The sequence below is a fragment of the Mesoplodon bidens genome (genome assembly GCF_964165515.1).
Source record: "Mesoplodon bidens genome assembly, chromosome: 1".
NCBI lineage: Eukaryota > Metazoa > Chordata > Mammalia > Artiodactyla > Ziphiidae > Mesoplodon > Mesoplodon bidens.
In genome coordinates, this window is record NC_138176.1 from 113,997,848 (window position 1) to 114,069,753 (window position 71,906).

Consider the following 71,906-nt stretch of genomic DNA (forward strand, 5'->3'; position numbering starts at 1 on the left):
ACCCGTCGGGCGGTTCGGGGGGCGTCGGGAGGCCGAGCGGCGCGGGGGCGCGCGGCAGGGGGCGGGGCTCCGGGGGGCTTGCGGCGCGGGGCAGGGGGCGGGGTGGGGGCTTGCGGCGCGGAGGCCGCGCAGTGCAGGGGGCGGGGCGGGGCGGGGCGGGTGGCGGCGCGCGACAGGGGGCGGGGCTCCGGGGGGCGCGCAGCGCGGGGCAGGGGGCGACGTGGGGGCGCGCGGCGCGCGGGGCGGGACTCCTAGGGGCGCGCGGTGCACAGCCCGGGCGCGCGGGGCTGGCGGGCGCGCGGGGGCGGCGGGCGCGGCGCTGCCAATCGCAGACAAAGGCCGCCCCAGTGAATCATGTGGTGCCGGGGGAGGAAGTGCGGCTTATTTTCTTTCCTCCAGTCGCTGGGCTCTGGGTGGAGCGCGATGCTCGGAGACCCCCGTGGGGGCGGCGGCGGCCGCGAGCCCCGATGAAGCCCGAGCGCCCCGGCCGCGCCGTAGCGCCCCGGCCCGATGGAGGCCCCACCGTGGGACCCCCTACGCAACGACTCGCTGCCGCCTACGCTGACCCCGGCCGTACCCCCCTACGTGAAGCTCGGCCTCACTATCGTCTACACCGTGTTCTATTCGCTGCTCTTCTTGTTCATCTACGTGCAGCTCTGGCTGGTGCTGCGCTATCGCCACAAGCGGCTCAGCTACCAGAGCGTCTTCCTCTTCCTCTGCCTCTTCTGGGCCTCCCTGCGGACGGTTCTCTTCTCCTTCTACTTCAAAGACTTCGTGGCGGCCAATGCGCTCAGCCCCTTCGTCTTCTGGCTGCTCTACTGCTTCCCCGTGTGCCTCCAGTTCTTCACCCTCACGCTGATGAACTTGTATTTCACGCAGGTGAGTCGCGGGAGGCCGCCCCCGCGGGCGGGAGGCACCTGGAGGGCGCTCACCTGGAGGGGGCGATGGCAGCCGCCGGGGCGGCTCACAGAGCCACCGGCCTGAGAGGGTCCGGGGAAGAAGCATTGGTTCTGGGGTGGTCCGAGCCCTGTCCTACCTGCAGGCCTTTGTCCCAGGTAACGCCCTCCCATTCCCAAGGGAGGCGAAGGAGAAGGGACAGGAAAGTGAGAGCTGGAGGCCACCCGCAGCCTCTGCCCTCAGCTCAGCATCACCCAGTGGGTATGGTCCTTCGTGCGCGGGGAGCGGCATCTCCGTGCTCACAGGAGAATCGGTATTGATGGGAGGTGTGCCCCCCAGGGACACTCGAACCCTAGAGTTTTCCCTCTATACCCTCATCCCAAAGGCTCTAACCCCCAGCCCGGAAAGATCACCTGCACGTTGGCCTCCAGGTTGGGGCTAGACACTGGCTTTGTGAGGCAGGGTGGGACTGCCCTGGTTTGGATGGGATGTTCTGAGCCTCCAGAGTGGGAGCCCTGCTGAAGTGCAGCTTGCTAACTCATTCCACAGGATTGCTAAACAGCAGTCGGGGCAACACCCAGCTCCTGAGCTGATGCGGCGGGAGGTCAGGGTTGCCCTCTGAGCTCATCTGAGAGGCCCCGAGAAAAAGCCGTAAAAGTTTGCTGGGGCCCTTTTACAGGCACACGGGAGTCGTTTTAGGAGGCAGATTGTTAATAAGCTAGTGGGAGAACGTGCGAATTGACTTGGCTGCTGTGACGGTTGACTTAATGAAGTACAGTAATTGGAAAGTACTTTGCAAATACTGTGTAAAGCATTGCATAAAGGTGTAATAGCACAATACCGTCGTCATCATCATCGTCATCTCTGCTTCTCATTAGCTTTCCAAGCACTAAAATGTCCATTTTCACTAGGACCCTGCTCGGGGAAGGCACCAACCACGTCACCTGGTAAGGGGAATTTAAGAGCTGTCGCTTAGGTAGAGGCTTTGTGCCAGCAAGCATTCCATTCCTTTTAATAGTGTCCTTATTTATTAAAAGAAAATGCTGTTGATTTAAAAAAAAAAGAAAAAAAGAAAAGTTAGAAAACGGATTGCCCTGGTGTACTGGGAGCCCCTGACTGAAAATTTGGAGGAAATACTTTTGGCTAAAAACTAACATATGTACTCTTTAGTAGCTATTATAATCTTATCAAAAGGGATCTATACTCAAAGCCTTCTCGGTCTAGTGTATCAGCATATTTTCCAGTCCACAAGTAATGTGTATCATCTGTCCAAATACAACTTTTAAACCTGAAAACCAGTTCAGGCAGTCAGCTACGTTGCAGACACTCTGGCTTGTTCATTGGATGGAAAGGGCTGATTTCAGCAAGATACATAAGTCAGGTAGGTTGATGTTCCTTCAAGAACTGTGACGATGATCTGATTGCGTATTGAGATCTTTATTCTGTTCCCTTTCTGAGGAAAAAAAGGACAGCGTAGAGCACTGCCATGGCTCTCTGGCACTCACATGCAAATTCTGCACTCAGAGCTGGATTAGGGGCAGGGCTTCACATTTTCTGCACCATCTGCTGGCTGGTGAGTAAATGCTGAGCGAGGGAAAGAGTGACCAGGCCGACAGCCTTGCAAGCCAAGAGGCTGCAAGCCACCACTCTAGCTTCTTTGTAACTGTCAGGACTTGTTTTCTTTATATCTCCAGGGTGGCTGGCAGGGGAAAGTGGTACTAACTGGTGGCATCTCAGACCCTGGCAGAGAAGCCATTCTCTGGCTTCCTGGCAAATAATCTGATACTTCTGGGGTGTTATAAAGGGGTCGCCCTTTGACTCCCTTCTCAGATCCCCTCTCCGCCCCCCGCCACATGCCTTCTCTTAGGCAGGGTTCTCAACCACTGGAATGGCTGGGGGACCTTTAAGGATTACTGCAGCCTGGGCCCCCTCTTAGAGCACATAAATCCGATTTCGGAGGGTGGCGGCTAGCGGCTAACAATGAAGAAGCACGTGCTGTGTGCTAGGCATGGTTCTAAGCGGTTTGTCTAATTTATTCTTCCCAACAACCCTCTGAATGAAGTACGGATGGTGTCCCCATTTTTCGGAGGCGGGTCAGGGAGGTTGTATGACTTACTCAAGGTCACATGACCAGTGAGCCCTGGAGCCAGGAGTCCCCCTGCCTCCAGACCAGGCTGTACAGCAGAGGCTCTGAGGCCAAGGCTGCCAGCTTCTGGGCCAGGGCAGCCCTGCACGAGGCAGGTCTGTCTGCAGAGCGGGGGTGGAGGGTCTGGGGGGTGGGGTGGGGAGAAGGCCCATGGTGGGGGTGAGTTCAGCGGCGCCTGGGCAGCCATCTCCCCCAGCTGTTCTCTCTCCTAATTTGGGGTCTGGCCCTCAGACTCCTGGGGTTCCTGGGTGTGACTGAATGCGGCGGGCTCAGCTGCCCCCTGGTTCAGCCTTGTCTTGAGCCCTGGGGCAGATTCCTGCCGTTACAGGCTGGTTTGAGGAAGGAAAAGGAGAAGTGAGGCCTCTCGGTAGGGAAGAGGTGGTGTGATTACTGGACACTGAGGCAGGAGCCAGCACCTACTGTGCCTTAGAGTGCGGCAGGGAAGCTGCAGGGGGGTTACTGTGGGCGCCTGGGGCTCATGGTGGGCCAGCAAAGGCTTGTGAATCCGGGCAGCACCTGGAGTGGAAGGAGCAGGGACCCTGTGGGCAGAGCTGGCTCGGCCTCTGCCGTGTCTCCCAGGGCCAGTTACCAACCTGCTGCAGGACAAGGGCAGCCCTAGTGCTCTCCCCAGGGTTGGAGCGGGTTAAAGGAGGTGCCGTCTGTGCTGTGTCCTTCGGCCCCTCCTCTCCCTCAGTTAAGGTGCTCTTTCTGTATCTCCTAACAGCCGGAGCCCAGGCCCTGGCCAAACCACAGTCCTGAATGTCAGGCCCCAGCAGTGGCTCGGCCCTTTATCAGCCCACTGTGTCATTGAAGTAATTTTTCCCACCAACATGCAACTTTTATGTTTGTCAAATGGCAGTGGCCCTGGGCCTCCCATCGCGGGGAGGATGGAAGTCACCAGTTCCTCACAGCTGTAGCTCGCAACGCTGAGAGTTGAAGGGACTGTGGGGTCCAGCCCTTCATTCTGCAGATGAGGCAGCCGAGGCCTCGGGGATTCTGGTGACTTGTGCTGGGTCCCCCAGCCAGGCACGCAGAGCCAGGAAGAGTGCTTGCTGCACGCAACACCCTGCAGCTCAAAACGCATCCTGGTCCTCATCTCTCTGACCGGGAACGAGGAGGCAGCTGAAAGGCTAATCCAGGGACCCTGTCTCCACCCCACCAGGAAAAGGGAGGTGGTGACCTCAGGCATAAGTGGATCTCGCTGTGGCTCTTGGCAGTCAATTTAATCAAGAAATGTTTACCGAATCTGTTGTGTGCCAGGCCCTAATCTAGGAGTTGTGAAGAGGGAAGCTTCTAGGCCTCTTGATGATTATGAAGAACTAAGAAGCTTAGGAACACATACTTAGGAAGCCTTTGCTGGTCCCCAAGTACCTTATTTCAAAGCTAGGAGCACACAGTTGCACAGGGGCCGGGAATCCTCACCTCTGCACCAACCGTGGCTGCCCGGCCCCTGGCAGCGGCTCCTCGTGGTCACTCAGTGGACTCACAGCTGCCAGAGCTCTGTGTGTGTGTGTGTACACACACACACACACACGCAGGACCAGGAGAAGTTTCTTTATTAGCGTTCAGTCTACCATCTACCACCAGCACTCCCCAGGAAGTCACTTCCTAATTTTACTTCTAAAACCTGCCCCCCAAGAAGAAGCTTTCCAATTTTACAGCCCGATTTCCCAAGATCTGTCCTCCAAGCACTAGCTCTTTGTTCTCTCTGTTCCCCTCTCTTGTGGCTTCAATGCCGAAGGGCTCGCCTGCCAACGTCAGGGGAACCAAATTTCCTTCATGGCCTCCGCACTCGTGGGAACAGTTAGCCTCTTCTCAGCGTATCTGAGCTCCGGCCCATTGACCAGGAAGCCGCAAATTCTCAACAGCAGAGGCTGAGCTGAGAACGGTCAGCGTTGTCCCTGTGTTGTCCCTGTGCTGTGAGCCCAGACCTGTGGCTCCCATTCCCATTGGAGCCTGGGTCTGGTCCCACACACCCTCACGCCTTTAGGTTTTTGCTGCATCCTTTTGCTCCCCTGCCTTTCCCTGGGTCAGATGAGCAGGGACTAGCAGGGAGGCAGAAAGAGAGCATCATCCTAAGGCCCTTTTCATTGCTCAGGTGGGTCGTGTGCGGCAGTGCCCTTCCCGCCAGAGGGCTGTGATGTGCCCCCATCTTCCAGCCCCCAGAGACGTCAGCTCGGAGGTGCCAGGTGGAGCAGTGAGGGCTGGGCTGATTGGAGAAGAGCATCGATGAAGTTGATGCCACTCATCCGAATGACATTCCTAAGAGTGTCAGGTTTTTGGAAACATCATAGTGTGTGATCCCAGGATCTGTTTTCATCCACTGATTCCTGATCGCCTTGCAGTTCCAGGGAGAGGAGAGAAGCCTCTTCCCTGTTATAGGTCTGGCACGTCTGTTATCTCAGGACGGAAATGGCCTCAGCACACAGGTGACCATACCTGGCACATAGGCACCCCCAGAGGTCTGTGGAGGCTTGTAAATATTTTACTTTTGATTCATCCTGTGGCTAAAGTTTAGAGCCTGTTAACCTCTGAGGGCAGAGGAGGTCCGAGTGGTTTTCCTCTGAGTGGGTTATTTCCTCAAACTTGGGCGTGGAGGACGCAGGAAAGGAAGTCCAGACGGTGCCCGTGTCAGTATTTTAAGCCTTGTGTGTCACATATGGTCTCTGTTGCATGTTGTTTTTTCTTTCTTAAACATCTCTTTAAAAAGATAAAAACGATTCTTAGCTCAAGGCCATGCGGTAACAGGCTGCAGGCTGAACTTGGTCCTCGGCGCAAGGTTAGGACAAAGCCGGCGTGTGTCACCAAGCTCCCATCCCACCTTGCTGTTATTTTTACTGTGACAGGTCCTTCGGGCACATTGGGAACAGGCTGTGGCTTCTCAGCTTGTGGTTAAAGAGTGTCGTTCACTCAGCGAACAGATCTCATCAGTCACCTGCACACAGGTGTCTGGGCTCAGAGACAGTAAGCTGGAATTTGTGCCCTGAGGGGCCGCAGACTATAGGGAAAGACAGACAAATGGAGGCGGCAGTGCCGGGAGCCACATGCCACCCACAGCACCCGGGGGAGGGGGGACCTGTCCCAGCCTGTGGGGCGCGGGGGAGCTGGGGAGACACAGACGAGGGGCCTTGGGCTGGACATCTTGTGATGTCACCTTTAATGACAGACACACCGGTCAGGCTACATAGTTTGTAAAGCACAGGGTAAACGTCTGCACACGCTGCTCTCCTCGCTCACCAGACCTAAGAGCCGTCAGAGGTCACGTTGCCCATCAGGCCATGTGAGGGTCTGTTGGTTGTGTGTTGACCTGGGGCAGACAGGGAGGGACGTGGGCCGAATGTGAGCCCAGCTGGCTCCTGTGGGCCCAGCCCTGGCAGGACCACAGCCCTGTCCCGATGAGACGGCATTACTGTCCACACAGAGGTCCTGGTCCTCCCAGCTTTCAGTCGCACAGTCTACTGACATGAACTTGGAGACGCATTTCACTCACTCGACAAGTATGTTCTTAAAATTGGGGTGAAATTCACGTCCCATAAGATTAACCATTTTAATATGTATGACTTAGTGGCATTTAGTACATTCACATTATTATGCAACGATCACCTCTGTCCAGTTGCAGAGCATTTTCATCACTCCAAAAAGACCCTCCACGCCCATTAAGCAGTCACTCCCTTTCCCCCCCTCACCCCAGTCCCTGGCGAACACCGATCTGCTTTCTGTGGATTGGCCTGTTCTGGATACTTCACATCAAAAGAATCATACATTAAGTGGCCTTTCGTGTCTGGCTTCTTTCACTTAGCATGATGTTTTCGAGGTTCATCCGTGTCGTAGGGTGTGTCACTAGCTCATTCCTTTTTAAGGCTGGCTGATGTTTCACAAGTGTGTTCCACAGTTCGCTTACCCACTCATCTGCAGAGGGACACTAAGGTTGCTTCAGCACGTGCTTCTGACTGCCTGTTATTCCCTGGAGGCTGCGCAGATTGGGTGAAGGTCACATGTAGTTCCTGCTTTCAGGGAACTTGGCGTTGAACAGGGAGAAGAAGAGACCATGTAAATTCCGTCTCCATGGTGCCAGTGGCCCATGTGACTTAGCGACAGTCCTTACAGTGGTGACACCAGGTGCAAGATGTTTCTGGTAGAAGATTGGGGGATTAATTCACTCCGTCATCTCTGTAATTCTCCCTCTAGGACACACGCTTTAAACAGAACCAATGGCTTTGCTACTATTTAAGTGTAAGTCAAATCCTTTCGCCCTGCTTTGTTCACGGCAGCCTCTTGGGGTCCAGGCCACCACCAGGATGGAAAAGTGAAGCTGGGGGAGGGCTGGCCCCAGCCCTTGGGGCCATGTGGAGCGGTGTCACCCCTCCCATGACAGACTTGGCGGCATATGTTGCTTCCTCTTGGGTCCTCCCTGCTCGGGGTGGGACATTCTCAGTTCCCTTCATTGCTTCTGATGGGATGTGGGTTTGTCCCTCCCTGTCCTGGTCATTATCCCAGGTGTCTCCATCCAGTGTCCTTCAGTGAGTTGGGGGCAGTGCAGCAGAAGACCTGCGTCTCGCTCTCCGAAAGCAGTTTCTGTCACCACGTTCCTTCCCCTGGAGGAGGTACCACCGGCAGTCCTCTTGGGCAGGATACTGGAGCATTCTCTGACCTTGTCTGAGTCTGTTTGGCTGCTACAATGAAACATGACAGACTGGGCAACTTCAACACCAGGAATTTCTTTTTCCTTTTCTTCTTCTTCTTTTTTTTTTTTTAACAATCCATTGCTTTCTTTTCTTTCTTTAAAAAGTTTTTATTTTATATTGGAGTATAATTGATTTACAGTGTTGTTAGTTTCAGATGTGCAGCAAAGTGATTCAGTTATACATATATCTGTTCTTTTTCAAATTCTTTTCACATTTAAGATTATTACAAGACATTGAGTCCCCTGTGCTATACAGTAGGTCCTTGTTGGTTATCTTTTTTATCTATAGTGGTGTGTATTTGTCAGTCCCAAACTCCTAATTTATCCCCCCCCTCCACCTCTCCCCTTTGGTAACCATAAGTTTGTTTTCCATGCCTGTGAGTCTGTTTCTGTTTTGTAAATAAGTTCTTCTGTATCATTTTTTTTTTAGATTTCACATATGAGTGATATCATATTTGTCTTTCTCTGTCTGACTTACTTTCTGTAGTATGATCATCTCTAGGTCCATCCATGTTGCTACAAATGGCATTATTTCATTCTTTTTTATGGCTGAGTACTATTCCACTCTATATATGTACTACATCTTCTTTATCCATTCATCTGTTGATGGACATTTAGGTTGCTTCTATGTCTTGGCTATTGTAAATAGTGCTGCTGTGAACATTGGGGTGCGTGTACCTTTTCGAATTATAGTTTTCTCTGGATATATGCCCAGGAGTGGGATTGCTGGATTGTGTGGTAGCTCTATTTTTAGTTTTTTTTTTTTTTTTTCTTTTTGCGGTATGCGGGCCTCTCACTGCTGTGGCCTCTCCCGTTGCGGAGCACAGGCTCCGGATGCGCAGGCCCAGTGGCCATGGCTCACGGGCCCAGCCGCTCCGCGGCACATGGGATCCTCCCAGACCGGGGCACGAACCCGTATCCCCTGCATCAGCAGGCGGACTCTCAACCACTGCGCCACCAGGGAGGCCCTATTTTTAGTTTTTTAAGGAACCTCCATACTGTTCTCCATAGTGGCTGTACCAGTTTACATTCCCACCAACAGTGTAGGAGGGTTCCCTTTTCTCCACACCCTCTCCAGCATTTATTGTTTGTAGACTTTTTGATGATGGCTGTTCTGACTAATGCTAGACACTTCACTCTCTCAGGAAACTGGTCGCCTGAGGGCAGGGTGTCAGTAGGGTCGGGCTCTGGCAAGGGCCTCTTCCTGCTTGCAGACAGCCGGCTTCCCGTGGGGTCCTCACGTGGTAGGGAACAGAGGGAGGCTCCTTGGGGTCCCTTTGATAAGAGCACCAATCCCACCCACGAGGACTCCACCCTCTTGACCTAAGTGCTCAGAGGCCTCACCTCCTAATACCATCACAGTGGGGGTTAGGATTTCAACATGTGAATTTGGGGCGGACACAAACATGTAGTTCATAAAAAATACTACATTGCTCCCAGCAAGGGCAAGAGTTCCAGGAAACCTCAGAATTGTCCTTCCTTCCAAGGCAGAAAGTTATTTTCTGGAGGGAAAAAAACGCCTGAGGCATCTTCATTACCTATTCTGTAGTTTGTACATCATTTGCCGAGATGATTGGGGTCCAGTGGCGAGCCATGGCCCAATGCTGCTGCAGCCACACGAAAGCCTGAAGCCTTGGGGCCCAGCTGGCTGGTAAGCCAGCTAAGCTTCCTAGGTGGAGAAATGTATCTTCCGTGCTATGGTGTGCTGCCTTATTTAAGCCTTTACCTTAGTTAAGCGTTTAGAACAGTTATGGGCAGGGCCCTGGCAGGTAAGCTGTGAACTGCTGTCGTGGCAGGAGCAGTTCAGAAACATCCTACCGATCATGGTACCTTGTGTGGCTACAGCCCTCCTGCCCGCAGAGGGAGACGCCTGCCAGGGAGGCTGATGGGCGTTGTTCACCTCCAGCTGCACCAGTGAGGTGACCGGGGCTGCCCTGGCGGCGGCTGGGCCCACGTCCCTCCCCTCCTCCCCTACAAGTCAGGGCCACCCCCACTTAGAAGCAAGGCTGCAGCGATCCCTGTGGGGCTGGGATCCCTCTGGGAACTTCGTGTCATAGTTTTGAAAGCAGAAGTCACCGTGATGAACATTTGTACTGACCCTCTTATCTTACAGGGGACACTGAGGCCCAGGAGCGTAAGGAGAGTTTATCAGGGGTGAGCAAAAAAGCAGGTTCAGGGAATTCCCTGGTGGTCCAGTGGTTAGGGCTCGGCGCTTTCACTGCCGTGGGCCTGGATTCAATCCCTGGTCCGGGAACTAAGATCCCACCAGCCGAGTGCGGCCAAAAAAAAAAAAAAAAGGCAGGTTCATGGCAGTCTGGCCAGCTGTGCGCCCCTGAACCCAGACGCTTGGGTAGCAAGAGATGATACAGGAAAAATCAGGGCGCCTGAAGGCCAGCGTTCAGTGTGTCATCAGGTGACCTTGAGGGCCTTTGGACAGGTACGCCCACCAGGGTGCTGCTGCCCATCGTGGGTGGTACCTGTGGGCCTGACTTGACCAGTGTGGAGCGCAGAGCCTGCGGGATGGCCTGGCAGGTGTTGGTGATGTTGGATGGAGGTGCAGTTCAGTTGATAGGGACAGGGAGGCTCTGGTGAGCCGCTGGGGTGGGTGGAGGAGAGAGGAGCTTGGCTGGACCCCTGGGAACTGGAGCCGGAGAGGAGCCTTCAGGAAGGGAGGGGGCAGGTGGAGACGCCTGTATCCCATGAGACCTCATCCCTTCATCATTTGCAAAGGGGTCCTGAGACTACAGGGCAGAGAAGTGTGAGGCTGAGCTCCTGCCTTCGTGGGGCTCCCAGGTTGACTGTGGGGATAGGGGAGACACACACACACACACACACACCACACACACACACACACACACACACACGAGCCTGAGGAGGGCTCTCCGGTGCTGGCTCAGCTGGACAGGACAGGACAGGGCAACAGAGCTCTCAGGAGAGTGGGAGAAGGCTGAGGATGCTTCCAGGGAGCTCTGGGCTTTACAGAAGTTCAGAGGAGAGGCGGCATCATTGTTGGTCCTGAGAGTGCTGGGGGTCCTCTGTCCCGATGGTCAGCGCGAGGCCAGGCAGTGACTAGGACTCACTCCTTGAACCACGCACTTGCCAAGTTCAAAGACAGGAGGTGACAGGGTGAAGACCTGACCTTGGGAGCCAGTCACCTCCCTGGGGGCCTGTCACACCTGCCCAGGTGGGGACACAGAACGTGCCTTGGCTCCAGGCTGCTGCACTCAGAATGACTTGGCATGGACAGCATACTCCTTTTTCTTTCATGGGGTTCCATGGCTTTTTTTGAGGAAATTTTATTTTTCATTGAAGCATAGTTGATTCACGGTGTTGTGTTAGTTTCAGGTGTCCAGCCAAGTGATTCAGCTATACATATACATAAATCTATTCTTTTTCAGCTTCCTTTCCCTTACGGGGAGTAGAGTTCCCTGAGCTGTACCGTAGGTCCTTGTTGGTTATCTATTTTATGTATTCTGTGGCTTTAAAAACAGGGCCAGTGTCTGCAGACATAGAGACATCGCCCCGCCCTTGCTGTCTTAGAGAGTTGACCTTGCTCTTCTTCAGGGATTGCTATGCAAAGGGAGACGTCCTGCATGTGAATTCAGCGGGCTCCAAAAATGTAAAAACTGCAGGTTGAGTCACCCTGCTCTGGTGAATGAGGATGCTTAGCGTGTGGAAACACAGACTAATGACTGTCACCCAGGGAGACCAGGGCCTCAGGGTTTGCATAATTTCCCCAATATATCAGGAAGTGGCCAACACAGAGGGATCACAAGCGCAAATCGTGAATGTGTCAGTGGTTCCTAACCTTCTTGAATACGAAAGTTCCTTTTATGGTCAAGACAGTATTTATGATCACCGTTTAGTAGCTGTGCATTTAGAATCGTGGTTTGAGAGCATTTGCAGGGACTGGTAGTAATAATATAGCAGCAGCGGGGGCAGCAAACACATAAACGCTGAGATAGTGTCTGGTAGGTGGCAGGCATTTGGCTGAGTGCTCTATCTGTGGTAATTCACCTAATCTTCACAAAAACCTATGAGATGGGCACTATTATTAGTCTCATTTTACAGATGATGTACTTGAAGCACAGAGAGGTTAGGTAACTTTTCTAAAGTCACACAGCTGATTATTGGTGGAGCCAAGATTCAAGCCCAGGGGAGCCAGCTCCGGAGTCCACACTCTTTTTTTTTTTCCCCAAGTTTTTATAATATATACATATACATACATGCATACATACATACATACGTACATACGTTTATTTATTTATAACCCGCCCAGCATGGGTTGCAGGATCTTAGTTTCCCGACCAGGGATCAAACCAGGGCCATGGCAGTGAGCTGAGTCCTAACTACTGGACCGCCAGGGAATTCCCCAGAGTCCACATTCTTAACCATCTTTAGGCGTCTCTCTGCTGGAGATGGACACACAGCTGTGACCTGCAGACGGTGGAATACCCAGCCTTAGTGAGAACGCATGAATGAGAACCAAGTGTCTCAGCATCTATACATTGCAAATACCTTGTGACAGGTGAACAGACAAGTTGCAGAAGGGTATGGAAGGCATTGATTCGAACAAAGTGAGAAACCATGCAAGATGGGACTATATATTGTTTATCCTCATAAAAGTAGAAGCCTGCTGGCTATCAGAACACCAAAGTCAGGTGGCCATTCCCTCTGCAGAGGAGGGAGGGATCAGAACCAAGGAGAGAGACACTGGGGGCTTCAATGGTGTCTTTTTATTTATTAGAAATAAAATGAACTGGAGCAAACAAGGCAGTGTCAAAGGTGACTGAACTGCATGGTGGGTAATGAATTTTGGTTACCTTATTTCTTTGTGTATACGTGACATAGTTTACAGTAAAGTTTAAACCTACTATAAATGTGTAACATTTTCAAACGAATTTGCATACATACATTTAAAAATAGTATGTGAGAGAGAGAGGGGGAGGAGGCAGAGATTGGTTTAGACATGGGTCTATGCTTGGTACACACAGAGTTACAGACCCTCTTGGTTACTGTGAGGGTCTCCAGGGGCCTCAGCCCCCTGGTGGGACCACAGACACAGGAGCAGGTGTGCAGCCTGGGCCTGGGGTCTGGAGCCTGTTCAGGATGGGAGGGTTGTGAAGTGTCTACCTGCCTGTTCGCTTTTAAAGGGGCAGCGCTTCAGGAAGAGGTGGCACCGAAACGGAGACTTGGCGACACGGGTCATGCTCTGGGGGGGTGGGTGTGGAATTTATAAAGCAAAATGGCCATATAGAGAAATTGTGAATAAAGTGCAGGTCTGGAGGCATAGCGCTTCATTGAGCTGTCACGGACGCTGCCTCTGGGGACAGAAGAGGTTACTTTTGTTTAGTTTCGCTGAATGCACAAGGGTCACTGTCATCCCCACAAGGAAGAGCCTGGGACGTTTCTACCAGAAGCAGCCAGCATGCTTCATTAGGAAAAATGATTGTAGAGCAGCAAAGGCCAGCTGGGGTTGGTAGGAGGAAAAAACAGGCAAGCAGGACTTCAAAGGGTGGGAACAGAAGGGGTGAGCCGTTCAGGGGCTGTAATTTATTAGGGGAAGGAGGCCGAGGGCAGCAGCTGCTTCTAGAACCTTTGTATTTCTGTCATGCGTGTACGTCATAGGCGGCTCTCTGGGCCCTCCTGCGTCACCTGGGAGGTGGCGGGAAGGGCCTGGGGTTGCCCAGAGGGCACAGAGCCCCACGGGTGGGCGGGAGGGGGGCTGGGAACAGAGGCGGGCTCTCCCCACCCCAGCCTCCCTCCCCGGGGCCAGCTTGGGGGTGGGGACGTCCTCCCGCTTCCCTAAACCGGAATTAAACCTTCAGCAAGTCACCTGGCTTTCCTGTCCTGGGCGTCAGTTCTAGGTAGGACTCCGCAAGGCTGTGGAAATGATGCTGAGACCGACAGGAATGGGTGCGGGGAAGATGCTTTAGTCCCACAACAGGATGGGAGTTTCCATGGAAACTGCTGCTCTGCCCCTCTCTCTTGGCCGCACCCCTGCCTCCTGCCTCTCTCTCCCTCTGCTCTGCCATCCCGGTGGGTCCCCGGGGCCCAGGCTCCTGATCTTAAACCAGGTCCTAGTGCCCTTGAATAATCTCTCTCTCATTTCACAAACACATTTTTAAAGAGTAGCTGATGCTCTAGCATAGACTCCCCACTCCCACTTCCTCCTGCCTCCCCCCACTTCCCCTCCAGGCCCCTCCCCATCTGCCCAGCTCCCCACGGTTATCCTGTCCTACTTCTGAGCAGCATCTGGCACCCTGATGGTCCCTCACCCAGGCCTCTCTCTCCCCCTTTGCCTGCCTACGTGCCACTGGCACCCCCGGGCCAGCTCCTTGCCTGCTGTTCTGCTCCTTTATGTTGACTGAGACCAATTCACACTCTGTACTGTTCTCCATTTAAAGCTCTACATCCACAGACTTGCCCAACCATCACCACCATCAATTTCAGAACATGTTTTTTATTGAAGTATAATTGATTTACAAGGTTGTGTTCATTTCTGCTTTACAGCACAGTGATTCAGTTATGCATATATACACATTCTTTTTTATATTCTTTTCCATTATGGTTTATCACAGGATATTGAATATAGTTCCCTGTGCTCTACAGTAGCACCTTGTTGTTTATCCATCCTACAGATAATAGTTTGCATCTGCTAACCCCAAACTCCCAATCCATCCCTCCCTCACCCTCACCCCCCATTGGCAACCACAGGTCTGTTCTCTATGTCTGTGAGTCTGTTTCTGGTTCATAAAAGTTAAGAACATTTTTTTGTCACCCCCAGAAGAAACCCTGGAGCCCTTAGCAGTCACCCACACTTCTCCCCAAACCCCCAGACCAAGGCAACCGCTAAGCTACATTCTGTCTTTGTTTTGCCTGTAAACACACACCTCTGTTTTCACCTTCTCTCTGAACCCCTAGTCCAGGCCCTTTGTCTCTGGTCCCCACCCCTGCCCCCCCTCTAAAAGCACAGCTCTGATTTCAGATTGTGTGGATTCTACTGAAAGCCTTCTGATTCTCTGACAGGGAAGTGCACGTGCCTTACCTGACTTCAGGCTGCTGCCTGGACTTGTATCCTAGCCTAGCCTGCTGCCCACCTGGCCCACCCCAGGGGGTCCAGGTTCCCCTCAGGCTGTCTTACCTCCTCACAACTCACACCCCCCTCACACCATGTCTGTATCTGGTTGTAGTTTTTGGAGGTCAGGACCAACGTTTCCTTATTTTCACAATTCTCGGTTCCAGATCTGGTGCTCAGCGTCAGCTGACCCGTCACAAATACCACCAGTCTGAATGTGTGGGGAGAATTTGAATTTTTGTCTGACCTCACTTGTTCCCCAGCCACTCACAGGTCCCTGTCGTCCTGCCTTCCCGTCTGGTAGGTCTGGTTTTGCAGGGAGCCGGCGGAGCCCGCACGGTCCGTAGCAGTGGCTGTAAAATATGAAGGAGTAATTCATCCTTGTCTGCCTCCCCCTCAGGAGCCCTGTCCTCCTCCCAGACGGATTCCTGCTGAGGTCAGTGGGAGCCAGCACAGACTCTAGGAGATGGGCAGCCCGATAAGAGAGCAGGAGTCAGCCCCGGAGGGTTAGCTCCACTTCTGGGCACTAATCAATCTTCAGTGAATTTCCCTGGAACACAGACAGGAGTGGGGGAGGGGTGAGTAGGAGAGTTTAGAATTTTTTTTTTTTGAAAACTTGGTCCAGACATTTATGTACTTTATTTAATGAGGGCAAAAATGATGCTGCAATTAAATGTATACTGTGTCAGTTTAAAATGCCAGGAACTTAAATACAACTTTAAGCAACTTAGGTTTAAGGATTAACTTGAGGACAGGGCAGAGTTTCTAAGCACAACTTGCAAAGGCCCAGGTGAATTCAAGACATAAACAGTTGACCCTTGAACAACATGTGTCCACTTAGATGTGGATTTTTTTTCCACAGTGGATACTACAGAACTACATGATCTGCGGTTGGTTGAATCTGTGGTTACAGGGAAGCCGCCTTTATGCTGAAGGCCCATGATAAATTCTACTTGGATTTTCACCTGCATGGAGGGTCAGGGAGCCCCTGACCCCCTCGTCGTTCAGGGGTCAACCGTAATTGCCACAACTTATAAAGAGTGGACAGAGCATTTACAAATCGTGGTTGAGGCTTTTCTTTTGATGTCGTTATCTGTCACCCTGGCTTTCAGCTTAGAGAGGATCAAATGGTTTATTTCGTGTCAGACTGTGCCCTTACCTGGTGATGACTTTTCTCCTCCAGGCTGCGATGTGGACTTAATGAGGATCTAAGTTTTGTGGGGTTTCCCCATCTTTTACAGGATGGGGCTTTGGGTTCCTTTTGGTGTAGAATGCTTGACCTGGGGGACCCCTTGTGCTCAATGCCTTGTTTGATTGGTGTTCATGGGGGTGAAGGCTGAGTATGATTTTAAAGTTGTCATTTTTTCTTGTTTGTTGTTGTGATTATTATTATTATTGCTATTATTAAGGCTGCAGTGAACATTCTACCTGTGCTTAGCACCTTAAGGGCAGTGTTTCCCTGGAACACTCATTAGGAACACCTTCAGCGGCCAAATAAGTTTGGAAAATTGCTGCATACCTTGCATTTCCCTTGAAGATTTACAACATAGAGTAATTAGCTTTTTAAAGGCTCTAGGAATTCTTGCAGGGAAAAGCTGGGTAGCCTAGCAGTTTCTAAATTTGTTTGCTGACCTAACGCCTATTTCCAGTCACCTTTATGAATTCCCAGTTCTGTGGGCGCACCTTGAGAAACCCAGCCTCAGAGTCAGTTCTTATGAGGAGAATTATGGGGGCAAAGCATGTGATTGTTTATAAAGCTCGAGTCCTGGACCAGATATTTGATAGTCATGGCTGGGAACCCTGACCTTCACTGTTTTCCAGGAAGGGGCTTCTGGGGTCCAGGCTGGCCTCCCACCCCTGACTCCTTTCAGTTCATCATCCATCCGGCGTGTGCATTCAGGGCTGCAGGGATCGTGGGAAGTAAAGAAACATCTCTTATTTTATTTATGGAGGAGGATGGTGTACAGGTGGGCTATGCTTCCACTTGGGAGGGTTCACTGCTTTTGCAGCTCTTGGATGGGGGTGTGGATCTGCAGGTCCTGGGCCCTGAAGACCCAGTGCTGGCCGAGTGGTGGCAGTGAGCTGGGTGCCCCATGGGCCACGGGTTGACCCTGATCCGTGCATGTGCTCTCGTGCCGTCCTGGTGGGACCAGGAGCCACCTGGGTGAGACGAGGCAGGATGTAGCCGAGGAACGGGAAGAGTTGATGTGCCCATCATGCAGCCGAGCCCCCAACCTGCAGATCAGCCCCCTGTGCCCAGACCACCTGAGCCCATGGCCTTTCTGGGTTGCATCTCCTCTTCTCATTTGCCCAGTCCAGGTTTTCCCTCACCAGTAGGGACCATAACCCTGTTGAAGGCAGAACGGGTCAAATTTTTCTTGCATCCATGACAGCACTTTGCACCGAGCTGAGTCCATAGGACGGGACCACCTGTAGGTGGTTTCTGGGAGCCCAGCGATGGCCCTGGCATATGAGAGTCAACTGGGTTACCTGCCACCGAGTAAGCCCCCCAAGGGTGGCGAAATATTAAAACGATATTTGTATATTTCGTGGACAAGTTCAAACACTTCTCAAAAAATACTGTAGTTTCAATATCATTATGATATCACTTACGTTTGGAATCTAAAAAAATGGTACAATTTAACTTATTTACAAAACAGAAATAGACTCACAGACATAGAAAACAAACTTATGGTTACTGAAGGGGAAAGCGGGGGGATAAATTAGGAGTTAGGAATTAACACATACAAGCTACTATATGTAAAATAGATAAACAACAAGGACCTACTGTATAGCACAGGGAACTATATTCACATCTTATAATAACCTAAAATGGAAAAGAATCTGAAAAAGAATATATATATGCATATATATATATATACACACACACACGTGTGTGTGTATGTATAACTTAATCACTTTGCTGTACACCTGAAACTAACACAACATTGTAAATTAACTATACTTCAATTTAAACATGGTTAAAAAACACTGTAGTTTCGTCTCCTCACTTTTTTTTAACTTCTTGACGAAATTTGAATATTTATTTATTATTATTATTTTTCATCTTTATTGGAGTATAATTGCTTTACAATGGTGTGTTAGTTTCTGCTTTATAACAAAGTGAATCAGTTATACATATGTTCCCGTATCTCTCCCTCTTGCGTCTCCCTCCCTCCCACCCTCCCTATCCCACCCCTCTAGGTGGTCACAAAGCACCGAGCTGATCTCCTTATGCTACGCGGCTGCTTCCCACTAGCTATTTTATGTTTGATAGTGTATATATGTCCATGCCACTCTCTCACTTTGTCACAGCTTACCCTTCCCCCTCCCCATATCCTCAAGTCCATTCTCAAGTAGGTCTGTGTCTTTATTCCCGTTTTACCCCTAGGTTCTTCATGACATTTTTTATTTCTTAGATTCCATATATATGTGTTAGCATACGGTATTTGTCTTTCTCTTTCTGACTTACTTCACTCTGTATGACAGACTCTAGGTCCATCCACCTCACTACAAATAACTCAAATTTCGTTGCTTTTTATGGCTGAGTAATATTCCATTGTATATATGTGCCACATCTTCTTTATCCATTCATCCGATGATGGACACTTAGGTTGCTTCCATCTCCTGGCTATTCCAAATAGAGCTGCAATGAACATTTTGGTACATGACTCTTTTTGAATTATGGTTTTCTCAGGGTATATGCCCAGTAGTGGCATTGCTGGGTCGTATGGTAGTTCTATTTGTAGTTTTTTAAGGAACCTCCATACTGTTCTCCATAGTTGCTGTACCAATTCACATTCCCACCAGCAGTGCAAGAGTGTTCCCTTTTCTCCACACCCTCTCCAGCATTTATTGTTTCTAGATTTTTTGATGCTGGCCATTCTGACCGGTGTGAGATGATATCTCACTGTAGTTTTGATTTGCATTTCTCTAATGGTTAATGATGTTGAGCATTCTTTCATGTGTTTGTTGGCAATCTGTATATCTTCTTTGGAGAAATGTCTGTTTAGGTCTTCTGCCCATTTTTGGATTGGGTTGTTTGTTTTTTTGTTATTGAGCTGCCTGAGCTGCCTGTAAATTTTGGAGATTAATCCTTTGTCAGTTGCTTCATTTGCAAATATTTTCTCCCATTCTGAGGGTTGTCTTTTGGTCTTGTTTATGGTTTCCTTTGCTGTGCAAAAGCTTTTAAGTTTCATTAGGTCCCATTTGTTTATTTTTGTTTTTATTTCCATTTCTCTAGGAGGTGGCTTAAAAAGGATCTTGCTGTGATTTATGTCATAGAGTGTTCTGCCTATGTTTTCCTCTAAGAGTTAGATAGTTTCTGGCCTTACATTTAGATCTTTAATCCATTTTGAGCTTATTTTTGTGTATGATGTTAGGGAGTGTTCTAATTTCATACTTTTACATGTACCTGTCCAGTTTTCCCAGCACCACTTATTGAAGAGGCTGTCCTTTCTCCACTGTACATTCCTGCCTCCTTTATCAAAGATAAGGTGACCATATGTGCGTAGGTTTATCTCTGGGCTTTCTATCCTGTTCCATTGATCTATATTTCTGTTTTTGTGCCAGTACCATACTGTCTTGATTACTGTAGCTTTGTAGTATAGTCTGAAGTCCAGGAGCCTGATTCCTCCGGCTCCATTTTTCTTTCTCAAGATTGCTTTGGCTATTCGGGGTCTTTTGTGTTTCCATATAAACTGTGAACTTTTTTGTTCTAGGTCTGTGAAAAATGCCAGTGGTAGTTTGATAGGGATTGCATTGAATCTGCAGTTTGCTTTGGGTAGAATAGTCATTTTCACAGTGTTGATTCTTCCAACCCAAGAACATGGTATATCTCTCCATCTGTTTGTTTCATTTTTAATTTCTTTCATCAGTGTCTTATAGTTTTCTGCATACAGGTCTTTTGTCTCCTTAGGTAGGTTTATTCCTAGATATTTTATTCTTTTTGTTGCAGTGGTAAATGGGAGTGCTTTCTTAATTTCACTTTCAGATTTTTCATCACTAGTGTATAGGAATGCCAGAGATTTCTGTGCATTAATTTTGTATCCTGCTACTTTACCAAATTCATTGATTAGCTCTAGTAGTTTTCTGGTAGCATCTTTAGGATTGTCTATGTATAGTATCATGTCATCTGCAAGCAGTGACAGCTTCTTCTTTTCTAATTTTGATTCCTTTTATTTCCTTTTCTTCTCTGATTGCTGTGGCTAAAGCTTCCAAAACTATGTTGAATAATAGTGGTGAGAGTGGGCAACCTTGTCTTTTTCCTAATCTTAGTGGAAATGGTTTCAGTTTTCACCATTGAGGACGATGTTGGCTGTGGGTTTCTCATATATGGCCTTTATTATGTTGAGGAGAGTTCCCTCTATGCCTACTTTCTGCAGGGTTTTTATCATAAATGGGTGTTGAATTTTGTTGAAGCTTTCTCTGCATCTATTGAGATGATGATATGGTTTTTCTCCTTCAATTTGTTGTTACGGTGCATCACATTGATTGATTTGCGTATATTGAAGAATCCTTGCATTCCTGGAATAAACCCCACTTGATCATGGTGTATGATCCTTTTAAGTGCTGTTGGATTCTGTTTGCTAGTATTTTGTTGAGGATTTTTGCATCTATGTTCATCAGTGATATTGGCCTGTAGTTCTCTTTCTTTGTGACATCTTTGTCTGGTTTTGGTATCAGGGTGATGGTGGCCTTGTAGAATGAGTTTGGGAGTGTTCCTCCCTCTGCTATATTTTGGAAGAGTTTGAGAAGGATAGGTGTTAGCTCTTCTCTAAATGTTTGCTAGAATTTGCCTGTGAAGCCATCTGGTCCTGGGCTTTTGTTTGATGGAAGATTTTTATTCACAGTTTAAATTTCAGTGCTTGTGATTGGTCTGTTCATATTTCTGTTTCTTCCTGATTCAGTCTTGGCAGGTTGTGCATTTCTAAGAATTTGTCCATTTCTTCCAGGTTGTCCATTTTATTGGCATAGAGTTGCTTGTAGTAATCTCTCATGATCTTTTGTATTTCTGCAGTGTCAGTTGTTACTTCTCCTTTTTCATTTCTAATTCTATTGATTTGAGTCTTCTCCCTTCTTTTCTTGATGAGTCTGGCTAATGGTTTGTCAATTTTGTTTATCTTCTCAAAGAACCAGCTTTTAGTTTGGTTGATCTTTGCTATCGTTTCCTTCATTTCTTTTTCATTTATTTCTGATCTGATCTTTATGATTTCTTTCCTTCTGCTAACTTTGGGGTTTTTTTGTTCTTCTTTCTCTAATTGCTTTAGGTGCAGGGTCAGGTTGTTTACTCGAAATGTTTCCTGTTTCTTAAGGTGGGATTGTATTGCTATAAACTTCCCCCTTAGAACTGCTTTTGCTGCGTCCCATAGGTTTTGGGTCGTCGTGTCTCCATTGTCATTTGTTTCTAGGTATTTTTAAATTTCCTCTTTGATTTCTTCAGTGATCACTTCGTTATTGAGTAGTGTATTGTTTAGCCTCCATGTGTTTGTATTTTTTACAGATCTTTTCCTGTAATTGATGTCTAGTCTCATAGCATTGTGGTCGGAAAAGATACTTGATACAATTTCAATTTTCTTAAATTTACCAAGGCTTGATTTGTGACCCAAGATATGATCTATCCTGGAGAATGTTCCATGAGCACTTGAGAAAAATGTGTATTCTGTTCTTTTTGGATGGAATGTCCTATAAATATCAATTAAGTCCCTCTTGTTTAATGTATCATTTAAAGCTTGTGTTTCCTTATTTATTTTCATTTTGGATGATCTGTCCATTGGTGAAAGTGGGGTGTTAAAGTCCCCTACTATGATTGTGTTACTGTCGATTTCCCCTTTTATGGCTGTTAGTATTTGCCTTATGTATTGAGGTGCTCCTATGTTGGGTGCATAAATATTTACAATTGTTATATCTTCTTCTTGGATCGATCCCTTTATCGTTATGTAGTGTCCTTCTTTGTCTCTTCTAGTAGTCTTTATTTTAAAGTCTATTTTGTCTGATATAAGAATTGCTACTCCAGCTTTGTTTTGATTTCCATTTGCATGGAATATCTTTTTCCATCCCCTTTCAATCTGTATGTGTCTCTAGGTCTGAAGTGGGTCTCTTGTAGACAGCATATATATGGGTCTTGTTTTTGTATCCATTCAGCCACTCTGTGTCTTTTGGTGGGAGCATTTAGTCCATTTACATTTAGGGTAATTATTGATATGTATGTTCCTATTCTCATTTCCTTAATTGCTTTGGGTTCGTTATTGTAGGTATATTCCTTCTGTTGTGTTTCTTGCCTAGAGAAGTTCCTTTAGCATTTGTTGTAAAGCTGGTTTGGTGGTGCTGAAGTCTCTCAGCTTTTGCTTGTCTGTAAAGGTTTTAATTTCTCCATCAAATCTGAATGAGATCCTTGCTGGGTAGAGTAATCTTGGTTGCAGGTTTCTCTCCTTCATCACTTTAATTATGTCCTGCCACTCCCTTCTGGCTTGTAGAGTTTCTGCTGAGAGATCAGCTGTTAACCTGATGGGGATTCCCTTGTGTGTTATTTGTTGTTTTTGCCTTGCTGCTTTTAATATGATTTCTTTGTGTTTAATTTTTGACAGTTTGATTAATATGTGTCTTGGTGTATTTCTCCTTGGATTTATTCTGTATGGGACTCTCTGTGCCTCCTGGACTTGATTAACTACTTCCTTTCCCAAATTAGGGAAGTTTTCAACTATAATCTCTTCAAATATTTTCTCAGTCCCTTTCTTTTTCTCTTCTTCTTCTGGAACCCCTATAATTTGAATTTTGGTGCGTTTAATGTTGTCCCAGAGGTCTCTGAGACTGTCCTCTGTTCTTTTCATTCTTTTTTCTTTTTTTTTTATATTTATTTATTTTATTTATTTATTTTTGGCTGCATTGGGTCTTCATTGTTGCACACAGGCTTTCTCTAGTTGCAGCGAGCGGGGGCTACTCTTCGTTGCGGTGCATGGGCTTCTCATTGTGGTGGCTTCTCTTGTTGTGGAGCATGGGCTCTAGGCATTCGGGCTTCAGTAGTTGTGGCACATGGGATCAGTAGTTGTGGCACATGAGATCAGTAGTTGTGGCTCATGGGCTCTAGAGCACAGGCTTAGTAGTTGTGGTGCATGGGCTTAGTTGCTCCACGGCATGTGGGATCTTCCCGGACCAGGGCTCGAACCCGTGTCCCCTGCATTGGCAGGCGGATTCTTAACCACTGTGCCACCAGGGAAGCCCCATTCTTTTTTCTTTATTTTGCTCTGCATCAGTTATTTCCACTATTTTATCTTCCACCTCACTTATCCGTTCTTCTGCCTCAGTTATTCTGCTATTGATCCCATCTAGAGTATTTTTCATTTCATTTATTGTGTTTTTAATTGATGCTTGATTCATCTTTAGTTCTTCTAGGTCCTTGTTAACTGTTTCTTGCATTTTGTCTATTCTATTTCCAAGATTATGGATCTTGGAAATAGAATCTTGGATCAGCTTTACTATCATTATTCTGAATTCTTTTTCAGGTAGACTGCCTATTACCTCTTCATTTGTTAGGTCTGGTAGGTTTTTATCTTGCTCCTTCACCTGCTGTGTGTTTTTCTGTCTTCTCATTTTGCTTATGTTACTGTGTTTGGGGTCTCCTTTTTGCAGGCTGCAGGTTCGTAGTTCCCGTTGTTTTTGGTGTCTGTCCCCAGTGGCTAAGGTTGTTTCAGTAGGTTGTGTAGGCTTCCTGGTGGGGGGGACTAATGCCTGTGTTCTGGTGGTTGAGGCTCGATCTTGTCTTTCTGGTGGACAGGTCCACGTCTGGTGGTGTGTTTTGGGGTGCCTGTGGCCTTATTATGTTTTTAGGTAGCCTCTCTGCTAATGGGTGGGGTTGTGTTCCTGCCTTGCTAATTGCTTGGCATAGGGTGACCAGCACTGTAGCTTGCTGGTCGTTGACTGAAGCTGGGTTCTGGTGTTGAGATGGAGATCTCTGGGAGATTTTCGCTGCTTGATATTATGTGGAGCTGGGAGGTCTCTTGTGGACCCGTGTCCTGAAGTTGGCTCTCCCACTTCAGAGGCACAGCACTGACTCCTGGCTGCAGCACCAGGAGCCTTTCATCCACCCGGCTCAGAATAACAGGGAGAAAAAGTAGAAAGAAAGAATTAGTAGAAGAAAGAAAGAGAGAGGGAAAGAAAGGAAGAAGGGAAGAAAGGAAGGAAGGAAGAAAGAAAGGAGGGAGGGAGGGAGGAAGGATGGAAAGAAAGGAGGGAGGGAGGGAGGAATGAAAGCAAAAGGAAGAGTGAATGGAAGAAGGGAGGGAGGGAGGGAGGAAGGAAGGAAAGAAAGAAAGACAGGAGGGAGGGAGGGAGGAAGGAAAGAAAAAGTGGAAAGAAGAAGGGTGGGAGGGAGGGAGGGAGGAAAGAAAAAGAAAGAAGGAAAGGAGGAGCGGAGGGAGGGAGGAAGGGAAGGTAGGAAAAAAAGAAAGAGCAGGTAAAGTAAAATAGAATAAAGTATGAAATATAGTAGCGTTATTAAAATTAAAAAGTAATTATTGAAAAAAAAATGGACCGATAGAACCCTGGGACATATGGTGGAAGCAAAGCTATACAGAGAGAATCTTACACAGAAGATTACACATACACATTCACAAAAAGAGAGCAGGGGGAAAAATCGAAAATCTTGCTCTCCAAGTCCACCTCCTCAATTTGGGATAATTCGTTGTAAAAAAAGGAAAAGGGCGAGAAGTCTGAAATCTTGCTAAGTCCACCTCCTTAATTTGGGATAATTCGTTGTAAAAAGAGGAAAAGGGGGGAAAGTCTTAAATCTTGTCCTCAAAGTCTACTTCCTCAATTTGGGATGATTCGCTGTCCATTCATGCACTCCACAGACGCAGGGCACATCAAATGGACCGTGGAGCTTTAATCCGCTGCCTCCGAGGCTGCACAGAGAGATTTCCCTGTCTCTGCTCTCACAGCTCCCGGGTCTCAGCCTTGGACCTGGCCCTGCCTCTGTGCGTAGGTCGCCGGAGGGCGTCCGTTCTTCGCTCAGACAGGACGGGTTTAAAGGAGCCGCTGATTCGGGGGCTCTGGCTCACTCAGGCAGAGGGGAGGGAGGAGCGCGCAGTGTGGGGCGGGCCTGCAGCGGCAGAGGCCAGCGTGACGTTGCAGCAGCCCGTGGCGCTCCGTGTGCTTTCCCGGGAAAGCCGTCCCCGGGTCCCGGGACCCCGGCAGTGGCGGGGTGCACAGGCCCCCCGGAAGGCGGGGCGGACAGTGACCCGCGCTCGCACACAGGCCCGGCGGCGGCGGCGTCCCACGCCCGTCTCCGAGGTCCGCGCCTTACCCGCGGCTCGCGCCTGTCTCTTGATGGAAGATTTTTAATCACAGTTTCAATTTCAGTGCTTGTGATTGGTCTATTCATATTTTCTATTTCTTCCTGAGTCAGTCTTGGCAGGTTGTGCATTTCTAAGAATTTGTCCATTTCTTCCAGGTTGTCCATTTTATTGGCATAGAGTTGCTTATAGTAATCTCTCATGATCTTTTGTATTTCTGCAGTGTCAGTTGTTACTTCTCCTTTTTCATTTCTAATTCTATTGATTTGAGTCTTCTCCCTTCTTTTCTTGATGAGTCTGGCTAATGGTTTGTCAATTTTGTTTATCTTCTCAAAGAACCAGCTTTTAGTTTGGTTGATCTTTGCTATCGTTTCCTTCATTTCTTTTTCATTTATTTCTGATCTGATCTTTATGATTTCTTTCCTTCTGCTAACTTTGGGGTTTTTTTGTTCTTCTTTCTCTAATTGCTTTAGGTGCAGGGTCAGGTTGTTTACTCGAAATGTTTCCTGTTTCTTAAGGTGGGATTGTATTGCTATAAACTTCCCTCTTAGAACTGCTTTTGCTACATCCCATAGGTTTTGGGTCATCGTGTCTCCATTGTCACTTGTTTCTAGGTATTTTTTAATTTCCTCTTTGATTTCTTCAGTGATCACTCAGTTATTAAGTAGTGTATTGTTTAGCCTCCATGTGTTTGTATTTTTTACAGATCTTTTCCTGTAATTGATGTCTAGTCTCATAGCATTGTGGTCGGAAAAGATACTTGATACAATTTCAATTTTCTTAAATTTACCAAGGCTTGATTTGTGACCCAAGATATGATCTATCCTGGAGAATGTTCCATGGGCACTTGAGAAAAATCTGTATTCTTTTGTTTTTGGATGGAATGTCCTATAAATATCAATTAAGTCCATCTTGTTTAATGTATCATTTAAAGCTTGTGTTTCCTTATTTATTTTCATTTTGGATGATCTGTCCATTGGTGAAAGTGGGGTGTTAAAGTCCCCTACTATGAATGTGTTACTGTCGATTTACCCTTTTATGGCTGTTAGTATTTGCCTTATGTATTGAGGTGCTCCTATGTTGGGTGCATAAATACTTACAATTGTCATATCTTCTTCTTGCATCGATCCCTTGATCATTATGTAGTGTCCTTCTTTGTCTCTTGTAATAGTCTTTATTTTAAAGTCTATTTTGTCTGATATGAGAATTGCTACTCCACCTTTCTTTTGGTTTCCATTTGCATGGAATATCTTTTCTATCCCCTCACTTTCAGTCTGTATGTGTCCCTACGTCTGAAGTGGGTCTCTTGTAGACAGCATATATACGGGTATTGTTTTTGTATCCATTCAGCGAGTCTGTGTCTTTTGGTGGGAGCATTTAATCCATTTACATTTAAGGTAATTATCGATATGTATGTTCCTATTCCCATTTTTGTTAATTGTTTTGGGTTTGTTATTGTAGGTCTTTTCCTTCTGTTGTGTTTCTTGCCTAGAGATGTTCCTTTAGCATTTATTGTAAAGCTGGTTTGGTGATGCTGAACTCTCTCAGCTTTTGCTTGTCTGTAAAGGTTTTAATTTCTCCATCAAATCTGAAGGAGGTCCGTCATGGGTAGAGTAATCTTGATTGTAGGTTTTTCTCCTTCATCACTTTAAATATGTCCCGCCAGTCCTTTCCTGCTTGCAGAGTTTCTGCTGAAAGATCAGCTGTTAACCTTATGGTGATTCCCTTGTGTGTTATTTGTTGTTTTTCCCTTGCTGCTTTTAATATGTTTTCTTTGTCTTTAATTTTTGACAGTTTGATTAATATGTGTCTTGGCGTGTTTCTCCTTGGATTTATCCTGTATGGGACTCTGTGCTTCCTGGACTTGATTAACTATTTCCTTTCCCATATTAGGGAAGTTTTTAACTATAATGTCTTCAAATATTTTCTCAGTCCCTTTCTTTTTCTCTTCTTCTTCTGGGACCCCTATAATTTGAATGTTGGTGCGTTTCATGTTGTCCCAGAGGTCTCTGAGACTGTCCTCAATTCTATTTTTTTTTTTTTTTTGCAGTACGCGGGCCTCTCACTGCTGCGGCCTCTCCCGTTGTGGAGCACAGGCTCCAGACACGCAGGCCCAGCGGCCATGGCTCACGGGCCCAGCCGCTCCGCAGCATGTGGGATCCTCCCGGACTGGGGCACGAACCCGTGTCCCCTGCATCGGCAGGCGGACTCCCAACCACTGCGCCACCAGGGAAGCCCTGTCCTCAATTCTTTTCATTCTTTTTTCTTTATTCTACTCTGCAGTAGTTATTTCCACTATTTTATCTTCCAGGTCACTTATCCGTTCTTCTGCCTCAGTTATTCTGCTATTGATCCCTTCTAGAGTATTTTTAATTTCGTTTATTGTGTTGTTCATCGTTGCTTGTTTCCTCTTTAGTTCTTCTAGGTCCTTGTTAAATGTTTCTTGCATTTTGTCTATTCTATTTCCAAGATTTTGGATCATCTTTACTATCATTATTGTGAATTCTTTTTCAGGTAGACTGCCTATTTCCTCTTCATTTGTTAGGCCTTGTTGGTTTTTATCTTGCTCCTTCATCTGCTGTGTTTTTCTGTCTTCTCATTTTGCTTAACTTACTGTGTTTAGGGTCTCCTTTTTGCAGGCTGCAGGTTCGTAGTTCCCGTTGTTTTTGGTGTCTGTCCCCAGTGGATAAAGTTGGTTTAGTGGGTTGGTTTAGTGGTTTAGTAGGTTTCCTGGTGGAGGGGACTAGTGCCTGTGTTCTGGTGGATGAGGCTGGATATTGTCTTTCTGGTGGGCAGGTCCACGTCTGGTGGTGTGTTTTGGGGTATCTGTGGCCTTATTGTGATTTTAGGTAGCCTGTCTGCTAATGGGTGAGGTTGTGTTCCTGTCTTGCTAGTTGTTTGGCATAGGGTGTCCAGCACTGTAGCTTGCTGGTCGTTGAGTGAAGCTGGGTGTTGGTGTTGAGATGGAGATCTCTGGGAGATTTTCGCCGATTGATATTACATGGAGCTGGGAGGTCTCTTGTGGTCCAGCGTCCTGAAGTTGGCTCTCCCACCTCAGAGGCACAGCACTGACTCCTGGCTGCAGCACCAAGAGCCTTTCATCCACACAGCTCAGAATAAAAGGGAGAAAAAGAAAGAAAGAGGATAAAAGAAAATAAAGTAAGATAAAATAAAATAGTTATTAAAATAAAAAATAATTATTAAGAAAAAAAATTTTTTTAAGTAAAAACAAAACAAAAACGGACAGACAGAACCCTAGGACAAATGGTGAAAGCAAAGTTATACATACAGACAAAATCTCACACAGAAGCATACACATACACACACAAAAAGAGGAAAAAGGGAAAAAATAATAAATCTTGCTCTCAAAGTCCATCTCCTCAATTTGGGATGATTCGTTGTCTATTCAGGTATTCCTCAGATCCAGGGTACATCAAGCTGATTGTGGAGATTTAATCCGCTGCTCCTGAGGCTGCTGGGAGAGATTTCCCTTTCTCTTCTTTGTTCGCACAGCTCCCGGGGTTCAGCTTTGGATTTGGCCCCGCCTCTGCGTGTAGGTCGCTGGAGGGCGTCTGTTCTTCGCTCAGACAGGACGGGGTTAAAGGAGCCGCTGATTCGGGGGCTGTGGCTCACTCAGGCCGGGGGGGTAGGTTGGGGCACGATGCGGGGGCGAGCCTGCGGCGGCAGAGGCCAGCGTGACGTTGCACCAGCCTGAGGCGCGCCATGCGTTCTCCCGGGGAAGTTGTCCCTGGATCACGGGACCCTGGCAGTGGCGGGCTGCACAGGCTCCCGGGAGGGGAGGTGTGGACAGTGACCTGTGCTCGCACACAGACTTCTTGGTGGCGGCAGCAGCAGCCTTAGCGTCTCAGGCCCGTCTCTGGGGTCCGCGCTGATAGCCGCGACTCGCGCACGTCTCTGGAGCTCCTTTAAGCGGCGCTGTTAATCCCCTCTCCTTGCGCACCAGGAAACAAAGAGGGAAGAAAAAGTCTCTTGCCTCTTCGGCAGGCCCAGACTTTTCCCCGACTCCCTCCTGGCCAGCCGTGGTATACTAACCCCTTCAGGCTGTGTTCATGCCGCCAACCCCGGTCCTCTGCCTGCGCCTCAGGTCCCAGCCCTGCCCGCCTCGGTGGCCGAGCAGACAAGCCTCTCGGGCTGGTGAGTGCCGGTCAGCGCCGACCCTCTGTGCGGGAATCTCGCCGCTTTGCCCTCCGCATCCTGGTGGCTGCGCTCTGCTCCGTGGCTACGAAGCTTTCCCCCTCTGCCACCCACAGTCTCCGCCCTCGAAGGGGCTTCCTAGTGTGTGGAAACCTTTCCTCCTTCACGGCTCCCTCCCACTGGTGCAGGTCCCGTCCCTATTCTGTCTATGTTTATTCTTTTTTCTTTTTCCCTACCCAGGTACGTGGGGAGTTTCTTGCCTTTTGGGAGGTCTGAGGTCTTCTGTCAGCGTTCAGTAGGTGTTCTGTAGGAGTTGTTCCCCGTGTAGATGTATTTCTGATCTATCTGTGGGGAGGAAGGTGAGGGGAGGAAGGTGATCTCCGCGTCTTACTCTTCCGCCATCTTCCCCCTCCCGCCCGTCTCCTCACTTTGACATCTGTGGAGAATTCTCTTTTTCCTTTTTTAAAATTTATTTATTTTGGGCTGTGTTGGGTCTCCGTTGCTGTGCGCGGGCTTCTCATTGTGGTGACGTGTCTTGTTGCGGAGCACGGGCTTCAGTAGTTGTGGCACGCGGGCTCAGTATTCGTGGCTCACGGGCTCTAGAGTGCAGGCTCAGTAGTTGTGGTGCACGGGCTTGGTTGCTCTGTGGCATATGGGATCTTCCTAGAGCAGGGCTTGAACCCGTGTCCCCTGCACTGGGAGGCAGATTATTATTATTATTATTATTTTTGCGGTACACGGGTCTCTCACTGTTGTGGTCTCTCCCATTGCGGAGCACCGACTCCGGACACGCAGGCTCAGCGGCCATGGCTCACGGGCCCAGCCACTCCGCGGCATGTTGGATCTTCCCAGACTGGGGCACGAACCCGCGTCCCCTGCATCGGCAGGCGGACTCTCAACCATTGCGCCACCAGGGAAGACCTGGCAGGCGGATTCTTAACCACTGTGCCACCAGGGAAGCCCCAAGAATTCTCTTGAATATTTAAAAGCAAGATCCTCAAGTACTATGTATCATAAGAGCGTTTTTCTGAGAGCATTGTTATAGGTTGCATGAATCAGTATTATTCAGTATTACCAGTAACAGAACTTTGGAGTGATATATTAATCTGTGTCTTATTCCTAAGGGAGGTTGTTTTATAACTTTTCTCCTTCTCATGGACTGCAGAGAAATACCAAAGGTGATGTGACTTGCCAAAAATCCCATGGGAGCTTGTCAGAGAAAGCTGAGCTCAGGGCCCCTTTGACGTAAGGGCAGTGTACTCACGCCATCTCTCTGTGTTTTTACCAGGTACTTTATTTGTGATGTGAACCCCTAGTTCCTACCTCCTTCCCAAAGGGATTTAGGACAGAGAGAAAACTCATGTCACAAACAAAATAATTCCTCCATAAGTTCGGAATGCTCCCCTGTGAAGCTCTGAAAATGTGTTTTTAAAAAGCGGGGCGTGGGTTTGCTTATTGTAAAGTCTGTAGGAATGTCTGCGGTTCCCCTCTCGCCCAGATGTTGATTCTGAGGATTAGAGTCCTCAGTTGGTGGCACGTTGTTGTAAGTTTGAGGCAGGCATGAGCGTGAACATCGTGGGGTGCCGTCCGTGGACTTGGAACGTCCCCTGATCTCTGTTCTTGGCACTGTACCTGGACTCTTGTGGTGTTGTCTCATTACTGTGATCGAGTATTTCAGTGCGTTTGAAATGAATGATTGCAAAGCTACTTAAGAATAATAGGTCAGGCAGTTTTCATCTCTTTTGTAGTTCCTACGAGGTGGTCTTTGTGCTAGCCAAACCCGAATCTGAATCACTCGCTCGGGGTGGGCAGTCTATTAAAATGCAGATTCCTGGGCCCCAGCCCAGACCCATCAGCTTGGCACCTCGGAGGATGGGGCTCTGGGATTTGCATCTTTAGCAGGTTCCCTGGGTGATTCCTATGCACGGATAAGTCTGAGAATTACTACTGAAGGTCCTCAGAAGTGTCTTTGAAAAGGCTCCTGGGGGAATGGCTGCTTCTATTGCGCGTGTTTTGTGGGAATCGACCCCTAGGGTCACGTGGAGGCTCGCTGCCCCTCGTGACATCTGTCTGCATCTGCAGACACGGCAGGGCACTTGGATCCACTGAAGCCTTTCCCAGCATTATGTTCGCATAACCCTCCAGCAGATTTCTCACTGCTTGCTCCTCAGACAGGAGGGCGACAGTATGGAACCCCCGTGAGCCCCCATGGGTTCCAGGGCTGCCTGTCCCCTCCTCCCCTGTCGCCAGGACCGTGCTCTTACTCCCCACCCTGTTTTCCCCTTGTCCTTCCCTTCTTACCACTCAGGCAGGGTTTCTCCCCCTTAGACAGGTGTTTGGGGGCTGAGTAAATCCCGAGGGAAGTACCAAGGGCCCAGAGGGCTGAGGAGAGGGGAACAGCACATGGCGTAGGATGGTGGGTTCCCAGAGGGACATCGCAGCCCTCAGGGCCAGCAGGAGGAAAGGCGGGGTGCCGAGGGCATGTTTGGGAGCTCCGTGCAGAGGGAGAGCCTGGGCGCAGGGAGCTCAGGTCGTCTGATCCTCGCCGTCCACGGCAGGAGCATCTCTGAAAAAATGTCCTCACTCCTCTGCTCTTCCACACCCTTCCTTTCCTTCTGCCCGTGCTGCCGCCACCCGCTCGCAGACACCGGGGGTCAGGAGAGCAAGCGTATGGGCACCTGCATGGCTGCTCCAATGCACCCCGAGCCAGACCCTGACCGGTGACCGCCCTCAGGGCTCCCGCGAGCACATACCCACGCTGTGGGAAGAGCCGCGTGTCTCGTGGGGCCGGAGCCTGTGCTGACACCTGCTTTCCATCTCCCCTTCGCCTTCTCACAGGCTCTGCCAGGCCAGCCTCTGCCCCCTGCATGGGCCTGTTAACAGACTGTGCAGGCCGCGAAAATCTGGGGAAATTCCAACAGGCAGCATGTCATCGAGTTTGACACTCCTGTAGTCCAGTGGGCTGCAGAGCTTGAGGCCTGAGTCGATGGACACACGTACATTCAAACCACATGCTTTTGGTGCCAGTGAAAGCCCTAATAAAGTGTGAGAGTGAACTGTTTATCTCTGGGGGAAGTATGGGCTCCAATACAATTTTTTTTTTTTTTTTTTTGGCCACACTGTGCAGCATGTGGGATCTTAGTTCCCTGACCAGGGATTGAGCCTACGCCCCCTGCATTGTAAGCGTGGAGTCTTAACCACTGGACCACCAGGGAAGTCCCTCAAATATAAATCTTAAAATAAGGGACGTACCGGCTAGTGGTAGACTAGTAATACCTTAAAAAAACAAAACATTTTAACCATTTGTAAATACCTTTCCTTTTAAATTTCAAATTAAATTTAAATTGTATGCACAGCCTAAACAATGTTTAGCTTCACAAACTTTCTCACAAAGCAGACGTCTCAGTTTCAGAGGCCGTGCCCCAGCGCCCAGGCACCAAGGGAAAGGGGAGTTCTAAGCAATGATATCAGTTTGTCAGTGTCAGCAGATTGTGTACCCAACTTGCCGTGTTTTTTTGTCGTTGCAGGTGATTTTTAAAGCCAAGTCAAAATATTCTCCAGAATTACTCAAATACCGGTAAGTTCACCGTGACAGCAGGTGACCTCGAGGTTTGCACACATCACTTCCCTGTGAGCTGCCCGAAACCGGCCTGCTTGATGGGTGTCGCGTTCACTGCTCACTGAATCACCGCTTAGCAGGCCTTGCAGCATATTGGCCTTGATTAGAAGAAACAAGAGTCTGGTAGGGACTTCCTGGCGGCCCAGTCAGTGGTTAAGACTCCCAGCTTCCACTGCAGGGGGTGTGGGTTTGATCCGTGGTCAGGGAACTAAGATCCCACATGCCATGTGGCATGGCCAAAAAAAAAAAACAAACAAGAGTCTGGTGCCTTTCCTAACCAGGGAGAACAGAGAGGGGAAATAAGTCTAAGTCATGCATGCTGCATCTAAACCTTTTCGAGGCGCTTGCGAAGTCAAGGGCCTCAGCAGAAGGAAGGCGAGCTCCCTAAAGATGCCCATGTGGCCAGACATCCCCCTTCCTACCCACTGGGTGCAGGTGCAGCTCTGGTAGAGCCTTGTCCCCGAGGCCCTGCCCCCTCCCCTTGGTGGCCTGACCCCCAGTCCCTGGCTGCTGACTGCTGGCAGGCTCTGTTTCTGGAACTCACCAGTGAGGCCCATGCAGGGCTGAGCAGGAGAGGCTTATAATCTGGAAGGGGAGGCTTTAAATCACATGCCGAATTGATGGCAGGAGGTAGATATGCATGTTTTTCCTGGGGGGGCGGGACGGGTCCATCGCTCTGCCCAAGTTTTCAAAGAGGCCTATTGACCTCCCAGCAGCAAAGAACCCCAGTGGCTTCAAGAGTGGTCAGCCTTGGGGGACTTCCCTGGTGGTCTAGTAGTTAGGACTTCGCCTTCCAATGCAGGGGGTGTGGGTTCACTCCCTGGTTGGGGAGCTGGGATCTCACATGTCTCACGGTCAAAAGACCAAGACATAAAACAGGAACAATATTGTAACAAATTCAATAAAGACTTAAAAAAAAAAAAAAAAGAATGGTCAGCCTTGAGATGTAGAGAACAAATATATAGACACCAAGGCGGGAAAGCAGGGGGCGGGGTGGTGGTGGTGTGATGAATTGGGAGATTGGGATTGACATGTATACACTAATATGTATAAAATAGAGAACTAATAACCTGCTGTATAGAAAAAAACAAAATTCAGGAATAGTCAGCCTTGGGCAGAGGGGGAAGGGAGACAAGGTGTTCAGAAGGTGTGAGATGGGCACCGCGTGAGCCAAGGTGTCCTGATTTCCCTGCCTGGGAGAGCTCGGCTGCCTAGGTAAACATTTCTGGAAAGGTGGCTTTGGCCACTTACCTTCTAGAGTCAAAATGAAATTTTAGTTATTTTGTTACTTTACAAACATGTAAAAATGTATACATATTTTATTTAAACATGTATCATCTTAAATTTACAAAGACTTTTATTTAAAATTCTGAAAGTGTATATATATATATATTTTTTTGCGGTATGTGGGCCTCTCACTGTTGTGGCCTCTCCCGTTGCGGAGCACAGGCTCCAGATGCGCAGGCTCAGTGGCCCTGGCTCACGGGCCCAGCCGCTCTGCGGCATGTGGAATCTTCCCGGACCGGGGCACGAATCCGCGTCCCCTGCTTTGGCAGGCAGACTCTCAACCACTGCGCCACCAGGAAAGCCCGACAAGCGCTTTAAAAAAAAAATATTTCAAGGATTATTTTCACAGATGATTATCAAACAGTATTACAAAGTATTATGTGCAAAATTCCATTAAAAAAATCATTTACAAAAGGAAGTACGACACGGTATGTGTTGAGGGTTTTAGGTGTACAGCAAAAGCTTAGAAAGGGACAAGGTACAAAGCCAAATTAGATGACTATGCATCTTTACACAGTACAATAACATGTTTTTGTAACTACCTGTGTTACGTTGATACGAGACCCTCATCCTCTGTGCAAACTGCCCCCCACCCAAGGAGGTTTCGTAAAACAGAAATTTAACTTCACCACACATTCTACAACACGGGTGGGCTTTTTGGTGCATTTGCAAACTCCTTTCCAAACTCACGTAATGTGAGTTTCATTGAGTTTATTTAACTCAATGAAACTCACATTACGTGGTTTCTGCCCAAAATAATTTGATGCCGTTAGTTTTGATTTATGTGGAAAAGGAAAAAAAAAAAAGCATTGTTCTTCTGTTTTTTTCCTCGTGGGGTTTTCAAAATTGCTTCCGAAAGCAAATAACATGGGACAGTTTCTGCGAATCTCACTGCATATTCACAGTATTTTCAGCATAGGTGGTTCCTTCTGTCTCCTTTTCCCACTTCCTTCAAGGAACCTGAACCAGCAGACTCCACCCCTTAGTCCTCTGTTAGAGTCTGTATTTCCCTCTCGACCTCTCTCTACATTCATTTCTTTCCTGATCCTCAGCATCACTTGGTGAAAACACAAAACAAAGCGATACCACTGAGCGTGAATAAGGTAATAACAGTACGTCGGATTTCAAAAGGCATTCTATGGCCAGTGTCAGTAATACATGGCTGTAAGAAACCCAGCAGTCTCTCCCCACAAAGTTGCCCAAACATCCGGTTACAGAAGAGAGACTTTTAAAATGCAGTACTCTCAAATCCAGCAAGAGATTTCTTTTTGCATATTAAATGTTAAAATCACATGCATAATTATAGAATATCTTAAGGTTACAAAAATATTTTAAAACCCAATCCTGACAGTTTACCTGCAACTGCTATAAAAATTTCTATGAAATATATAAAAACACAAAGGCTCTTCATTAAAAAAAGAAGGGGGCTTACCTGGTGGCGCAGTGGTTGAGAGTCTGCCTGCCAATGCAGGGGACACGGGTTCGTGCCCCGGTCTGGGAAGATCCCACATGCCGCGGAGCGGCTGGGCCCGTGAGCCAGGGCCGCTGAGCCTGCGTGTCCGGAGCCTGTGCTCCGCAACGGGAGAGGCCACAACAGTGAGAGGCCCGCGTACTGCAAAAAAAAAAAAAAAAAGATGGGAGGGAGGGAGGGAGGAATGGATGGAGACACTCACTGAACTGAGAGGTCTTTCATGCACCGCATCGGACAGTCTTCTCAAAAGCCTGCTGTTGAACTTGAGAGCTTGTACCTTAAATGTTTATTTAGTACGTATACATACACGTGAGCCAACCCAGAACCTGGCTGGGGGTAGGCAGCAAACAACCTTGGGACACCTGAACCATCAGATGCAATTCTCCAGCTCCGAAGGATGGATCCTACTGTTTCATGAACCTCTGCTACCCTGCTTGGGCGTCGTGGCTAAAGGTGCCCTTGGCCTGTGGATGGCTCCATCACTGAACCGAGCGGTCCCCAAGGAGGTGACTGCTTTTCAAGCACGAGCACGTGGCAGCCAGAGGCCAGGTTCCTAACTCTCCTCTTTGGATGCACCACTGGGAAGCCTCACGTGTCTCCTAGGAGGCGGTGAGCTCTTCTTCCCCGTACTCCTCGGGGTCGGCCCCCTGGAACTTCTCGGCACAGAGCCGACACACGTCCTCCCTGGTGACATCACGCCTCAGGAGGAGGGTCTCTCCCGCGCAGCCACTGTTGACATCTTGGAATGCAGGCCGGAGGTGATTCAGAGCGTCATCCACTGCGGGGATGGTCCGGTTGGTGAGACGAGCGCTTTTGAACGTGGTCGTACAGGAGCTGTAACTGAGACCGGAGGAGGGAACGTATTTCCCGAGGAGGAGGGCGCAGAGCAGGAGCCATGGATGCTGTCACCCCGGGGGAAGAAGAGGGGGAAGAGGGACCAGGGGCCTCCAGGGACAGGCTCAGACGGGGGAAGGATGGGGCGAGGGTCACGCCTTTGAGGTCAGCGAGTAGGTGGTGGGAGGACTTCAGGCAGCAGGGGTACCTGCGGAGGAGGTGATGGGGCCGGAGGTGACGCCTTTTTCTAGAAGTTGCTCTTGACGAGGATGAGGCCTCACCGCTCCCTGGGTGATGTCAGAGGAGAAGCTCAGGGTCCCCTGAATTCTCACGGCGGCTCTTTGAGGCAGGAAGAAAGGGTCAAGCTCCGTTTTACAGAGGAGGACACGGCAGCCCCGAGCAGCCGAGGACCCGCCTGGTGTCGTGGCTCTGTGACCCAAGCTCTCTGAGTCACGCCCGGTGGATGAGAGCAGAGCTGGGGAGGGTATGGGGGGGAGCGGAGGCTCGGTGGCTGTCGTGTGACCATTCAAGACAGAGAGGGTGGTGGGGGGCACACACCAGCAGTGTGTCTGGGTGGTGAGCTGGGCCTGGTTGGCTTTTGCTTTCCCTGTCCCCAGTGTCCTCTAGGGGTCCTGTATTATTTATTGTAGTAAAGAAAGAGTAGTAAGAATTTATATCCACCATAGTATTTAAAACAATACCCAGGAGGAATCCTCTGGAAAAGCTGAATGTCCAGATTGTGCTTCTTCCGGAGGCTCGTCGCCGTCACGTGGATACAGAGTGTGCGCACACACCACCAAGGGGCTGGGAACGGTAGGGCTGATTCCAGAGGGTTCTGGATGTTTCTAAATTGTGTTCTTCACAAAAGCACAGCAGATAATAATAAAACAATTTAAAAAATAGGGCTTTCGAGGAACCAGAATGCAGATTTTTGGTGACTCCCCATTGGCCCTGCCTTTGTCTCTCTCTCCACGCCCCTGATTTCCCCCATCGCCGTGAGAACATGGTACAGAGCAGATGATGTGGATTGCAAGGGCCTGGACCAGTGATCACGTCCTATAAAAGAACCTGTCCTTGGCAACTAATTCATGTGCATCCCCCCTGCCCCAAACCTGTTTCTGCGTGAAAAGCTTTGAATGCGTGACTACATGTGAAGATGGATCTCTGAGCCTTCAAAGAGCTGCCCACCGCCAGCCTCACGCAGCACGACTCCAGGGGCGAGGGTCACGCTGGACCTTGCCCTGGGCCGGTGGGTGGCAGCTCTCACCATCCCTGTGCACGTGTCTCATCTCCTTTAATGGCATCACCCTGTGTCCATCCCCACGGTCTCCCGCCCCCCTGCCTCTGGCACGCCTCCCTGCTCAGCTCCCCGGGGCCGTTGTCTGCTGACTGCAGGCTCTTCACCCCTTCCCTGCTCTGCCAGCCCGTCTTTCTCAAAGACAGACATGGCCACGCCGGTCACTCCTTTGCTTATCAACCTCGAGTGTTCCCCGGCTGTCCTGCCCACCCTCCGGTCTCTCTCCCACCCCCGTCTGTTTCCCCTGCAGGGCTGGTGCTCAGTCCTACAAACACTCTTCAGCCCAAACCAAGCATACTCTTTCCTGCATTTCTGACTTTGTACCGATGATACTCTGTCTTCCATGTGCTTTGTCCATCCCTCCAGTGTCTTCCCGGCCACCCTGAGCAGGGGACCTGGGCCACCTCTTCTCCATCTTGTTACCTCGGCCCCCCCAGCACAGGGCTCGGGTGGGAAGAACCGCAGTTCTTTCTCTCTAACTTTGAAAGAGACAATCCCTCAAGTTTAGATTGTTTCCACAAGAAGGGCGAGGATCTAGTATCTGCTGCAGTAGCGTGTTTAGGAAAGAAAGGGCAGCCCTCATTTAGTTAGCTGACGCTTTTTGGATTCAGAGTGCACATCTTCACCTGGCTGATTCCTTCCCTCTCTTCCTCCTTGACATATTTATTGAGCTCCTACTGTATACAGTGTGGATAGAGGGGGTGAAGGAAAGAGCCGAAATCTCGACCCTCATGGAGCGTACTGCCTGGGTAGAAGCAGCACGTGGTCAGATCACTGTCCATATGCTTCATTATAAACTGGTGATAAGTCTGCGAAGTTCAAGTGCAGGGGACCGGGAAGCGGACCTCAGGGAGACCTGATCGTGTGCGTCTAGTGAGGTCTGGGTGTGCAGGAGGTGTCAGGAAAGGCTTCTTGGAAGCAGTGATGCTTGAGCTAAGGTCTGAAGGCTGAGGAGGGGTGGGGTAGGCCAAGTTCCTTTGGTAGAAAAATTATGTGAGAGCCTTTGCCAGTGGATAGTAAATCATTCATTGCAAGACATAAAATCCCATTCAGATTAGCTTGGGTAAGTGGGGGGTTTATTCCATCACCCTGACATCTGATGGCAGAAAAGCAAACTGCAGCTGCCCCATCGCTGTGCTTCCCCTCCCAGCAGTCACTGCACCGGCTGCTGTCAGTGGCGTGATGGCTGGAGCTGGGACCAGGACCCAGTCTGTGATGGCTTTGGAAGACACCAACACTACCTTCTAGTTTCAAGCCCGCTTTTAGTTGCTGGTTTTCTGCTTTGGGACTTGCGGACATATTCAACTTAAATGGTCTATTTTTGAGCCAAACCAGTCTGTTTCTTATTTGCCTCTTGAGTGATATTTACCTGAAGTAAACACAATATGGACAGTCCTAGAGGGAAACTTGAACTGATTTCGGTTTTGGTAAATCTGAGAAACCTCTCTCTAGACCTTGCACAGGTCACGTAGGCAGCATGTAGCTCTGAGAAACCACAAGTTAAAAATGGCCGGTGGCATAGCCTGTCCCCTTCCGGCCCGGGGAAAGTGCTGAGGCTGAGGCTTACTCACTGCAGACTGTCCACTAGTGAGTGTTTCCATGCCAAAGGGGGTGCTGCCCAGACTCGATGACTTTGGGGGGTTGGTGGTAAAACCCTTTCTTTTTCGGCTGCGCTGCTTGCAGGATCTTAGTTCCCCTACCAGTGATGGAACCCTGGCCCTCGGCAGTGAAAGCGCAGAGCCCTAACCACTGGACCACCAGGGAATTCCCTGAAATCCTTTTTAAGCATTATCTCACTTGATCTGCAAAAACAGCCAGCAAGGTGGGTATTATTCAGTCTGCTTTTGGATGGTGACACTGAGGCTCACCCAGGGCGATCTTGCCCAGGTTCTCAGAGTGCAGGATGCTTTCCGCTCTCCCCGAAACCCAGCCCTGCCTCTGAGCCCGGCTCTGCTCTCTGCATCCTTGTGAGTAGCGGGTGCATCAGCCCATGTACATACAGCCCCTCTGATCCTTACAGCCTCCCAGGGACAGGGGAAGTGGGGCTCAGGTAAAGGACCTTCCTGAGAGCACAGTTTGTAGTTGATTCGTCTTGTAGATTGGGAACCCTCCAAAGACCGAGCTCTTTTTTTTTTTTTTTTTGATTTTTTTAATTGAAATATAGTTGATGTACAATGTGCCAATCTCAGCTGTACAGCAAAGTGGCTCAGTTATACACATATAGACATTCTTTTCATATTCTTTCCCATTATGGTTTATCACAGGATATTGAATATAGTTCCCTGTGCTCTACAGTAGGACTTTGTTGTTTATCCATTCTAAATGTAATAGTTTGCATCTACCAGCCCCAAACTCTGAGCTCTTAAGTGTTAACTTTGGCATGTTCTGCTTCTAGCATGAAAAAAATCACAGTTTCCTTGTGGATTGATCCAGAATGTACAGGCAGCATGCGTGGAAGGGTGCCTTCAGTCCCTTCTCTGGTCCTTCCCAGGTTACCCCTCTACCTGGCCTCGCTCTTCATCAGCCTCGTTTTCCTGCTGGTGAACTTAACCTGTGCAGTGCTGGTGAAGACGGGCACCTGGGAGAGGAAAGGGATCGTCTCCGTGCGTGTGGCCATCAACGACTCGCTCTTCGTGCTGTGTGCCGTCTCCCTGTCCATCTGTCTCTACAAGATCTCCAAGATGTCCTTAGCCAACATTTACTTGGAGTCTAAGGTAAGGTGGACATGTGGTCGAGATCCCGCTGGTTCCCCCTGGTTCTCAAAAGAGTTCCCTGGTTTGCAAACAGAACTCAACCAATGCCTCTCACACCTGACCTCCTGCAAATGATGAGCCGGGTTGTGGTTGCCAAAACAGGGAGCCTTGTAGTTCCTCGAATTTTGTATGTGAGAATAGTTGGCTCTGGGTGGCTTGCGGCGTATGGGGGTGTGCAGAGTTACTGGCAGAGAGCTAAGACTCTGGTTTATGGATACAGCGGTTTAAGTGACATTTTAAAGGACCAGTGGCATTGATTGTGCCACTGATATTAATAGAAACACACACCTAGTGTTCCCTGCGTTCCCGGCACTTTTATAAGCGCTCTGCATGTGGAAACGACCATAACCCTCACAACTCTATGGGAGTAGGTATCACTCACTTGATAGATAGAGAAACTGAGGCAAAAAGAGGTCAGAGGCTCGCCCCGGGTTACACAGCCAGGAGATGCAGGGCCAAGATTTGGTCTCCGCAGCCTGGCTCCGGGGTCTGGGGTCTCTCCTCTCCATCACCCTGTCGTGGTGCAGGGATACTCAGATCCAGGCTCACCCCTGCCTTGGCTGTGCCCATGAGAGGGTCCCCCTGAAGAGTGGGAACTGCTCCCGGGGTTCAGGACATCAGGCCTCTCATGGTGACAGTTCAGAGATGGATCCAGACAGGCTGTGTGTTGGGCTGCAGCCCACAGACCTGCAATCCCTGTGTATAACCAGCTTCAAAACCAAAGAAAGAGCCCGGAGTCAGCAACAGAGATATCAGTGGTTTAATAGATGGGGGAGCTTACAGGTGTGAAGCAAGGTCCTGGAGAAACACCCCACCGAGTGCAGTGGACGGCAGGCAGGACTTGGTGGTGGTCTTCGCTCCCGGGTCCGGGGAAGGGGAGATAACCAGTTAAGGTGGGGGGATTGACATCCGGTGGGCTCCTTAGTTACCAGGGAAACCAGCAGAGGGGCCCACCCCTCACCGCCCCCTTGATAAGAACAATCACCAGCTGGGCCCTGGGAGCAAGTATGTAGGCAGGTCAGTCCTATGAGTAGGTGTAGGTGAAGCGGGCCCTGGTCAGGCAGGGGATGGACAGAGGGCAAGAGAACAGCCACCCTGAGTGGGCTGACTGTACACTGGGAAAGGGCAGCTCCTGCCTGTCCTCTTGTTTAGCTGCTGTGCCCCCCACCCTAGAGTTCCTGTCTTCTCCTTTTCTTCCCCCAGAGTTACAAAGAGGGGGGCTTCCCTGGTGGCACAGTGGTTGAGAGTCTGCCTGCCGATACAGGGGACACGGGTTCATGCCCCGGTCCGGGAAGATCCCACATGCCGCGGAGCGGCTGGGCCCGTGAGCCATGGCCGCTGAGCCTGCGCGTCCGGAGCCTGTGCTCCACAACGGGAGAGGCCACAACAGTGAGAGGCCCACGTACCGCAAAAAAAAAAAAAAAAAAAAATCAAAGAGGGGCAGGTCTGCTGCCTGGAGCAGGGGTTCTGAGGTGCCCTTCACCAGCCTGGTCCCCGACTCTCCCTCACTGAGAAGTCTGGTGACGAGTGGAGGTCAGGAGAGACGCCCTGGGCTCTGGCTGGCCACGGGACCCCAGGACCACCAGCCTGTCGCCCCACGGAGCCTGGGTTTTCTCACGTGTAAAGCAGTTGAGTGATTTCACAGCTCCTCTGCTTCGGAAATTCAGTGACGCTGTGCCCCAGGGCACCCCCCTGCCTTCCTTGCCTCGCGGCCCGTGTGGCTGTAACATCTTTGGTCTGAAGACTTGAGCAGCCGTGCCTTCCACGATCCTGTGTCTTCAGGAGTGATCAGTAGATTAAAGTCTGCGCCTCCAACTTCAAAAATACAAAGCCTTCATCAGGGCGTCCCATGACGTGACTGAACTCTTGCAGAATCCCAGAAGTTATTGTGGCAGCATCGGTTCTTGATTGAGAAGTGTCGGCAAAGTTTAGACGTAACTTTGCTTGACTTTATTATTTATAGTGTCTCGTGTATAAGGGCTAGCGATGGCTTTTTAAAGACAGGATTGTGATTTTTATAGGAGGGGTCACGTTTTAGATTGTCACAGTACCGTTTAGATGACCCCTATGGCAAACAAGCTAATAAACTACCACTGGCAAAATAAAACACTAGCTTAGATTTAGTTAATGACTTTCAAATACAAAACTCAAAAATCGATTTCAGGTTTTTAGTTAACTGTTTCTAGCCAGGGGTCATCTAACTGACTTTGGAAATTGATAGCTTCGTAAATGGGGGCACAGATGACCCATTTTCACAGAATTGCAAGCCCTGAGTCACATGGAGACCCCAGCACTCCCGCCTAGAAGATGCTGGGTCTTGAGGAAGTGCTCACCGCCCGGAGCCACTGTCCACAGCAGCGCTGTCTGCCAGCAGCCATCCCTCTGAGGTTGTTTTGTTGTCCTCAAGCCAGGGGCTGGGCGCTGGGCTCATAAGCTGAGAGGGTCCTTGGAGCTGAGCCAGCGGCGTTTAGAGATTTAACCAAATAAGCCATCTGACTTTCTTGTTCTTCCAAACCTAGGCCTTAGGCAAATGGCTCCTATTTTCAGGCATCTCCAGATCAAGTCCCAGGTTTTGAAGCATCTCTATGAAGATAATTTGAAGTTTGGGATGGGTGTGGCGTGAGGTGAGGTTTGCAGTTGGGTTTAAGGTCTGAGGGTGGAGGAGAAGCTCGGAGGAGACGGCAGTGCCTCTGAGATCGAAGCTTTAGCAGGTCCGAACACAGCCCGTGTTCTGGGAGGGGGCTGGGGTCCTGGGCCTGGAACGGGCGCCCCCCTCATGGCTCCTCCTCTTCCAGGGCTCCTCCGTGTGTCAGGTGACTGCCGTCGGTGTGACCGTCATCCTGCTCTACGCCTCCCGAGCCTGCTACAACCTGTTCATCCTGTCGTTTTCTCAGAGCAAGAATGTCCATTCCTTTGATTACGACTGGTACAATGTGTCAGACCAGGTCAGTGGGCGCCGACGAGGGCCACCTGATTGGTGGCTTTTTGCTTTGCAGCATCCCACGTGGCAGAGAGGTGTAAGCTCCTTGATTCTGCTGCTAAATAGCTGGGTGACCTTGAGAGTCACTTACCTGGGTGGTGTCTGCACCCTTACCTGTAAAGTGGGATCATAGTTCCTGCCTTGTTCCAGCTCACGTCTTCTGAGAAAACTAGGAAACACACACACACACACATACACACACACACACACACTTCCTTCTCCTTTCTACTTTCTGGGGCTTTTGTCAAGCAGTACTTAAATTTTTTAAGTGCTTTCATATAAATGTAATATGATGTTATTAAAGGGTGAAATTTGCAAAGGTAAAAACAAATTGTATCCAGGTTTCAGAAAATACATAAAATTATGAAGTTTTTTTTAATGGAGCATGTAAACTAATAGCATTTGAGGAAATCTAGACAAAAGTGACCAAGAATATTAAGGTGTTAGTAAGAGCCCATTTTATATCTCAATATGAAACTCTTTCTTTTTTTATAATGTATTCTAGAAATTCATAAATTATAAAACAAATGAACAGAGGTAGTGAAATATAATATGGCATCCATCTTCACAAAAGCTCAAAATAAAAAAGAATGAGAATTAGTGTTCTCTCATTTGAGAAATATCGATTCTTTGTCTCCAGCCCTGGGCAAAGTGCTGGGGACACAAAAAAGAACAGACCTAAGCCTCCCAGTAGGAGTGTGTGTCTGCTGAGGAAAAGAGCCACACAGATAAGCCATTACAATAAAGAAATAGAAACGTCTGTAGTAGGAGTCTCTTGGATTGAATGGCAAACGCTCCTGAGATTTTCCTGGAAAAACACTGAATACCCAACTCTAGACAAATCCACTTCTAAAATCCCAAGTGCTCAAACCTTGCACTGAATTGCACTGAATTGTGACTCTGGAGGAAAGAATAAAGTGACCATGATAAGTTAAAACTGTGAGGACACGATGAAATCCAGGAGAGGCACATGCAAGATGTTATAATTAGAAAGGATAAAAACCACCACAATAACCACCGCCGGCCTCACCCAGACGAACAGCACAAATACAGGATGGGGGGAAGGTGGGCAAAGCACTGCTGAAGCTCTGTCCTGTTGTGAAAAATCAAACACATAAAGATCTAAACGTTCAACAACGATCAACTAGAAACTTACTCATAATACATAGAGGATTTTTATTGTGGTAAAATATACAATACAATCGACCGTTTTAATCATTTGTAAGTGTCCAGTTCAGAGGCATTCAGTACCTTGACACTGTTGTGCAGCCATCACCAACATCCATCTCCAGAACTTCTTCATCTTCCCAAATGGAGACTCTGTCCCCATTAAACAACAGAGATTTGGTTTTAAAACAAAATAATTATTTCAACGTTTCTTTCAATTAAGAGCTTATAGTTATAACGAACTTAAAATATCACAATTTAAAAAATTCTGTTGTTTGGGGGATATCTATTTATTTATACATATCTAGATCTATGTGTTGCAGCCAAAATAATCTAGGAGCAAGCCAAACAGACGGCCCCAAGTTGCGGGTTATTTATGTAGAATGGAAGAAGCACACACAACACACTTTGGAGACATGTAAGTAGAATTTGAGATGCAGAGTGTGAGAGTAATCTTTCCGAAGAAGAGCACGATTGGTTTCGGCTACTGTACTTTACACACGGTGTAGTAGGGAAGGCAAAAGGATTCTGCAGGGGGTTGGCCCTTTATGGTTTGATGTTGGTGCAGTCTTCCTTTGAGATGATGGCCTTTCTGATCGACTTGCCCAGAAACAACCTCACACACCTTGCCTCTGCCCTACAGAGGGGAGAGCACTGCTACGCCACGTCCACTCAGCCATCTCACGGGTCTGGCATGTAACCATCCTGGACTCGGAGAATTTTTTTCTAGACAATCTAGCCTGCAGTAAAGCTTTAAAGGGTAAATCATAGGATGTGGTTAATGTGAAGAGAAGTTTAAAAACTGACACGTTTATCCCAAGGATGAGACCAAGGGTAACACATGATACACTGCTCTTAAGAACCGGGAGAAGGCAACAGAACATTCTCATTACTCAGCTGTTGAAGAAAAGAAAATCAGCTTAGAGACTTAATTTGGATGTAAGGAAGATTCTTGGAGGGTGAAGGAATAAAACCTCAGAGATTGGCAGTATCTGTCTTTGAATATTTTGAAGAAGATAATTATCTATCCTGTCTGGTTTAAATAACTCCCCACCTGAGGTCTGGACCATTAGTAGTATCTGATTTCAACATGCACATTTTTGGGGGAAAGAATTACACTGTATTAGATTTATTAGTCTCTGTCATGTTAGAAAGAATCAAATCAAGCTTATTTCCTCTGCCCTCAACCTAGTGACTCTCTTATTTTCTTCTCTTTTCAACAGGCAGACTTGAAGAATCAGCTGGGAGATGCCGGATACATAGTATTCGGAGTGGTCCTCTTTGTGTGGGAACTCTTACCTACCACCTTAGTAGTCTACTTCTTTCGAGTTAGAAATTCTGCGAAGGACCTTGTAAGTAAACCACTTTGTATTTGCAGAAGACATCTCCTAATTCTAATCACAAAGCATACAGTTGGAATTTTTTCTTAGATTTTTCAATAGAGAGCCTCTTCCATCCTATTCTGATATGAAAAGTTCCTTGTCTATTTAATTGAGACTTTCTTTTCCCTTAATTATCTTTTGAGGGAAATTTGTTTTTCAGTTTAGCTTTATTTTACAAAAAAAAAAAAATTTAAGTTGCATCTTGAGGCCTGGAGATAGTGATTAACTTTTTTTTCCTAATGAAACAGCCACCTCACTAGTATTTGAGCCTTGACTTGCTGTGAACCAAAGATAGAAGCTTTATTTTAGCAAAGGGAAATAGAGAATGGTAATTCAGCTCTTCACTCCTGTGTTGTGCTGGTTGGTGATTAGGGGGTGGAGTGATAGGGAGATACAACCTTATTGTGAAGAATGCTAAAGTCACTCCCCCAATTTGGTCAAGTTTCTGCTCAACCAGCTTCATATAAATGTCTTTATGGGGGTGGGATAGAAAATGCCAAACCCAGTAGAGTGGGGAGGCTCCTGGAAGCTTTGCTCCCTGAATTATCCCATCCATAGGAACCAGTGGTAGGATTTTGAATCACTCATCTGTGAAGCCCACAGAAAAGTATACTGAACGGTTTTTGGCCAATGGAAGCAAAGTGTGGGTGGCAGGGAAAGCATAGATACAGTAACCTGTTTTATGTTTTATCTTGTCTTTTGTTTTGTTTTCTTATTCATCTCTGGATAGTCACTAGTGAGCCAGGAATAGGGAAAAAAAAAAAAAAAGTAATACTGGAGCAGGGTGGGTAGTGGAGAAGCACAGCCTGACCATGGGCCCTTGGAGACAGAGTGTGTGGGCACTGTTTTCTAGATCTGAGAGTCAGTTTCCTCGCCTTTTATTATTTTTAGCTTCAGGACAGCAGTTCTGTGCTCTGTCTGACCTTTACCAGCATTGGGAACACCTGGAGGCTTCTGTAAAGTCAGACCCAAATGCTTCCCCATCAGTGGCAGAGAAACATGGGGAAGGTGGGCAGGGGACCCCAGGCCAGAGTCTAGTGCCTTGTTTTCTTTCCTTCTCTGAAGACAGACAGTTGAAGCTTTCTGGAAAGAGCCTCTTAACAAATATCCCTGTGCTCACTGTGCTTCTCCTCGGCTCCATGGGCCTTCTCACCACTTCCTAGTGTGACAGAGGCTTGGGAACTACACTCCCTAAACCCAAGGCAGCCTGAAGGAGAGAGTGCACATCTGAGTCCTAAGGGGTGAAAGACTGTCGTTCAAAGTACAATTTTTTTTCTCTTGATATTTAATGTTCTTTCCATCACATCTCTGTTGATTAAAATGAAAGAAAAAAAAGAAATAGTATAAAGAATCATCCTGGTTGAGTTTCAAAGTACTATTTTATTAAGTGAATACAGAATAATAGGGATAGTCTCATTTGTACTCTTACGTCTCATTGTCCAGGGAAACATGTCAGCCTTAACACACTCTCTGTGTATGTGTATAGAGTTACTTGGCTATTGTGTTTGAATATATTTACTGTTTAGGGTATTATCTGGAGCAGTGGTTCCCAAACTTTTTGGCGTCAGGACACTTTACACTGATACATTATTATTTGTTTTGTTTGTTTTTATTGAGATATAATTGATATAACATATTCGTTTTAGGTTTACAGTATAACAATTTGATATTTATATATATTGCAAAATGATCACCACAATACGTCCAACTAATGTGTCACCACACATAGCTTATTAATTTTTTTTCTTGCAGTAGGAACTTTCAAGATCCATTCTTTTTTTTTTTTTTTGCGGTACGTGGGCCTCTCACTGCTGTGGCCTCTCCCGTTGCGGAGTACAGGCTCCGGACATGCAGGCTCAGCGGCCATGGCTCACGGGCCCAGCCGCTCCGTGGTATGTGGGATCTTCCCAGATTGGGGCACGAACTCGTGTCCCCTGCATTGGCAGGTGGACTCTCAACCACTGTGCCACCAGGGAAGCCCCAAGATCCATTCTTATAACTAATTTCAAATATGCAATACAGTATTAACTATAGTCACCATGTTGTACATGGATCCCCATGACTTATTCATTTTATAACTGGAAGTTTGTATCTTTTGACTTTCTTCACCCATTTCACCCACCTCCAACCTCAGGCAACCACCAGTCTGTTTTCTATATTTGTGAGCTTCGGTTTGTTTGTTTTTAGATTCCACATATAAGTGAGATCATATGGTATTTACCTTTTTCTTTTTGCCTTTTTTTAGTTGACTTATTTCATAACATAATGCCCTCAAGGTCCAACCATATTTTTGCAAATGGCGAGATTTCATTCTTTTTTCTTTTTTAAAAATTTTATTGAAGTATAGTTGATTTACAATGTTGTGTTAATTTCTGCTGTATAGCAGTGACTCAGTTATACATATATGTATTCTTTTTCATATTCTTTTCCATTATGGTTTATCAGGAGATTTCATTCTTTTTATGGCTGAATATTTCTAGTGTGTGTGTATCACATTTTCTTTATCCATCCATGCATTGGTGGACACTTGGGTTGTTCCCACATCTTGACTATTGTAAATAATGCTGCAGTGAACATGGGGGTATATGTATCTTTTTGAATTAGTGTTTTTGTTTTCTTCAGATAAATATGCAAGAGAGAAATTGCTGGATTGTGGTAGTTCTGTTTTTAATTTTTTGAGGAACCTCCATAGTGGCTGCACCAATTTACATTCCCACCAGCAGTGCACATGTATTCAAGGATTCCCTTTCCTCCACATCCTCGCCAACACTTTTTTTTTTTTTTGATTATAGCCATTCTGACAGATATGCAATGATACTGATTGTGGTTTTGATTTTTATTTCCCCGATCATTAATGACATTGAGCATCTTTTCATGTAACCAGTTGGCCATCTTCTTTGGAAAAATGTTCAGATCCTCTGTCCATTTTAAAATCAGGTTGTGGTGTTTTGTTTTTGTTTTGCTATTGAGTTGTATGAGTTCTTTATATATTTTGTATATCAACCCCTTATCAGATCTAGGATTTGCCAATATTTTCTACCATTCAGTAGGTTGCCTTTTCATTTTGTTGATGGTTTCCTCTGGTGTGCAGAAGCTTTTTAGTTTCATGTAGTCCCAGTTGTATATTTTTGCTTTTGTTTCCTTTGCTTTTGGAGTCAGATCCAAAAATCGTCAAGACTGATGTCAAGGACGTTATTGCCTATGTTTTTTCTAGGAGTTCTGTGATTTCAAGTCTTTCATCCCTTTTTTAAAAAATATTTATTTATTTATTTTTGGCTGTGTTGGGTCTTCGTTGCTGCGCGTGGGCTTTCTCTAGTTGCGGTAAGCGGGGGCTACTCTTCGTTGCGGTGCACGGGCTTCTCATTGCAGTGGCTTCTCTTGTGGCGGAGCACGGGCTCTAGGTGCATGGGCTTCAGTAGTTGTGGCGCACAGGCTCAGTAGTTGTGGCGCACAGGCTTAGTTGCTCTGCGGGATCTTTCCGGACCAGGGCTCGAACCCGTGTCCCCTGCGTTGGCAGGCGGATTCTTAACCACTGCACCACCAGGGAAGTCCCCTTCATCCCTTTTGAGTTAATTTTTGTGCATGGTGTAAGATAGTGGTCCAGTTTTCCCAGCACCACTTATTTAAGAGACTGTGCTTTCCCCATTGTATGTTCTTGGCTGCTTTGTTGTAAATTAATTGACCATATATTCTTAGGTTTCTTTCTGGGCTCTCTATACTGTTCTATTGATCTGTTTCTATGCCAGTATCTTACTGTTTTGATATACCTTCATAATATAGTTTGAAATCAGGGGACGTGATGCTGCTGGCTTTGTTCTTTTTGCTCAAGGTTGCTTTGGCTATTTGGGGTTACACTGATAAATTGAGGACTCCAAAAAGTTTGTTTGGAGGTGTGTATGTGTGTGAGAAAAATTTTGAATGCTCATTTATTAATTCATTGTAAATAATAAACCTATAACGTTACCATAAAATTTTTTTATGAAAAAGAACTATATTTCCCAAAACAAATTAGTGAGAAGAGTAGCATTGTTTTAAAATTCTGTGACTCTTTTTAATGTCTGGGTTAATAGAAGACAGCTGGATTCTCATATCTGCTGCTGCATTCAGTCTGTAGTGATACGTTGTGTTGGTCGAAGTATATGAAGAAGATCCAGCTTCACAGAGATACATAGTTGCAAAAATGAGTATTGTAATAGCTTTTTTATTAGCATAATTGTGAATATTCTTTAACTTACACTCGAACTCGACAAGTTGTGATTTCTTAAAAGTTAGCTGCAATATGGAATCTAAAACCATATCAGTGAACTTTAAAGGTTGTGTTAGACATTAACATCCATTGGCTTACCTTGCAGTTTGAATGGATCTTTTACCAATGCATGGTTTTGTATTTAATACCATGTGTTGGTCATTTGGAAAATTCTCATTTATTGAGTTATACGGATCTTCCAAAAGTTAAGTTTTTATTATACAATATCAAAAAATATATATATCATTCATTAATATTACCACTGATCATCAGAAAAATCTTTAAATATTGGGAAGCTGCCCAGCTCACGGTGGGGAATACAGGTTTTCCAAAGCTTTAATTTTTGCTTCAATGCTCAAATTTGATCAGTGGCAACAAATACTGTCATGTGTTTTCCTTGAATTGACAGCTCAGTTCATTCACTTTTGAGACAGTGTCTGCCAGATGCCCACATCTGAGAAACCATGGTGGTCATGACTTTTCAAGTTGCATGAAGGAAGTAGCTACAGCTCAGAGTTGTACAGGTTCTTTTCCTTATAATAAAATTGGTCAGTTTTTCCTGCTTCATTAAGACCATCTTAAGTGAACCTTTTTCTAACTGTGATTGTGTAGTGGGGGAAGAACCTGGTAACTACCAGCGCAGTTGGTGCCACTGCTTTGAAATCTGCTAAAGCACCAGCAGTTTTACTGCTTTTGTGCCATTGGTGCCAACGTGAACACAATGGAAAAGGCAAATAGAATCTTAATATGCTAATTATGTAAATAGGTATGACCCTGTCAATTCTTGAAAGCATCTCGGGGGGCCTCCAGCAGTCCGTGGACCACACTGATAACTGCTCATCTACAGTAGCATGTTAGCGAATTAAAATGATTCTTTATGCCCTAAAGGACATTATCTCCTAATGCATCCTGAGGGAGTGAATTCATGGTACAAAATCATAAATAGAAAAGCCTTTCCCATTTTTATATCATACTCAGGAAGTTAAGTCTCATTAGCAGGTGTTGAGTGTCATATCTGGCTTGGTGAAGCACCAGTGTTCATAAAATACCCTTGGGCAAGGCAACCAGGGTTAATGCCATTATTATATACAGAACTTGCTAAAAATAGCTAACAGTTATATAGCATTTATAGATGCTAGGCACTGTTCTAAGCACTTTAAATATATTAAATTCTTTAATCCTCACAATAGCTCTGTGAGGTAAAATCTAGTATTATACTCATTTTGAGATGAGGAAACTCAGGCTTAAGATCCCCATGGCTAGTAGGAGGCAGAGCTGGGATTCAAACCAAGGCAGCCTGGCTCCTAAGTCCATGATTTTATTTTATTTTTCTTTTGTTTCTTTTTGTGACTTGTTTATTTGACTTCACATACTAAGTCCATGATTTTAATTCTGTGCTGCACTGTGGCTTTATTTGGCATAATAACATTTGGAGAAGAAATTAAATTCCTAATGACTCAGTAATCTATTACTATCTGTAACTTCTGTAATTGCTTGGAGAAAAAGGTCAAATATTCTTTTGGGGGAGATTTATAATTTAACTCATACTCATTGACTTTAAAAAAGCACATACTGCAGGTAGGGCGTTTTAAAAAAAGTTAACTACCATTTGTATCCAAAATACAGTTGGTATAAACCAGCCTCTACACTTGGCGTCGTCACTAGAGCTGGTGTAACAGTATACTCGATGTGTGGCTCTTTGCCATCCACGTCAGAATCCTGAGGGGTGCTTGGTGTAAGTACTGATGCTTAGGCCATGCTCTGGACCCAGTTCAGAATCTCTGGGATAGGTTCTGGGAATCCACATTTTAAATAATTTATTAAGTACTCAAGTGATATGAATGCACACTGTAAGGTTTGAGAATCCCCTCTCCATTTCATATATATATATATATATTTTTTTAAATTGCTTTATTGAGATATAATTCCCATACCAAACAATTCACCCATTTCACGTGTATAATTCAGTGGTTTTTGGTATATTCAGGTATGTGCAATCATCACCACAGTTTTTAGAACATTTTTATCACCTCAGAAAGAAACTTCATACTCTTATCTATCACTCCCCATCCCCCTGCCCCCAAGCGACTACTAATCTACTTTCTGTGAATATAGATTTCCCTATTCTGAACTTTGATATGAATGGGATCATACAGGATGCCATTTTCTGTCACCGGCTTCTTCTACTTAGCATAATGTTTTCAAGGTTCATCCAAATTGTAGTATGTATTAGTACTTCGTTCCTTTTTATGGCCAGTTAATATTTCTTTGCATGGATGTGCCACATCTTGTTTATTCATCCACTGATGGATATTCGGGTTGTTTATGTCTTTTGGCTACTTATGAATAATGCTACTATGAACATTCATGTACAAGTTTCTGTACATATGTCTTCATGTGTCTTGGGTATATATCTAGGAGTGCAGTTGCTGGGTCATTTGGTAACTCTAGGTTTAACTTTTTGAGAAACTGACAGACCGCTTCCCACAGGGAGTGCACCATTCCGCATTCCCAGTAGTCATCCTCCCCAGCACTTGCTGTTATCTAACTTTTTGATTCAGGATGCCCTGATAGAGATCTCATTGTGGCTTTTGATTTGTATTTCCCTGATGACTAATGATGTCAAGCATTTTTTATGTACTTATGGGCCATTTGTATATCTTCCTTGGAAAAATGTCTATTCAGATCTTTTGCCCACTTTAAAAAAAAATTTCTATTTTTCTTTGGCTGAAGTGCGTGGCTTGCGGGATCTTCGTTCCCCAACCAGGGATTGAACCTGGATGCTTAGCAGTGAGTGCAGAGTCCTAACCACTGGACCGCCAGGGAATTCCCTGCCCACTTTTTTTTTTTTTTTTTTTTTTTGCGGTATGTGGGCCTCTCACTGTTGTGGCCTCTCCTGTTGTGGAGCACAGGCTCCGGATGCGCAGGCTCAACGGCCATGGCTCATGGGCCCAGCCGCTCTGCGGCATGTGGGATCTTCCCAGACCGGGGCACGAACCCGTGTCCCCTGCATCGGCAGGCGGACTCTCAACCACTGCGCCACCAGGGAAGCCCCCTGCCCACTTTTGAGTTGTCTTTTTACCATTGAGTTATGAGTCCTTTATATATTTTAGATATAAGCCCCTTGTAAAGATATATGATTTGCAAATATTTTCTCATTCTGTGGCTGTCTTTTCATTTGATGGTATCTTTTGACGGAAAAATATTTTTAATTTTGAAGTCCAGTTTATCTGTTTTTTTGGTTTGTTGCTCATGTTTTTGGTGTCATATCTAAGAATCCTCTGCTAAATTGTAGGTCATGAAGATTTGCCCCTATATTTTCTTCTAAGAGTTTTATAATTTTTACTCTTTCGTTTAGGTCTTTGATCCATTTTGAGTTACTTTTTGTATATGTGTGAGGTAAGGGTCCAACTTCATTCTTTGTTTAGACATTCTTGAACTGCTATAAATAGTAAATTTGAAGGTGTCCCACCTTGTATAAGTTCCGCTTTGCTTCCTGTGTTTGGCTAGAAGAGTCTTAGAAAAGCAGAAATTCACGTATAGATATCCATCCTATAATAACCTTTTTTCATACTCTGTTGGTTAACTTTTAAATAGACCACTAGGGACTTCCCTGATGGTCCAGTGGCTAAGACTCTGTGCTTCCACTGAAGGGAGTGCGGGTTCAGTTCCTGATCGGGGAACTAAGATCTCACATGCTGCACCGTGTGGCCAAAAAAAAAAAAAAAGACCACTAATGATATGTACAAAGATGTCAAACAAACATGGGATTTTATGCCAGGTTGAATCCACAAATGCGGAATCCGCATATACAGAGGACTGACTGTACTATATCATTTTATATAAGGGACTTGAGCATCCTTGGATTTTGGTATCTGGGGGGTGGTCCTAGAACCAGTCCCCTGTGGACAACTGTAATTTTTTTTGAGAGGTGAACTCAGCTTGGGGACAGAAACAGGAGGGGCAGATTATAGAAACTGGATAAGAAACTCTCTCAGAATTTCATCATTTCATTATTTTAATTTGTTGTGAATGCCCACATCATTATACAGGTTTATATCTAATTTGGGACTGTCTAGTTTGGCTGATTTGGGTATTGTCTGATTTTTCTGTAAGAGATTAAAACGGTGATAATTCACTGCTGCAAGCAGAACTCTGAAAGAAGATTTTGTCCATACTGATAAGAGAAAAAGTTAATACCTCTTAAATTAAAAAGTAACTGAAATGAACACTCCAGCTGAACAAGTGCCTCCATCCAGGTGGATAGAGCATCTTTAGTCTCTTGCAAGAAAGAGATGTTATTTATCTTTGCCTCAAGCAAGGCACAGTGTCTGAAAATACACTGAACCATTACACTGTCTTTCTAGACCAACCCTGGAATGGTCCCCAGCCATGGATTTGGTCCCAGATCTTATTTCTTTGACAACCCTCGAAGATATGACAGTGATGATGACCTTGCCTGGAACATTGCCCCTCAGGGACTTCAGGGAAGGTAAGACCTTAGTTCATGCTGGAGGGGCGTGGTTAGGAGGCTGAGGGCTGAGCCAATGAAATGGGTTCAAACTAAACGGAAATGCCTGCATAAAACTCCGGAGCTGGAGGTAGGGTGAGGCCAACAGAAAAAGGAGGGGAAGCATCTGAGTAGTAAGACTAACTGCAACCAGAGTCGAAACCCACCTCCTGAGATCATGCGCTTCACGACCTCTGCCAAGGCCACGGTCACGGTCTGCAAACAGGAGGTGGGGTAGCTACTGGATTCCCTTCCCACTCTTCAGCCCAGGGATGCTTCAGCCACACTCCACTGCTCAGCGATCATCCTGTCCCCTCTCGACCTGTGAATCTGGGACTTCAAGGCCAGCAGGGGCGAGAGGGGCAGAAAGGGCTGACCTAGTGCTTGCCAGGCTCCTCTCTTCACTCTGCCCGTCCTCCCAGGACCCCTGGACTGTTCCTGTGAAAGGGTAGCTTCAGGCTGAGTGTTTTTTAGAAGTGAAAGCTTATCTTATGAAATCCTTTGTGAATTTAAAGACCTACCGTTAACATATTAAGGTAAATTCTTTCTCCCCCTGGGGCAAAATGATGAAGATATGCTTGCTTTTCTGCTCTTTATTACTACAGTAAAATCCTTAGAAAACCTTAAAAGAGGTCTGAAAGGAGTCCTTGTTATAGGGTCAGAAAACGCTGGGAGAATACCTTGCTTTCTCAGTGGATCAGGGAGCAGAGAAATCCTGGTCAGATGACAGAAGAAAAGATGATAGTGCTGGGGGAAAAAGAGCGCAGAGCAGTCCACCCAGCCGGCAGCTGTAAAGAACACAGATACTGGGAAAGGAGTCAGTGAACTCCAGGTCAAAAGGCATCCCATCTCTCTTCCCTAAAACTGTTCTCTTCTCCAGTCCCCACGGCATTGCCTGTTCGCCATGTATGTCCCTCTGTAACCTGCTGGAGCAGCCCTAACCTCTCATGTGCTGGAAGAGACACAGCTGAGGGCGCCCTCACTGCCTCTGTGGAAGAAGAAAACATCCCCTTTCCATTACACAGAGGAAAATAATGATGATAAAACAACAGTAATGTACATTATTGAGAGCTAACTGTATAGTAAGATTCTGTTATAAACATTTTACAGGTATTAACTCACAAAAGCCCAACAAGGTAGTTACCAATATTACTCCCATTCTAGCAGATAATAAAATTGAGGCACAGAAAAAAAATTTTTTTAAATCGAGGCACAGAAGTTATTTGTCCAAAGACACACAGGTAGGATGGACCTAGAGTCTGACATACAGAGTGAAGTAAGTCAGAAAGAGAAAAACAGATACCGTATGCTAACACATATATATGGAATCTAAGGGAAAAAAAAAAGTCATGAAGAACCTAGGGGTAAGACGGGAATAAAGACACAGACCTACTAGAGAATGGACTTGAGGATATGGGGAGGGGGAAGGGTAAGCTGGGACAAAGTGAGAGAGTGGCATGGACATATATACACTACCAAAGGTAAAATAGATAGCTAGTGGGAAGCAGCCGCAGAGCACAGGGAGATCAGCTCAGTGCTTTGTGACCACCTAGAGGGGTGGGATGGGGAGGGAGATGCAAGAGGGAAGAGATATGGGAACATATGTGTATGTATAACTGATTCACTTTGTTATAAAGCAGAAACTAACACTACTGTAAAGCAATTATACTCCAATAAAGATGTTAAAAAAAAAAAGACACACAGGTAGTGAGCTATACTCTCCATTAGGATTCAGATACAATTTGTTGCTAAAGCGTTTTGTTATACATAGTGATTGGCTGCAGTATTACTACACTTCTGGGCTCTATAGAGTTCAGGTGACTTTTGTGGGTGGCCTTCTAGCCACTGTGCATAGCACTGTTTAGTGGGAAAACGGGCTTCAAGAAGCTCCTTTGAACAGCTTTGGGATTGTCTGGTTTATACAAAACCCTTGTTCTGTCTACCTAAAATCGGCATGTCATCAACAGTCAGCATAATGTTTCACGTCACTGAAATCTCTCTTTTTCTTTTCAAGTTTTGCTCCAGACTGCTATGATTGGGGACAACAAACTAACAGCTTCCTGGCTCAAGTAGGAACTTTACAACCAGACTCAATTTTGGATCCTGACAAACCAAGCCATGGGTAGCATCAGTTAACAGTTATATGGACGATGCCTCAGTTGAAAATCTTCAGAAAGACTAATTTAATGACAGCTGAATTTTTAGGGCACGTTTCCTTAAGAAATAGGACTTGATTTTTCTTTGTTACAGGTTTCTGATGGCTCCATAGGACTAAGCAATAATTTAGATTGATAAAAACCTTATTTTAGTACTAAAAAGTGAGCCTGGCTGCCTGTTTCAGTGAGTATAATTTAAACTTCAAAAAAATTCTGTACTTTTATAAAGATGTATTTTATATAACTTAATGCTAAAATATACTAGGATTTTTTGAGAACGTTACTGCAATATATGTTGTAGTTTGCACAGACTTTTATGCATAATTCACTTTAAAAGTATACAGTATATGGTCTGATGGTTTTTTGTTTTTTGTTTTTAAAGGCTTTTGGACTAAAGTATTCCTCAAATCCTTACCTCTTCAGATCGCTCAGATTCTGGTAGACTCTAAGTACAGTTGACATCTAGAAAGCCGATTGCAGCTCCACTGTTGAAAGTTACAATGTAGCAGAATGTCAACAGACTGCATAGTAGGTAAATTGGCTCCTTAAGAGTTGTTGGAGGCATAGATGGTTGGTTCCTCAGAATCTCCTAAATTTTGCCAAAATTTAGTACTCCTTTCAACAGGGCACTAATGTATACCATCAGTGATAAGTTGATAATGTTAATAAAAACATTGATAGAATTGACTTACACTATTAAACTTCCTCTGCTGTATTCAGAGACTTTTGCACAGTTTGTTAGCCCAGTGAATCTAATACCCATTACCTCAGGACTTCAGCAAGACTGCACCTTTCCCAGCTCACTGAACATTCATTACTGAACAATGAAGAGGTTCTCAACGAAGAGGTTCTCAAAAGGGGTTTAATAACAGGTAACCCTGAGTCCTTGAGCCAAAAGACTATGTGGAATCCTAACAGTTTTCTTATAGTTTCCAACCATATTTAAAATAATACTTTTTAAGTAGCTCTGAAAGCAGCCCACTGGAAGCTGCGTGTTTAAAATGGTAGTAGCACTGCAGTATCCTATAGCATGAGTCCTGCCTCTCAGCCATGTAAAAGGGCATTCCAGACAGCTGCTTCTAAGTTGTCTTTCATTTAAGTGAAACACGTCATGAAATAGTAGTTCCCCAACCATAAATGCCATTCTAAAATCTCGAAGTCTATATATATACATACATATGTGGCCTGCAGTTATAAAACTGCCTATAATAGGAGACTGTACATGGCTCTGTCAGGGAGGCTAGAGTACTAGAGGAAGTATTGTTACCAGAAAGTATCTTTCTGCTCTGCCTAGGAAATCTCACATCTCGGGACAGAGGGAGGGGCAGGTGAAAAAGAACTTATATTAGTAAGTTCTGCCCACGTGATGAAACCCATTTCTGATGTCTTCCTTCCCAGTTTGGCCTTCAGGAATAACTTGTCTCCGGGCACTGATTTCACAGCGATCAAGTCTGCTTCTCTTATCTTGATGGTATTTAAAAATCAGGATCTCAAGTTTTCAGTGGGTCATGATTGGGTTTTTCACGTGTACCAACACCTTCACCCTGCATAATCACACACAACATTCTTGCTTTTCAGTATATGGAAGAATTTGGGTCATGTATTTAAAACAGTTACTGCCAGGGAAAATTCTACACTGAAGCAAAATTTGCACTGATTATTAAGGTTACCTTAAAATATTATAAGTTGTTATTCTAAATAGCTTTAAGAACACCCTACTTGTCATACTATCTTTGTTAGTGATACTTAGAAGAATTTAAGGGCAGACTCAGCAAATGCTTAAAAATCCTAATTTAAATCATGCTTTCAGGAAGTACTGCAGTTCTTCAATATTAGGTCAAAACATCATGCAATTATTATACTCATCCTATGACATACAAATATCTTATTCTTTTATAATTGGCAAGAAAATTGAAATACTCAGCATTAACTGATAAAAGCCATAATCTATTTTTATGATTAAGCTGCTAGTATTATTTGAACTATTATTTTTTTATCAGAAAGGATAAAAATGTTCTAAGTGCCTATTTTTCTTTTCTTCCCTTTTTGAAAAGTAATGCCTTAAAGTACAAGTAATGTAAACACATCTAGAATATGAAAAACTATGATTGTAACAAACTGTCTCATAGTAAATGATCATGTGTACTCTGAAATGTTGCATGTATGGTGTGGAAAGGAAAATTAAAATTTCCTCTAACTTCCTAATTTACTTGTGTTGCCAAGTACACTAACAAAGCTACTCCTAGGTGAAATACTAAAGGCCAAGAGAAGGCAAGGAATGGTGATTACTGGTTCTAAAATACCCAACTGTCCTCTTGTTTTAAGGCAACATGATGAAATCAAAACTCCCATAATTTGAACGTTAAAAAAGTATGGGGAAGTATGGCAATATCACTGAAAATTTTGTACCATCATTTAGCTAAGTCTGATTCAACACTAAAAGGCTGCATTGAATGTTCCTGTGCATCCACTGGAAATATGCATAACAGTTAATTATGGAGTTAATTGTCTAAAGAATTCCAACTGATTTGTGTACAGGCAGACCTTGGAGATAACTGCAGTTTGGTTCCAGATCACTGCAATAAAGCAAAACATTGCAATAAAGTGAATCACATGAATTTTTTTGGTTTCCCAGTGCATATAAAAGTTATGTTTACACTACACTGTAGTCTACTAAGTGTGCAGTAGCATTATATCTTAAAAAGCAATGTACATACCTTAATTTAAAAATATTGCTAAAAAATGTTAACCATTATCTGAGCCTTCAGCAAGTCATAGTAGTAACATCAAAGATCATGGATCACCTTAACAAATATAGTAATAATGAAAAAAGTTTGAAATATTGGGAGAATTACCAAAGTGTGACACAGAGTCACAAAGTGAGCAAATGCTGTTGAAAAAATGGTGCCGAAAGACTTGTGCAATGCAGGGTTGCCTCAGACCTTCAATTTGTAGAAAATGCAGCATCTGAAGTGCAATAAAGTGAAGCACAGTAAAATGAGGTCTGCCTGTAAGATATCCTTCAGTGGCTCTTTTTCCTTTCTACAATTAACCCATTTAATTGAGCTGATGATTAAAACATCCAGAGTGTAACATACAGAGCTGTGGACTCTAAGAGGTTTTGATTCTTGCAGTATACACACACCAGTCACATTTAGCTATGCCAGTTCTTTCTTGAATGTGTCAGGCACATTGCTAATGACTATGCTGGTTATTGTGTTTAGCTCCTTACATCAGGCACGCTTGCTAATGCATCCCCCAATTTTCTCTCTTACCAAAATCCAGAAGAACTGCTCTTTGTTGGCCTTGAACAATTAAACCCCTATTAAGAGGAAAGGAATAAGCGTTAGTAAATCCTAGAGCTTGAGAAGTGCTTTGAGAAAAAGGCCCTCATTTACATTTACATAGTATTACAAGAATATTGCTTTTACTTTTTAACCATAAAGATGAACTTATATTAGAACTAAATGGGTCTAAATATTTGAAACTATCAAGATTTCCAAATAAAGAAACTTTAAAAAAAAAAAAACTTGCTCATGTCTTTAGAATACTGCATGATAAAGTATAGGGCTGATCAAAGACACATCTAATATGCATTTCTAATTTTTATTCCATATAGGTGAGAATTTTTTTAATTGGAAGCATTTCTAACTGTATAATGCTACTTAAGACTCTTCATAGTCCAGATGGAGGAGCTTTTGGAAAGGATCAAGCTAAATAGTGGAATTCTTCTCAAAGACTATAAACAAACTGATTAAAGTGAGGAAACATTTTTTTAAAGGGACCATGAGGATAAGGAAGTGGAATTCAGTGTTTATTGAGCACCTACTATGTGCTAGACCCTGGGCTCAGTACTTGTGTCTGTGGGCCCAGTCTGTGGACACAGCACCACCCTTACATTAACCCTACTCTTGGCACTTAGCAGGTATGTATTTATGAAGAGCCCTTGCACCAAAGGGTCAAAATACCTTAAAAGTCAGCTGATGTTCATGTGTCTCCAACCTAGATCTCTGGGTTCATTCCCTGTACCTGTCGCTCAGCTCCTCTGGGCCTGGGCACTGATGTGGGTTCATTCAGTGTGGGGTTCTGAGACTGGCTGCCAGGTCATCAAGTAGGGGTTTCAAAGTTCTGCTGAGGTCCAAACCTGTTGACTCAGCAGCTCCTAATGGTATCTACCTGGTTCCTCTAATGCTGGATTCCGTACCTCTATCTCTATCCCTTGACCTGTCGCTGGGACCTACCCCCTATTTTCCTAGAGACTAATCATACCTTGCCAGCATTCACTCTTTAGCCTCCAAGCCTGATCTGTCCTTCTGGAGCTTGGTGCCCTACCACTCAGAATAGTAGAGTCTTTTATCTCCAGAATATGTTTTCTGTCTCTGAACTTTAAGAGCCTAGTCAGAACTAGAGATGAGCTGCCTGCTCTCTTCAGCTGGATCCATGACCTGTTTCTTTTCAGCCTGTATGAGCTTCAAAATCTCTCTCTTTTCTCTGCTGATCCCTGTCACTCTGACCTTTCTTGACTCTGACCCTCAATTTCCCACGACCCTTGCTAACCTACAACAGTCCCTCCCGTTTCTTTGCAGTCCCAAGTCATATGTGCTCCTTGAAGGCACTGATTGAGGTATAGAAAGGGTGAGTTTAGGATAACCAAATAATGCTTTACCAGCGCCATTCAATTTGTGCTACTGTATATCCTTGGTGTGCTATCCCCTTGGTGCATTCACTAGCCTAGAGTCTGGGCTTCAGGTCTGCAGACTGAAAACCTGTTAAAGGACAGCAGAACACTTACCCGTTTGGAGATATATTCTGTGAAGGAAATCTGCACGGAAAAGTTAAATGATATCAGAATAATGCATGGTGAATGCAGACTCTGCCCTGACCAAGGGGTGGTAGGTAGATGATTTTAATTGATTTTAATCAGCCTGTGACAACTTGATGGCACTGTCAAGCAGACAAATAAGATTCATTCACATCGAGGGGACCTTCTCCACTAGACAGGTTTCTGTGTTACCTATTCCTCTTCGACTGATACACAGTTGATTACTGAACATCGTGAAGGTTAGGGAGGCTGACCCCCAAGTAGTCAGAAATCCACATGTAACTTTATAATCAGCTCTCTGTATCTCCGGTTCTAAATCTGCAGATTCAACCAACCATGCATCACGTAGTACTGTAATATGTATATATTGGAGAAAATGTTAAGTAGACCCGTGCAGTTCAAACCCATGTTGTTCAAGGGTCAACTGTATTCTTCCTCTGGGTGCATTCTTGCTATCAACTAGATATAACCTAGTGAGGTTATAGAACTCATAAGTTATGCGATGGCAGGGATATGTCTGTTTTGTTCACTGCTATATGTTCAGCTCCTAGAACAGTGAGTGAACATTCAAATCCTGTTTCTTCTGGTAGATATCGCCGGGGCTTTTTTAAGGTGACTTCTTGCACTTGCACTTTTATCCACTGCATATTAATTTTAGAAGATTAATACTCATTTAAGGGCCCCTCCCTGTTTTGTTATGAATCTTTGACAGACATCCAACTTTTGGACAAAGAATCCATAATGGAGTAAAAAAGGAAATAAGGATTGTATAGCAAGATAGTTCTCAAATCATTCTTAGAAGCTAAGTCTTAAAACGGAAGCACTGGGATGAAATTCTGTCTACACAGGCACCTCACGTTCTGTCTCTTTGCTCTCACCTGTTTGGGAGCTGGCAACTAGAATACTGAAATGATTAACAAAACAGATAATAAAAAGTAGATTTTTATCAGGTGAAGTATCAAATTAAAAGAACAGTGACACATTATGTGGTTAAAAGGGCAACCCTCCAGAGAAAACACTGAGGTGGGCAGAGTTTTTAGCATGATTCTTATGTTAAAGGACTTTTTTTTTTTAAAGCTCCTATGGAACAAGAACCGCTAAAAAAATCATTTTAAAATTTTGAAAGGGAGCAGGGGAGATAAGAGGGGGCCAATGTACCAGGTATTAAAACATAGGCCCTGAGTAGTTAAAACAATGTGGTACAGGTACAGGAGTGAATAGATCCATGAAATAGAGAACCCAGGATTTTAGATGAGATACACATAGCATCTCAAACTAGTGAGGAAAAAAGATGAGCTGTTCGATAAATGGTACTGGATTAACTGGGTAATCGTCTGGGAAAAAATTAGGTTGGATCCTTAACTTGCACTTTATGCCAGGATACACTCCAAGGAGTCAAAATTTAAATCTAAAAAAAATAAAATCATAAAAGTTCTAGAAGAAAATATAGGTGAATTATTGCTGTGGAGTGAAGAGGGCCTTCTTAATTATCAAAAAGTCTGGGGCCTCCCTGGTGGCGCAGTGGTTGAGAGTCCGCCTGCCGATGCAGGAGATACGGGTTCGTGCCCCGGTCTGGGAGGATCCCATATGCCGCGGAGCGGCTGGGCCCGTGAGCCATGGCCGCTGGGCCTGCGCATCCGGAGCCTGTGCTCCGCAACGGGAGAGGCCACAACAGTGAGAGGCCCGCATACCGCAAAAAGAAAAAAAAAAAAAAAAAAAAGTCTGGAAGCCACTAAAACAATAAATTAGACTGCATAAAGACAAATCTCCATGGCTAAACCACCATGAGCAAAGTCAAAAGACAGACTGAAAAAAAAAAAAGTACAGCTTATTACAGTCAAAGTATGAACATCTCTAATAAATAAAGCACTCCTAGAAATTGATAAGATCAACAGTGCAGTAAGATGGGTAAAAGTTATGAACACAAAAGGAAATATGGCTCTTGAACATATTAAAGGTAGTCAGCCTTATTCATGATAGGAAAAATACAAGCTAAAATACACTGATACATAATTTTGCACCTTATCAGGAGAGCAAGAATCCAGCTTTTTAATAACATCCGTATTGGTGGAGGAGCAGATACTGCCTTCAACTGAAGGTGGGCGTGTGAATTGACAGCCATCCCCTGTGGAGAGCAATAGTCTAATATCTTTCAAAATTATGAATGCACATGGTCTTTGACCCAAAAATTCCATTTGGGGGAATTTAGACTTAAAAGTACGTATTTACATATTTGTAAAATGGCATAAATACAATGTCTGGAAACAATCCAAATGCCCATTAATAAGAGACTGGCTAATTAAACGATTGCATAGTCATATAATGGGATACCAAGCAGTTACTAAAAAAAAAAGTGATTAAGCTATCTATTGATGTGGGAAGTCTGCCAAGAAAAACTAAGTGGGGGGAATAAAAAGCAAACTATGTATATGATGCCACCCTTTGGGTAAAAATGAGAGAAAAAATAAGACTTTTTGTATTTGTTGGTATATGCCTTAAAGATGTATGGATGGAAACATAAGAAACCAAGCACAGAGGTTACTGATGGTGAGGGCAGGGGAAGGATGCCCAGTACGGAAAGTTGGGCCCAAGAAAGACGACGTTCCACTGTAGAGCTTTGTATATTGTTTGGTTTTTGAACCATGTGAATGTTATTACCTTTCCAAAAAATAAAATAAGTATATTTAAAAAGCTTTATGACTCAATACCAATCAAAAGATGCCAGAAGTCCCCAGTGTTTAGTTGCATGGTAATAAACTAACAATTTATAACTAATTAACACAAAATACACTATAAACTAACACAAATACACCACCTTCTGAGCTGAGACTCTATAGAGTCAGGCTTTCTATTTTCAAATTCTAGTCCCACAACCTAGAATGTCTGACTATGGATAAGTTACTTAGCCTCTCTTATCCTCAGTTTTCGTATTTAAAAACAGAGAAGTAATTGTACTTACCTGCTAGGGTTGCTGAGAAGATAAATAATCCATGCAAAACCCTTCAACAGTGGCTGCCAATGAGTGCAATTATGATTTTAAAAAGAACCACAGACTACTTAGTTTCTCCCTTCGCCACAAATTATAACCAAGTTTTCATCTCATAAAAGGAAACATTTAAAAGGGGGTTAAAAAAAAAAAGAACAAGATAGGAAGATGGCAGAAACATTTACTTTAATTCACATTTTCTATAATCTGGTGGGTACAACAGCAAATTATTTGGAATTCTATTCAAAATCAAAGCTGCACCTGTAGATGTTACTTAAAATAGAGTACATGTAAATTTGGTGTGTGTCTATGTTGTTTTGTTTTACCAAATAATTTCCATGGTACCATGCACCCAGTCTGTATTTTGGTGAATAGCTATGGTTTCTGCAGGTACTTCAGTTTGCAAACTGCTGAGAGGTTTACTGTGAACTGTTCCCAGATTTCCAGATGAAGGCAATGCTGACGGAGATCAAAATAGCTGTCCTTTTTAATATACAGTGGCACCTAGATAAAGTTGGAAAACATGGCACAGTGTTTCATATACGTACAGAGACTGTAAGTACTGAGTAATTCACAACGTTAAAATGTCAAAATAAAACGTTGGATTTATCAGATTTCAAAACTGTAAAAACCATTACTAATATTCTGTCTTATCTTCCTCATAATCTAAGAATCAACACAAGAGAAACATTTAAATTTACCAGTTTTAATATACAGTATTTCTAACTTACACAGATGCCACTTAAGAAAAAAAATAAACTCATGCCATTGAAGGAAGGAATATTTTCCTTTTCTTCATTGTCATTACTTTATCAGCTGGTACAATCATTTCTGTCAAGTTATATTATCAAGTGTTAGACTTTTAAATTAGGTGATGAGATAAAGACAAAATGCCAAGAGGTATTATTGCCAGGCAAGCATTTTCACAATGCAGTCGGTACTCTAGTATCATGTGACAACAAAAAGGTATGTGAGTTGGAAAAAAGTTTATATCACAAGGACCATAAGACATCACCAGGCTCACAAAACAAAGATTCCTATCACTTACACATTAATTTAAAAAGCACACACATACACAAAAATGTAGGCTGCCTGCCACAATCTAATTTATGGTAAAATAAAGTTAATCAAATAGATTTCAGCTTAAGAATACTTCATTTGTTTATTTTCTTGGTAGTGAAAGATCTGTTAAAACCTTTAAAAGAACTTTTTACCCTAACTAGATCTTTTAATTCCTAGAACTCACTCTAACACACAATTTTAACTAAGCTTGAAACAAATCACAGTAAAGGAAAGAAGCAAGAAATAGAAATGACCAAAGATCTTCTCCAGGAAATAGAGCTTAAATAATAGGCTTTATCTTTAACTGAGGGAACGGTGAAGTAACACTACCAAAAAGATTTTTAAACTTACAGTAATAATAGACAAAGTGCAAAACATTCACATTTTCTTAGACTCTGAAAAACATTAAGAAAAATTCTTATTAATTTACCAGCAAGATTACTTAGATATTCACTTTTTAGACAAATTTACCTGAAGGTCCCCCTCTCCCACCAGACAATAACTTGCATCCCTAAAAATGAAAAGAAAAAGTAGAGGAGGCTCCAACCAAGTCAGCTTGTTTTATTCAACTTAAAAAAAATACCACCACTATCAACAACAACATGAAAACTCCAGGTCTATAAAGGTTAGAAATGGGGTAAGAAAATAATTAAATAGTGAGATCTTACTCCCTCAAACCATAGCCCTCCAAGGGACAGCTAAGTATTTTTAAAAGAGGGATAAGCCAACTAAATACAAGTTAAAATATGCCACTAAAAATCATCAATGAACACATTCAGACTTTGGCAGGATAAGATATGGGTTTAAGAGCACTTATTTACTTCATGAAAGACTGATACCCGCACTACTTCTACACAGATGCAACCTTTCAAATTAATCACATTATATATACTAACACCTTTTAAAATAATATTTTAAATATTAAGGATATTTAAATCCCAGGTTTAAAAAATGACAGTTTAGGACTTATGAAGTCATCTGTTGGTACAAGTCACATGAAGTACCATTTATATACAAAGAACTAAAAAAGAAAAGGTGGGGAAAGGGGAAGCTTAGAGAAGGTATGAATTAATTTATCTACTTAAATACCCTACCAAAGAAAATCAGATTGAAAGAGGATTGCATAGACTGTATTCTGAAATAAAATCCTTTAAAAATGCTTACTTTAAAATAGTAAGTTTTGTGTATATAATGTTTTCATTTGGTGTTATAAATCCATATAATTCCATTCAAATTTTATCAAGATGGAAACTGTTAAATAAGTATTTATGCGATTTTTTTTGGTTTATTTTCTTAAACAAAAATTTCTAAAATTGGAGTAGGGGCAAAGAAACACACAATCAATAGCAACTGATTTACAGGTTCTAAGTAAAGAATCCTCTTGAGCCAGCCCACTGCAGGCACATGAAATCTGGCTGGGTAGCATGGGATATTACTTATTCACCTTTGCCGAAGCAGGCCCTTTAGACCAAAGCAAAACACAACAACCACCACCTAAAATCTTCAATAAAAACCAATGAAATTGAAGTCTTGGGGATTCTTAAGTAACTACTATAACTATACATTGAAAGGGTCATTGATCACGCTGACACTTCCATATTACAGAAAGTGACACACAGAGCTAGGCAAGGCTAAAAATACATTTAAAAATCACTGACAAATTTTTGTCACTGATACCTGCCCTAAGCAACATTTGCTCCCTAGCTCTCCTTTTCCATAATAGACTAGTTAACAGTATTATTCAGATGGAGACATAGTCATTTAAGTTTGACAGCTGGAAATAACAGAATAAGCACAAAGCCAATTCTAAACAAATGGAACAGCAGAATATTCAACAGATGGAAACACATGGAATTAAATACAGAATCAGTGTAGTTTACATGTTTTAAAAGTATATACTTCCTTTACAAATGTGTCTCATTGATAATCTATTAAGAAGCATAAATATTCAAGTGAACATTTGAATTTTCTCTTTAAGAGTTCAGAATTCTTGAAGTCTGAAGATTAGTCTCCTTCTGCTGAAATGTCCAAGACTAAAAAGGCTTCACACAGTCACTTTATGTCTCTAATTAGACATATAAAAGCCTCTATTACCTACTGTTTTGTAATAAGACTTTGAAATTCTGTAACTCTTTTATACTTGTAGAAAGCCTACAAGAGAAAAAAAAAGCATATTAGCACAGCTAATATGATGTGTACACATTTCAAATTACTGATGCTGTTATATGGGCTACAATTTGAAAGCAAAATCGAAAATGAAATGATGTAAACAACACTGAGCAGTGAAGCTTCCATTTTTAAACGTGCATATTCTATAATTATTAAAGACTGACAGAACACAGAGCTGTAGTTCGTTAGTCTTGGTTTAGAAGGGGCAGAGGAAGCCAGTTACTTCATAGTATCAACAGATTCTAGATTAATGATGGGAACAGTGGTATGATAATTCATTACAATAAAGAATCTCAAATCATTTACATTTGGCCTTATAAATTCATTTTGCACACTACTCTCCAAATCCGCTTCTTTCTTGTTGTTCCCCAAACATTGATTTGTTTTAACCCAAACACTAATTTGTTTTAACACAAAGATACAGGTTCTATTTATTCTGTCTATTGATGAATCCCTGCGCCCTCCATCCACCCATATTTATAGTGTTCAATAAATTATTATTGAGTGAATAAATGAATGAAATGCTTCTGAGCCCAGACCCAGAAGTAAAACTCTAGAATGGAAATCATAAAAAAAAAAAATTCTATAAGCTCAATTATTCTTAGGTACAATTCAGGGTTGATACAATAAAAATCTAATGTTTTTCTTTCTATAGCTTAAGATAATGTAGAATGCAGTACTGAGCTCATTTCTTTAAGAACTTAATAAATAACAGCTTTTCTTATAATGAGAGCTTAAAGTATGGTAGGCAATATTCTAAGCTCATCACAGATATAATCTCATTAATTGTTTAAAAAAAATCCACAAGGTAGATAAAATTAACCCTGATTTTACATTTTAGGAAAAATGAGGCTCAAATAAATCAAGTAATTTTCCCAGGTTGCTCAGCTAGTAGAGTAGGTGGGTTCTAACCAACCATCAGATCCCAAGACCATATGTCCTCAAAAAAAATCTATGTCCTTTATGGTCTCAAAAACATTTTCTTTATATTCTTACAAGCTGTAGGATTAACAGAAAATGAATTCTTACTCTAATCCTCAGAATATTAGAGGACTGAAACAGTGTTTACTTATTATGAAAAAACATTATGATTATTAAACAAAATAAATGTGTAAAATCATATGCTGTACCTCAAAGTACCTGTTTTTAAAAAAAACTATCAAAATACATATGAAGATACGGTAGAAACTAAGGTCCATAACTAAAGAAAAGAGAGCTTAGTAAAGAGCAGCAGCTGAAAAAAACAATGAAAAAAGTATGCTCAAAGTCTGATTTAGATACAGAATGAAGAGTGTCAGAAAACTCAAAGGTTATCATACAAATTAACTGTAGGTTACCTTTTACGCGGGGAGTACAAACTCGCCAGCACTATATGGGACCAGAGTCTCTGTGAAGATGCATTCCAGACCTCACAATTTATTACACAAGAGAGATTTTCCACGTTCCCTATTATTATTCTAAGACAGACACAGGAAGGCACAGAGCGTACCTGCATTTACCTACTGCTTTACCGGTACTTTTAGAGGGATACTAAAATATATTTTAATAGCCAACAGGTATATTAATTTGTTCCCTGGAAAATAAGCCATTTGATATAAATGTTGAAACTATCAAAAAATGGCTGTTAGTGTAGGAAAGACATTTGCAAAGTATTCAAGATAAAGAAACCACATTTCCCAGCCTTCCTTGGCCAGAACCAAAGACAATGCTCCCTGTATGTCTCTGCCCACTAGCATCACATGACAAAGCAATGCTGTCCTGGCTGCCCTAATTGAGGCAGAATTGTATTATATAGGTTGTCAGACCAAGAAAACTACCAATTCACTTAACAGGAACGAATGCACAAACCCTCCCAAAGTGTAACAATAATTTTTTGTGTTAGTGCAGCCAGAATCATTTACTATTTAAATGAACTGATAATAAGGTGGAAGATACAATGAACATATCTCATTAACAATTATTAAGAACTGTAATATTTTTAAGGAAAAAGTAAGAAATGTATAGAATACATATGAAGGAAACAGTTAAACTTGACTAAGAAATAAAAGAATGACTAAAATTGTGGTATATCCATATAACAGAATATTGGCCTATATTAAAAATAGTGCTTATGTATTTAAAAGTTGCTAAAAGAGTAAATCTCAAAAGTTCTCATCACAAGAAGAAAAACTCTGTAACTACGTGTGGTGATGGATGCTACCTAGACTTACTGTGGTGATCATTTTGCAACATATACAAATATTGAGTCATTATGTTGGACACCTGAAACTAATACAATGCTGTATGTCAATTATACCTCAATAAAAAAGAAAAAAATAACTTATGAAAAAAATTTTAATAATATTGGGAAATGATTAAATGTAATGCCAAGTAAAACAGGATAAGAAAGCATACAAAATGTATGGTTTTAACTCTGTAAATATGTACACACACACACACATGTACATAAATTTTTTACATATAAGTAGTGGGAAAATACACATTAAAAATACGCCAAGGGGGCTTCCCTGGTGGCGCAGTAGTTGGGAGTCCGCCTGCCAGTGCAGGGGACACGGGTTCGTGCCCCGATCTGGGGGCATCCCACGTGCCGTGGAGCGGCTGGGCCCGTGAGCCGTGGCCGCTGGGCCTGCGCGTCCACAGGCTCCGCGGCGGGAGAGGCCACAGCAGTGAGAGGCCCGCGTACCGCAAAAAAAAAAAAAAAAAAAATACGCCAAGGGCTTCCCTGGTGGCGCAGTGGTTGAGAATCTGCCTGCTAATGCAGGGGACATGGGTTTGAGCCCTGGTGTGGGAGGATCCCACATGCCTCGGAGCGGCTAGGCCCGTGAGCCACAGCTACTGAGCCTGCGCCTCTGGAGCCTGTGCTCCGCAACAACAGAGGCCGCAGTAGTGAGAAGCCCGCACACTGTGATGAAGAGTGGCCCCCACTTGCCACAACTAGAGAAAGCCCTTGCACAGAAACGAAGACCCAACACAGCCATAAATAAATAAATTAATTAATAATAAAAAAAAAAAGCCAAATGTTGAAATCGTCCTAGGTGGTAGGGTTATGAGTGATTTTTAAATTTATTTGCTAAATTACACTTTCACTTGTTTTTCCAGATTTTCTATAATGACCATGAATTACTTTAATAATTAGGGGGAAAGAAAGATGAATATTTTAAAAGAGATTTAAAAAGCAGATGGCTGTTATTTGTTTTCCGTGGGGAGGAAAAGGGAGATTAAATTAGGCTGTACCTTGTTTGTGTAACCATCCCACCCTGAGTGTCATTACCCTTAAGAAAAGAAAGGTTTCTCACATCTAGTCTAGCCATAAAAACAATAAGACAATTTTTTAAGTACTGAAGATATTAGGGCACTAAACATCCAATGGTGTTTGTAAATCACCATCCCCATGCCCACCATTGCCATGGACTTCAGGTAGCGTCTTGTGATTTAAAAGTGTCACACAGGACCTCGTTTTATCTTCATGTTAACTCTGTGAGAAAGGTTTTTACTCCTCTTCATTATACAGAGAAAGGAAACAAAATGGGAGAAAGGAGTGATATACCTGAGCTCATGCTGCCAGTAAATGGCAGGGCCAGGATTCCAGAATGCTAGGACCTGATTCTGAGTCCAGTACTCTCTAGGGAGCAATAAAAGGTACTAGCAGGCTCTAGTTAGAGAACTTAGCTGGAAGGGTTGCATTTGCGAATAATTCCTTGTGAGATGCAGAGAAACTTTGAGGAAGTTAACATCTGCTTCTTTCTCAATTTTATTTAGATTTAAATACATTTTAAGAAGCAGATTCCCAGATATAGAGAACTAGTGGTTACCACTGGGGAGAGGCAACATAGGGGTAGGGGGTTAAGAGGTACAAACTACTATGTATAAAATAAGCTACAAGGATACATTGTACAACACGGGGGATATAGCCAAC

At 44.8% G+C, this 71,906-nt stretch overlaps 2 protein-coding genes across 4 annotated transcripts in view; one reads left to right on the plus strand and one right to left on the minus strand.

Annotated features, from left to right (window-relative positions):
• Window positions 1-355: 355 nt before the first annotated feature.
• GPR137B (G protein-coupled receptor 137B) lies at window positions 356-59,156 on the plus strand. Its single transcript, XM_081229612.1, is given in 8 exon segments — window positions 356-500; window positions 502-879; window positions 32,777-32,826; window positions 40,249-40,471; window positions 43,306-43,455; window positions 45,881-46,009; window positions 54,653-54,777; window positions 56,810-59,156. Coding segments are annotated over 8 exon segments (1,200 nt in total). The 5' UTR covers window positions 356-467; the 3' UTR covers window positions 56,922-59,156.
• A 5,570-nt stretch (window positions 59,157-64,726) lies between these two features.
• The window catches only part of ERO1B (endoplasmic reticulum oxidoreductase 1 beta), a 66,810-nt gene continuing 59,630 nt past the window's right edge, over window positions 64,727-71,906 (minus strand). For 2 of the 3 annotated variants that reach the window (XM_081225659.1, XM_081225657.1), the window contains 2 exons: window positions 67,920-67,972; window positions 64,727-66,216 (listed from right to left, as the gene is read on the minus strand). In XM_081225659.1, coding sequence (XP_081081785.1) covers window positions 66,200-66,216; window positions 67,920-67,972 — 70 coding nt within the window. In that variant the 3' untranslated portion in view covers window positions 64,727-66,199. The remainder of the gene's footprint in view (window positions 66,217-67,919; window positions 67,973-71,906) is intronic. The other variant, XM_081225658.1, reaches the window with a different exon arrangement.